The sequence below is a fragment of the Pelecanus crispus genome, chromosome 1 (assembly GCF_030463565.1).
Source record: "Pelecanus crispus isolate bPelCri1 chromosome 1, bPelCri1.pri, whole genome shotgun sequence".
In the NCBI taxonomy this organism is placed as follows: Eukaryota; Metazoa; Chordata; class Aves; order Pelecaniformes; family Pelecanidae; genus Pelecanus; species Pelecanus crispus.
The window spans coordinates 60,386,481-60,456,981 of NC_134643.1; the positions used below are offsets into that span (position 1 = coordinate 60,386,481).

General features: G+C 47.4%; 2 protein-coding genes across 4 annotated transcripts; both read right to left on the reverse strand.

Moving 5' to 3' along the window:
• Positions 1-8,844: 8,844 nt before the first annotated feature.
• On the reverse strand, positions 8,845-32,323 carry TOM1 (target of myb1 membrane trafficking protein). 3 transcript variants are annotated; one of them, XM_075709119.1, is made up of 15 exons: positions 32,272-32,323; positions 23,380-23,464; positions 21,591-21,669; positions 21,296-21,445; positions 21,057-21,191; positions 20,661-20,807; positions 19,532-19,648; positions 18,953-19,086; positions 18,245-18,278; positions 17,560-17,665; positions 15,548-15,668; positions 13,029-13,104; positions 10,758-10,817; positions 10,367-10,403; positions 8,845-10,261 (listed from the first exon to the last, which is right to left on the reverse strand). In XM_075709119.1, the coding sequence occupies exons 1-15, from the start codon at positions 32,321-32,323 to the stop codon at positions 10,113-10,115; spliced, it is 1,482 nt and encodes a 493-aa protein (XP_075565234.1). In that variant the 3' UTR covers positions 8,845-10,112. The 3 variants fall into 3 exon arrangements, with proteins under 3 accessions (XP_075565234.1, XP_075565244.1, XP_075565250.1); XM_075709129.1 differs by lacking the exon at positions 21,057-21,191; XM_075709135.1 differs by lacking the exons at positions 10,758-10,817; positions 20,661-20,807; positions 21,057-21,191 and having other exon boundaries at positions 18,221-18,278.
• Positions 32,324-33,649: 1,326 nt separating this feature from the next.
• HMGXB4 (HMG-box containing 4) lies at positions 33,650-46,119 on the reverse strand. Its single transcript, XM_075710711.1, has 10 exons — positions 45,893-46,119; positions 45,185-45,303; positions 43,760-43,835; positions 41,641-42,797; positions 40,348-40,429; positions 39,781-39,845; positions 39,385-39,490; positions 38,680-38,849; positions 37,218-37,340; positions 33,650-35,280 (listed from the first exon to the last, which is right to left on the reverse strand). The coding sequence occupies exons 1-10, from the start codon at positions 46,029-46,031 to the stop codon at positions 35,236-35,238; spliced, it is 2,082 nt and encodes a 693-aa protein (XP_075566826.1). The 5' UTR covers positions 46,032-46,119; the 3' UTR covers positions 33,650-35,235.
• Between the last annotated feature and the right edge of the window lie 24,382 nt (positions 46,120-70,501).

The window sequence follows — 70,501 nt, forward strand, 5'->3', positions numbered from 1 at the left end:
AGCCCTGTCCCTCCTTTCACCTCTGTTCTGCAGCTCTGGTAATGGCATCCAGTTCCTCCCTAAGGACTTTCTGGTTGCTTTCAGGCCAGTGCTTTTGTCCCCTGCCTGCCTGCCTTCTTCCAAGTGGCTGCATGCTTGGAGGCACTATAAAGGATGTATCCAAAAGATCTTCCCCCTTCCTTTTCATCTAGAGTTGAGGCAGATGTGGATGTGAGACTAGGGGGAAGAGAGAAAGGGTGTCTAGTTGTGTCATTGCCATTCCAGGTAGGATACTTCTTCCCAGGAAGAAGTCCTGGCTCATAACCACACTGCCCCAGGACATGGAACCAATGTACCTCCTTCTGGATCTTGGGGCTTTACCTTCTTCTGGGCTGGTCACAAGAGATAAGGCCCCTACTGCAGCTCACCTCTGCTGCGAGCTTTTCTATAGGTGCAGGCGAGCAAGCTGTGCCCCATAACTGATTTATGCTCTCTGATCTTTAGCTGATCAGGGTTACTTGGGATGGAGCAGCTGTGAGACCGGGCCCAGCTCTCCAGAAAGGCCCAAATGCCCTGCAGCATGATGGAAGGAGAACTGAAAGTGGGGTGTCATCATCTTTGCAGTTGCTGGCCTGAGGCATTTCTGGCCCCATCCAGTGCTCTGCAGCGAGGACTTGTATTTTGCTGTGCTGTTGCTGTGTGGTGTGGGGAAAGTTAATGACACCGAGTGTGCCAATGTGCTGGCAGAGATTCGCGAGGGACCATCTCTTCCTTGGAGAGAACTTGGGAAGTCGACGCTTGAGGGCAATGCACGGGGAAGGAGGTGTGTGCTTTTAGTGGAAGGAACAAACTGGCCCCCAGAGCAATTCACTTGGGGTAGTGAGCCACGGGAAAGCAGAGGCCAGCCCGCATCAGGTCACTAGGAGATTTTGCTTTGACCTCACTGAAGTGTCAGACCTGTGGTCTCCACTGCACCTGCCAGAAGTCCTGTCATCTCCAACTCTTCCAGTGAGCAGTGGCTGGGTGGTGCCAGAGATACTGGCTGTGAGGGCGACGTGCACAGGCACCAGCAAAACTGCCCAGGGGATTTCCAGCAAAGATGAATCAGGTAACCTCAGGCAAGATATTTGTAATAGTTCCCGCTGGGCTTAAAAGCCTCCATCTGCACAGAGAAAATGCTTAATCAAGAGATGGGTTAGACAAATGGTTAACAATAATAGGAAGTTATTGAGGGGTTGGTGTTTTCATGAGGGATAGGGAACTGGGGGATTTTATGCTCTTTATAGACTTAACAGCGTGTTCTGCCAATAGATTTATGGTCAGAAATGTCTAGTTACACAGGCAGTTACAGAGTGCCAAGTCAGCGCTCCTGAACCCGTGTGGGAAGTGCTGTTCCACAGTGGGCTCCGGCAGGCAGCTCCCGGCAGCTCAGCTTGGCTGGGCTGGGAAGGGGAGGCACCACCTGGTGAAAACCAGCCTTCCCTGCTCCGAGGGGTTAATGGGTTCTCTTGGACGTTGACCCAGCAAAACGCACCATGACACAGCAAAATGCAGCCATCTGGTTTGCACGCGGAAAGCTGACTCAGTAACCAGGACATGCTGTGTAATGGCAGGGGAAAAAAAAAAAAAAAAGAAGTTGTGATAACCGCTTAAAATGACTTGCTAAATAAAGGAGTCGGTGCTGGAGTATACAGGGATACTCTGTGTGTTAATTAGTGTTTATCAAAGGGAGATTGCCCAGCCCAGCCCAGCAGTGGCAGAACTGACTGTGCTTGCTGCTGTCAGCTTTGAACAACCCAGGTCTAGATCAAAGGTATAGGTGGAAAAAGGGAGGCTGGGAGCACAACAAACTGGAAATCCCCCTGGGGAGTGCAGGCGCTGCAGCTGTCCTCTGGACCGGCATTGCTGGTACCTTTGGGTGGGTCCTATAGACAGACACGGCTGTGCTGGGTGCACCCTGCACACGGGAACCCCGGAGACCGATGTGGTGGGAGAAGGAGGTGCAGGCAGGTTTCTCAGGCATAAATGAACCAGCCTGACAAAAATAGGAAGCGCAGATTGCAATACACATTTTTATAGATGTATGGACATATACGTGCTGCAGCACATGGGTGTCTCCAGTATATGGCTACAAGCAAGGAGAGAGCTTTGGGATGGCTGGGAACAGGGCAGAGAGGAGGAGGGAGAACAGAGCAAGCACCCTGCAAGGCACATGCCTGCTTTGCCACCAGAGACCCAGGGTTGGGCAGCGACCTAAAGTGTGAAGCAGGTCTGCAGGTTATGGGTACACTGGGCTGAAATTTTGGGGGAGGGTGCGCAGAGCCCACCACGCTCCTCAGAGTCCCAGTCCTGGTGGGGACACACGCCGTGCCCTGCTGGGGATTTGCTTTGGGAGCAAAAGGGAGGTGTGGAAGGGAGCAGGGCAGAGTTAGCAAATAAAAATCCCATTTGTGCAGATGTTTCAGACTGTGTCACCTCCTTTGTTTACACAGCGCTACAACTGTGTGAAACAAAGTGTGCCCTGACTGTGAGACGGGACAAACTGTGCAAATCTGGATTTGAAAATCATGCATATGCAATGAGGAGGACCTTGTGCCACAGCTCACACCCCTTTCTTAGAGGAGGGGAGGAGATGGAGCTGGAAACGGAGTTCTGCCAAGAGTGTGAGACCCCCACCCTGCTACCCCCAAGGTTACCAAACCATCCCTGCATGATTCCGTGCCCCTGGGGAACGGGAGACGCGTGTCCACCTCCTGCACAGGGCTGCGCAGCCAACAGAAACAGCCGGGGCTGTTTCTGGAGAGTTCTCCGATTGTCCCGAGAAGTGGGACTGGGGCCAAGAACAGCAGCTGCAATCTCAGGGCGGCGCGCAGGAACCCGCCCCTTAATAAACAGCCTCAAGTGGACCCTGCTCCACCGTGACTCAGCAAAACAGCCCCTCCGCCACAGCTGGAAAACTTTGCTCAGCAATGCGGGGTGGCCCGGCATGACCCTGACTCAGCAGGACGCCCACGCTGGGGAAAGGGCGAGTCAGCATTAGCGGGAGGCAGGCTGCGGGGTTTTGGGGCACACACAAGAGTGGGGAGTCCCGGCAGGACATGTGGCATCACTGGCGGCGGCAAAATGCTCCCCCTCTAGCTGTGGTTCCCAGCAGTGCTGGGGGGGGCCAGGAAAGGTCAGAAAAGCTGGTGCCCCATGCCAGGAAAGCTGCCCGCCGTGTCCTGGGGACATGGAGGAGGCTGTGGCCATCTGCCCTGGGACTGGGACAGTCCCCGCTCCATACGGGGGAAATTGAGACATGGGAACACTGCTCTCTGGGGTGCTGGATGGGTGCCTGGCTTTGCCTGTGCTGGTGGAAAATGCCAAACTCAGGAGATATAGGGTGTGAGAAGGAGTTTATTTTAGAGGCTGGCATGCAGGGCGTGCCAAATTTAAGCGACTTACCCAAGGCCATAGAGGGTGTTTGAGGCATAGCCTGTGTCACCCCCTTCCCCCTCCCTTTTTCTTCACTCATTACAAAAGATCGCTCGAGGGCAGGCAGGCAGGACTGAATTGACCTGATGGAGCTGCTATATGGAAGAGCTTTGTTTTGAAAGTATGACGCTACATGCTAATGAGAAGGAATAAGAAAAGAGTTATCACGGGCAGATATTTCTTCAAAGCCTTTCATTTAGGGGCAGGGTGGGCTCAAGCATTGGAGACCCCTGTGTACTACCACAGCTGCTAGTGTAAAAGAGCAAGAACACCCCCCTTTTTGGGGAGGTCTTCCCTAACATCCTGGGCACCGGGGAGCCAGGACTGTCAGCTCTGTGTGGCCGAGGTGCCTTTTCCCGGCGCAGTGCCTAGCCCAGCAGGACCTCAGGACCATGGCTGTGGCTCTTAAGCTAAATAATCATTAACAAGAGCACCTGAGCAACGTCGGGTTTCAATTAAAGTGTTCAGCTGCCAGCTGCAGTCTGGCAGAGGCAAGAGGGACCAAAGGTGCTTGGCACGGGGTGAGCCACCCCCTTCTTGCTCTGCTGGAGCTGGTGGTTCATGGTGTGAATTGCTGTACAAAACATGTCCCTGCCTGGAGGCAGCGGGGACAGGCAGAGGGGTACTGCTGGCAGCAGATCACCCCCACCGTGGTGTTTTGGTTTTTTTTTTTTCTGTTTGGACTGAAATTGTACAAAGAAGCTCAGGGAAATTGGCACCTATCTCCCACTGAGACTGGCCTGGTATTTAAGGCCCTTGGGCTTTTTTTTTGGTCAAGGAGCTAAAAATACCACTGAAATGCCTCGCAGCAATTTTTCTAAACACAGATTTTCCTGCTGCTCTGTGCTGGAGAAAGAGCCTCCCCTAAAGCTGCAGGAAAGCCATGTCCTCACCTCACCCTGCCGTCAAATTCACCTTGTGCCTGATCCACACTTTTCTGCCAAGATCGGCCAGGAAAACAGCGCCTGAAGACTGGCACATGTGGCTTTTCAGTGCTGGGAGGGAATTACTGCCCCCCCCCCCCCCCCCCAAAAAAGCCCTGCTGCAGAGCCCGTCTCCCCAGGGGTCTCCTCGCCAGGGCTGAGCCCCCAGCCTCGCTGTTGGAGAGCAAAACACCCCTGTGCCCCCCAGCCAGGGGCTCCTGGCAAGGACCAAGGTCCAGCCCCACAGAAACACTGCTGGAGACAGCACTGCAGCGAACTTCTACCCATGGGGAGTGATCCTGTCCCCCGTCACAGTTCTCCGTCCCTCTGACCGCTGGCAACCCCGCCAGGAGGGGGAAGCGAATCTGCCTGCTCATGCAGTCTGAACCTGCTGCAGTTTCCACATGCACGCTCACACAAGATTTTGCAAGGATGATGGCAGATAGGGAAGAGGAAGCTTTTGTTTCTGAGCCTGTGCCCCTGCGTCCCTGTTCCCATTCCCTCAGTCAAGTTTTGCCGGTCACTGACACAAAGCAACAGGGACACTTGTTCACCCAACATGCGGCAGAGCTGCCGGGTGCCGTGCGGGATGCTCTGGGTGCCGTAAAACCCAGGGGAGAGCAGGCAAGTCAATGAAAGAGAAGTCTCCTCAGGGCTACCAACCACCTTGGCATCATCCTGATGCAAGGAGTCACCTCTGTCTGCATGGTTTGTGAAATATCTTCAGGAGAAACAGAAAAAAACCGCAGACTGGCTGCCAGCACAACTCCTTGTGTTGCACCGGTGACCACCTTTCCTTGCTCCCAAGCATTGGGGCACCTACTTTTCCTCTCATGTGTTTCCACATTTTCCTATCATCCTTCCTTTTTTTGGTCTCTTTCCTCTCTTCTTGTGTTTCCATTTGCTTGTGCCCCCACACAGATACCTGAGTTACCTACAGAAATGTTTTCCTTTCTCACAACCCCCCTCTCTGCTGCTCACTGGGTCCCTGCCGTGTGTCCCTTCCCAGCATCTTCATCTGCCCTAAGCAGCACCACTAACAGTGATCTGAAGGGAACGGGAAGGGGCTTTATTCTCGTTTTGTGAAGGAAGGGGGAATTTTGTTATCCAAAATAATCTTTGAGGAAGTTTTGACATGGCAGAGCAACATGAAAGTCCTGTGGGATGGAGAACAGCCTTCCCAGTGTACTAGCACGGGACACTTCTGTGTTGATTTGTGAGATGAGATTGTGGGAAATGGGGAAATATTTTTGTTAACTACTCTTTAAAAAAACAAATCCGTATACTCTTTGGAGGTTAGTAGTAGGTAAAAGAGAGGCACATATTTTTTTGTCTCTATGAATGCGATGCTGATATGCCCAGAACCACACAGCCCAAAAATCATGGAAATTCTCATTAACTTTTAGCATATATTTGATTTTTAGAGATGTGGAGCAACTCTGACCCAGTACAAGGAAGTTATGCCTTTCTTCAGCTTACATAGAAACAACTGTTCTGGGTCATGCAAAATACCCGTCCCGGTCAGTATCTTGTTCCCAGTGTGGTTATTAACGGATGCTTAGACACAGCGCAAGCGCTCCTTCCTGGCCCTGTGCAGTTGCAACACCTGAATGCATGCTCTGGGGCGGTCGCCATGTGAGTCCGTGCTGGGCTCATGGTTGTAGCATAATACTTAGAATAAGGAAAAACTTTGTTTTGTTTTGTTTCCAGTGGTTGCATAGCCTGCCAAGCAGGTCACTGCGAAGGGAGAGGTTGTCCTCTGCAGTCGGTGGAGCTCAGGCTGAGTGTGTGAGGGACCACAGCCATCTGCTGGTCAGAAGCGAGCAGGCAGCGTTATTTCTTTAGAAAACAGCAACATTAGAGAACACTTTTTGAAAGGGAAAGGCATTTAAAGGAATTCTTTATAGTGCTGTCATTTTTTTTTTTTCAATCATAAAGCAGTTTTTGCTAGTGCAAAACACCTGTCCTCTACTTAAAATGATCCCTTGCAGACCTGGGAGGTTTTTGGTTTTTTTTTTTTTTTCAAGTTCCTCCTCAAAAAGAAACCTTGCAAAATTATTCAAGCTATTACCGGTATAACCTACAACAAGTATGACAGTACTAATTTGGTCATGGGAAGATTCCATGCCCTCGTCCCCATTCTTCATATTTTCAGATGCTTGGGAAAAAAGAGACGTCATCCCTGTAGGATAAGTCTCTGTGCTGAGTGGCCTACAGTGAAGAGCACTGTGACCACAGCTGGCTGCATGGTGGGGAGGGGACAGGCTCGCCTGGAGGGCCACGACCAGCCCTCTGAATTTTCACCTGTTAGTCATCGCTTCAAACTGACCCCACTTGGCAGCCACAAAAAAACCTTTCCCACCTCTTCACCCCGTGACAAAAATAGCGGCAAGGCAATTCCCCTGTGCTCAAGTCTTCCTCGGGGACCGTCCCCTAGAGGCATGAACCGGTGTTCAAAATATCACCGGTGTTCAAAACATCACCGGTGTGAACAGGCTGGTGTCCTTCGCAAATGCTGACTGGGCACCAGAAGCCCTCCCTTCTTGACAGAGCCAGGCAGCCTGAGTCCAGGCACAGGCAAGAAGGTTTGGGCATCGGGCCCCTTGCTCTGGAGGCCCTTCTGGCCCCACAACTGCAAAACTTGCCAGCCTGGGCTCCATCTTGCAGCTGCTCTGGCTTCTGCTCCTGCAGGTGCTCCAGGAGGGGAAGCTCAGCATTTGGCTCTTTTGCCTTTCCTGTTATTCTCTGTTTTTCTGTTGAGACTTGCAGGAGGGAAGCTGCAGGGGCTCTCAGACCCTCGTGTCTCAGCTCAGAGTCCTGTCTCGCAGGAGGGACCTGCCCTTGCAGGTCTGGAGCACTGGGGGATGCTGCACTGGCCTGTAGCTCATGCGCCCTCACAGTCCCTTGACTTGGGAGTGTCCTCCTGCGGGCCACACTCCCAGCGCAGAGCCTTTGGTGCAAGCTCTGCATGCTCTGGCTGGGGTGGGGCGAAGGCTGCTCTCCAGGGAGCTCTCCAGAGTTTAGCTCTGGGCTTGCTGCAGGGGTGACAGGACAGAGCCAGTGCTGCATGGATAAATCCAGCCTCTCCACCCAGGTTTCACTTCCAGCATCTGCTGGGACAAGGATGCTTTGGAGATTAAAAAAAAAAAAAAATAGGATATTTCAGGAAGCTGTGAGTGTGGTAGAAATGGGCTTGTGATATAGGTCTGCAGCTGTGCCACTCCCTAGCATTTACCCGTGTTTGCCGCGTGAAACCCTCATGCAGTTGGTAAGGCAGAAACCTGTGGCTCTTAGGCTGCGGTCTTCAGAGAGCTTTGCACATGTCGGTTGATCTAAGCCCTAAGAAGGTGAGGAGCGTGGGGTCCTGTGGCACAGTGAAGTCCTGCTGGAGAACCGGCTGCGGGAGGGGGAGTAGCTCAGAGATGAAGCCACGACCCTTTAGCTTCAGGCAACCTCCAGCAGAGCCACTTGTGGACTCATCAGCAAGATGGGGCAGAACGGGCAGCTTTTAGGCTCATTAGAGAGGGCTTTCCCCTCCCCACCACCTCCAAAAGATAGCATGCACACCCTGGTTTGAGGACTGCTGCTCCAAAGAGGGTTATATGAAATATATAATACCACCTGCTTCAGAAAGGAGGGGGGTCTCCCCCGGTTCCTCCCAGAGGCATTGGGAATGCAATGGAATTGGAAATGGCGATTCATTTTTCCAAGGGACAAACTGTCCAAGGATAGCATGTGCTGTCCATCTTGGAAAGCTGAAGAAGACACAAAGCCTCCTCCTGTCCCACCAAGTGCTTACAGAAGAGGAAGCCCAGCACCCTGCTTTTCCCAGCCCCGCTGCCAACAGCTGCGGACCAGCTTTGCTTACAGCCCTTGTCCTCAAGCCTCTGCCTGAGCTTGGTACAGCCGAGACAGCAGGGCAGGCATGGGGAGAGGGGGTGCTGAGGTTTGGACAACTTCAGCTAATTTAACTCCTTCCTACAAGTCTGGGGCTCAGATGACACTTTCAACATGTTCAACCTCCTTTTAAATATCCTTCCCCCAGTTCTCACTCAGCTGGACACCAGGGGATGGCACGGGGTCAACTGAGAACGTCCTGTGGATACCAGAGAGCCCTTTCGTAGCAGCTGTATTTCTTGCATGTCTTTAAGTGATTTATTGGCTGCAAGGTGGGTATTCGGAGCTGGTCACAAGGCAGAGAGGGAAAGGACAGGAGGTAGCTGGCCCTTTTGCTATTTTGAGATGGGCTGTAGTCACCTCCCCAGGAGACTGTGCTAAAAAGCAGTGAGCACCTGCCTTGGCTCGCAGCACCCTCAGCCCCCATACTGTGCCTCATCTCAGCACCACAGTGCCCTGGCCTTTTCGTGGAGAGCAAATGTGGCTGCATGGTTGCACCCCTCTTCTCCCCCACAGGGTCCTCCCCTTGCCACGCCAGCACTGACAGTGCACACATATCTTCAAGGGAGGCTCAAGACTTTGCTCCTTTAATGTGCAATAAAAAAAGGCAATTCTCCCACGCTCAACAAGAAATCCCACAAGCAGGAGCTCCAGGCTTGGCACCCTCCTCCCTGGCTGCCTTTTACAATTGGGCAGCATGTGCAGTTTGCTCAGAAGGGTTTTTCTCCCCATGTGCAAAGGAGCTCCTGGCTGCTGCAGGGCTGCTTTGCTGGTGTGAGATGACTGATGTCTCGCTTCACCTCTGTGCTCAGCAGCTGAACAAGCTACCCCAGCAACAGCATGTTCTCACTGGTATAGCAGTGCCTATGTAAGGGCCTCCTGCTTTAGGGAACACAGCTCTTTGCCCCCAGCACACACAGCTACCCTGAGGGAGTCTATAGCGTTGGCCTGATCAGAGGCTCAGAGAGACTCCCCACACCACGGCACAATGTGGTGGAAGGCATCAGTGGGAGAGGGAGGTGGGATCGCATCAGGGAAGGAGAGGAGAAAAGTATAATAGTGGGGGAATTAAATTAACTGCGAAGAGTTTGCTGAAGGCACATCCTTCCCCACAGCAGACAGCCCCTTCAGCCGGGGGTACCGCTCGCAGCTCAAGGCCTGTGTGCAGCCAAGGGCTTTGGTAACAACTGGCTGCCATGCAACAGAAACATTTGGGCTGTGGGTAGGATTCTGGATAAACTGATGGGGAGGGGGAGGAAAGGAAGAGGAAGAGAAGGCGTTGTGAGTGGGAAGGTGTTGCATACCGCAAGCACTTGTGCAAGAGAGACTAGAGCAACAGGGCCCCTCTACCGTTAGTGTTCCTCCTGTGCCACCTGTAATGCTTCGCATCTCCATGCTTTCCAGTCTAACAGTGGCAGGCAGAGGGCTGGAGATCCATTCTAGGGATGGGGCAAGGAAGGAGGCAGGCAGGAATGATTTCAGCAGCAGACTGCAGCCTCTCCTGTATCTTGGGCAAGATCTCTCACTACCTCACTGGAGAGGAGGATGGGGAGCTTCTTCTATTTTGCCCACACTGTACTGAAAAAAAAAAAGCCCACTGAACTTCGACATTCTCTAGCAGCTTTGAAAACCCCCTTCACAAGGCTAATGTGTGACATCCCTAAACACAACAAAGATTATCTGAGATCTGAAAGCAGCTTAAAAATAAAAACAACTCAAGGGGAAAACAGGAAGAGAGTGGAGGAAGGGGACAGAGTCCTTCCCCTGCTGGCCCCTGGTCAGAGGCAAGCAAAACAGCACACACAGCCTCTTGCTCCACAGCACACCAGTCCATAGCATTCACAAGGCAAACATAGCATCATCTTCCTTTGCTTGCTTCTGATGATGGCTGGCAGCAGGAGGGGAGACGGAGGTCCCTGCTGAGGAGCTGGACAAAGTAGGTAGTCGGTCCGCAACTTTTGCTCGCTCTTCCAGAAACTTGTCAAACTCTGGGGCAAGAGAAGAGCAGAGCATTAGCAAGGAGGGAGGTTTGTGGAAGGGCAAAGGTGCTTGCCAGGAACAGCTGGAGAAGGGGGTTGGCTGGCAAGTCTTACCTTCGCTGGTGACACCTTTTGCATCCTCTGACTCTCCCTAGGGAAGGAGGAGGAGGGCATGGTTAGAAGCAAGGTAGGCAAAGGCACCTCCACAGATGTGATTCTTTGTCTGCACGGAGGGAGACAGGCTAGTGCTTGCCCCACTTCCGCAGAACAGACATGTCAGAGTGGCCCTGAGCCTCAGCTCATTAGCTATGCCTCCTGGCAAGCTAATTATACTGCTGTGGTATCCCAAACTCTGTGTCCTTGGCTTTTCCTCCTCCCCTGTTCCCACCAAGCAGCCTGTGGCACACATTTGGCAGTGCCAGCGCTGTTGTACACTGCCTAAAATCCAGCCCCACAGACAACTCTGGCAGGACTGTTGGCTCCAGGAAAGCAACCCCTTACTTACCACATCAGTGGAGAGCCACTTTTCTATGTCTTCCATGAAATTGGCTTGGGGAACTGGCACCTGGGACAGAAGGAGAGTGATGAGGCCAAGGAAAGAAAGGATGTTCCAGGAAACCCACTCTGCAGAAAACAAGCCCAACCCAAAAGCTAACCCTCTTGCTCCACCGTTCAGTCAGCTCAGGCCCTTCCAAATCCAGCCAGTGCCACTGCAAAGCTCTCCCAGCTACCAATGCCACCGCTCACCTGCTTCCTCTGCCCCATCCACACCCAGCCACACATAGTTTCCAGGATACATGCCATTAAAAGTATCTGGGGTTTGGTGGTTAGCTTTGGGTTGTTAGGACTGGACCAGGATTTCCATTTTAGTGAGGACTCACTAGGTGGAAGTTGGCTGCTTCTGTTAGGCAGCCAGAGAACAAGAGACGTGCTTTTCTCCACACCTCCTCCCTTCTACAAACCAGTGACGGTCTTATGTCAAAGTCTGCAATGCTGAAGATATTTGACGTGCCAAGTTTGGCACCACATTAAGGGGGAAAGACACCTGCCAAGAAGTGATTCCCTGGTAGGATCATGGAGCACAGCAGGATGTGACATCACACCAAACTACAGAAAAAGATCCATCAAAGAGGAAGTCCTCTACAATTAAAGTAAATTTTACTTCCAGTAAGGATGAGGCTAGCTCAGAAGACTTCATGTCCCTGGCCAATTTAAGCAGCAAAGAGACACCTTCCTAGTGGACAGAGATAACCTTGAAGGAAACGAACTCCAATTCAAAACCCCAGATCCTTTTCTTCAGACACAAGCTCCTGAACAAAGCTGAGCAAGGAGCAGCCCTTGCTAGAGGCTCCACAAGCACAAGCGCGAGAGAGTATTTGTGGATGGGAACTTATTTCTTAGTCTCCTAATATGTATTGCTCCCTTGCTCTCAGGAAAACAGCAAGACCAAGAAAAAGAGCAATGCCTTCCTACCAAGGACAGGCAGATTTCCCCAAACTAAGGGAGCAAGTGCAGATAGTTACTACAGCTGGCAGATGGATGGATGGGGATGGAAGAGGATGTGTGAGATTAGGGAAGTTTCAAAGTGAACTGGCTTTGTCTACCCAGAGAGGAACTCTTTGGGGTAGAAGTGCATTCAAGCCAACTGGACAGCATGTGGGGAAACTTCCTAGAGCAGACATCAGTCTGGGCAGTGCCCATTTCAGGAAGACAGACTAACAAGCTTCAGACCTGGGAGTGTGTCAAAGCCTCAGTGTGCCTGAGGGGATGTAATTGCAGGAATTCTAGCTGCCAAAAGACCAAATTCAACAGCCTGAAGTCTCAAACACTTTAGCTAGAGGAGGAGGCTTTGAACCGGGTAAAAGCCGGAACTTGTTTTCCTCTAAATGGGGCAGCTCATTCTGAGAAGGGGAGGGCGCAGGGGGAATGATGGCGGCAGCCTTCCTCATGATGCCACCAGCTAGTGCCTCTGCCCCAGACACCCACCCCAAAACAGGCCATCCTTTAGCTCAAAGAGTGGCACATGCTCTCTTGGCCTCAGAGCTCCCAGAATTTTTTCCTACAGACATGTTTACTTGAGGAAGGACTGACACTCTGCCTGCTTCCTTCCCAACTCTGGTCTCCACTACTGGCCCAGGCCAGGGTTGCTCCATTTCAGTTTGCAGTCTCTGCTGATGTCTGCTGTGCATCCTCACGTGCTGTGCCAGTGCCACCAGTGCTGTTCAGCAGCCCCAGCCTCCTTCCTCCCTGCTGGCGCTCCACAATCTCACCATTCCTTGCTGCATCATCCACTTAGTCAGTTTGGCTCCATCGCTAGAGGTACCAGACTCCCCCTGGTCGAGAGAGAGTCTGCACTGAAAGCTACTATTGCAGAGGGTGAGGGATATGGGAGGCAGTGGGTTTAGGGTGGGGGAAAGAACACACTAGTACTGGTGGCCTACTTCTCTGATTGCAGAGAGAAAGCAACTGGACTTGGAAACCTGCTGAAGAGGAATAAAACATACATTTCCAGGTGGAAATTTCCCTGCAGATACAAGGAGGCTGTCCTGTTACTGACTGAGCCAACCCCAGACTTTTCATAGTTCCCCACCTCTGGGGTTTAAAGAATGAGGTATATAGCCCAGGTAGGACATGCAGGTTGGTGAAGACTGGGAGTTATCATCAGTCACGTTAAACACTTGATTTTTTTCCAGACAGACAGCACATTTATTGCATTGATGAGCAAGGAGGATACTCCCATTCCTGGTGATGCACTAAAAGCTCTGTGGCCACTTACCGTTCCTGTGTTCTGCTGCCGGGCATCCAGGGCACCAGCGAGTCCTTTGGAGGCTTGGGGATCTTCGTACTTTACCCTGAAAGCATAAAGTTAGATAACACACAGGCTGATGAGATGCCTGAGAGTGAAGAGCAGGAACTCCTAAACATATATTAAGTGCTTCTGACTGCACAACTTTTCATCTCTTCTCATTCTGCTCCCAAGAGCCTCTAGAAAGGTGTGCAAAACCCCTACTAAAGGTGTAGCCCACCACAAAACAGACTAATCTACTCACTGCAACATTACTGTGGGATACCACAGGACAGCCCTGGCACATGACAAGAGGATGACAAGGCATCATATGAAAACAACCATCCAACAGTTTTACAGAGCTAGGTGCATCAACCATGACACTCATCTTCTCTGGGGTTGACTACAGAAGAGAGAAAACTAACACAGACTGACCAGAAGATTACAGCTACTTTAGAAAGGATTTGAGCAACAAGCCCCTGCATACTCTACCTTCACACTTCTACCCCTACCTTCACAGACACAAACACAGCTCAAAAACATCTCTTTAACCGATACCACTCAAGAACTGATGGTGGCAGAGACTCACTGGTCTGTGCTTCGTAGGAGGTGAGACTGGATGATCAGAAGAGCCTAGTGTTGCTTCAAGGTCTCCAAATGCACCATTACAGCAACCTTTTCCACACACAGACATGTCTCTCCTATAATCTCCCTCATCCCATTTCTGTGTCCCCTCCAGGCTGCTACCACACATGCTAATGCCACACATCACCATTTGATCCATGCAGAGTGAGGAAAACAGTCTGTCCATGCTGGGAGAATGAAGCCTCTCCCAGAAACTCTCCACAAGTCTCCTCTCCAGCTGCTCCCAGGCCCCTTTTCGCAAATCCAGCAGACCATCAAGTGGAGCTGTTTTTGTTGGGGGCCAGGGGATTGGGCCACCGGCGCTCAAACTTCTCAAAGAAGTGCTCATCAGTGAAGGGGCCGCTGTGGACAATGGCATCAAGGATGAAGTACAGCGCTGCTATCATGCCACTGATGAGGAAGAATGGCAGGAAAGGCTTGAGGTGTCTCAAACACTGCTTCGCCGAGACACTCATGAAGCATGGGGGGGTCAGGAACAAACCCCAGCAGCTCTGCCTGTGTCTCCTGCCAGCACGTCCTGTCCAGGAGCAGCAGGGCAATGGGTCTGTTCAGACGGAGAGAGACACTGAGAGGAGAGGCTGGTGAGTGAAACGTGAAGCCTGAGCCAGTGAGAGTAGAGCCTACGTGGCAGGAGTGCAAGTGCAGGCAGATGGAGGGCAGCGGGGAATAAATAGAAGATGTCTTGTTACTTGTGCAGAGATCACAAGCCTCAGTCTGTTAAGGACTGCGCCACAGCAGAGAGGATATGATTCCAACCCTGCCTAGATCTCCCCCAGCCTCCAGCACTGAGCACATACCAGTGGCTCAGATTTCAGCCCCAGACTGGGTGCTGTTGGCACCACTGTTTTTGTCCTGGACTGCTTCTGTCCTCAGGCAGCAAACCCCACAGTAAAAGTGGTGGGGAAACCCACGGGCAAAGCACATGAAATTGTGTGTAGTCCATGGGTTACCCCACCACTTTTACCAGAAGCAGTCTGAGGCAGAGGAATGAACAGAGACATCCTTAAGAGACTTTAACTTGCTACTGCCCAGCAGCATAACAAGGCAATCCAGTCGATGGAGATAAGGAGCAACAGGTCTTTGAGGGCTGGAGGCAGCCATGTGCCTCTGGGCTCTACTGCTTGGTAACTGATAGAGAGCAGTCGATGACTTTGACAGGCAAAACAGGCTGAGATCAGCCACAGTTTCTCAAGCCAAAGGGATCTGGTTAGCACAGCTCTTGTTGGCTCCTCCCAGAACAACAGGAATTCACTCTTTGCAGTAGAGAAAAGACCTCTTCAGTTCAGCCAGTACTGTGGAGACCCAACTCTTAGTGCTTTACACCAGGAGGTCTCAAACACACTATGGAGGAAGAAACATCAGTCCCACTTACCAACAGGGAAGCTGAGGCACAGAGCAGTGCCCTACCTTGCAAGCCACAACTGACTGCATACTTCCTGCACTCCAGTTCAATACTCTGTCCATTGGGCTGCATCAATATTTAGCTATTCCCAAATTCAACATCACCCCAGTCAGGGCACATGAGTTCAGAGACAGACAAGAAAACTTAGCCAGTCCCACTCCACACCTTCATCCCCAGACACTGAGTCTCCCCAGCACATGCAGCACCGCAGTCCCCACATGCAGGGACCACTTCCTTCTCCCCACGCCCAGGAGGGCACTGTGAAGGGGATACGACGGCAGCAGGAAAGAAGGACTGGGGACACAGAGGTCATCCTACAAACACTGTGCGTCAGAAGAAAGCATTTCTATTGCACCATATTATCTCGCAGGACCTGCTGCTGATTGGGTCACAGCCTCAGTTGCCCTGAGCAGTCCCCCCTTCCAAGAAGGCAGGACAGGATGGAGTGGGCTGCTACACTCACTCTCTGCGCTGCTCAGCCAACGAGCTGCCGCGGGTCAGGGCAAACATGTCAAACTCTTCTTCCAGCTTGCCAGAGGTGTCGAGGGAGTGCAGTCCTGCACTCACGCTGCTCGAGCCCAGGTCTGTGGGAGAGAGAGCAGGGTGAGCAGGCAGCACAGAGCAGTAAACAGAGGCTCATGGGCTTGGAGGTGCTAGGTGGAAAGCTAGCGTCAGACCAGGCTAAACTGCTCTAGGCCTGCTCACCTATCCTGCCCCTCAGCTGCAGCACAGTCTGTGCATATGTGCAGTGTCATGGTTGAAGTGACAGAAGTAGTTTCTTTGCCTGCTCAGCAGATATTTTTAGCTCAGTCTCAGGCAGCAGCAGCAGCATCAATTTACTGCACTGATGCTGAAGGCTAGATGTTCCTGACCATTTAAGCAGAGGGAATTGCTCCATAACCTGTGGAAGAGGATAACCTCTGCTTCTGGGCAAGCACCTCTGAGATAGATGAGTGTATTTTCATGACTCAGGCATCATCTGAAAAACCATGACTTGAAAAATATCTCCACTGGCTTGTCTGTAAAAACAGTCTTGCCAATTTTCTGCAGCTGTACCCAAGCTGTACTGAATGTGCTCACAGCCAGCGAGAACTTCAGGCAGTGCTATGTAGGCTGTTGATACGTCCTGAAGACCCCTCAGGACCACTCAGGCTTTCTGAGTAGACAACCTGTCAAATACTGGGTCCTGAGCCCAAGGTGCTCATGGCTGCCTTTGCAGCACAGCTAAGCTGCTTTTCCTCTCCCAGACATCAGTGGTCAGCCTGACACCACACAGCAAGAGACGCAACTGCACTGCTGCTAGGCATTGGAGAGGGAGCAAATTTCTCCCCTGCCATGCTGGTAGGCCCAGTCCTTAGCCACAGCCTAATGCTAAGGTCCTTCTTAAGTCATGTCCACCTCCTGCATAATGTGAGGTGTGGATGCCAAGACATACGCTTGTATGCCTTGGGGCATATATGTTTCTTCATGAATTTATTAGAATCATAGAATTGTTTAGGTTGGAAAAGACCTTTAAGATCATCAAGTCCAGCCATTAACCTAACCATTAACCTAACTGCCAAGTCCACCACTAAACCAATTAAGGGTATAGTAATAATTAATTTCATGTTTCCTGACGTGGTGGCTGGATTATTTTTTAATGAAAATAAAACTAGAATAGAATCATTAAGGTTGGAAAGGACCTGTAAGGTCATCAGTCCAACCGTTAACCCAACACCACCATGCCCACTAAACCATGCCACAAAGTGCCACGTCTACCCGTTTTTTGAACACCCCCAGGGATGATGACTCCACCACCTCTCTGGGCAGCCTGTTCCAATGCTTGACCACTCTTTCAGTAAATAAATTTTTCCTAATATCCAACCTAAACCTCCCTTGATGCAACTTGAGGCCGTTTCCTCTTGTCCTATTGCTAGTTACTTGGGAGAAGAGACCAACACCCACCTCACTACAACCTCCTTTCAGGTAGTTGTAGAGAGAGATAAGGTCTCCCCTCAGCCTCCTCCAGACTAGACAATCCCAGTTCCCTCAGCTGCTCCTCATAAGACTTGCTCTCTAGACCCTTCACCAGCTTCGTTGCCCTTCTCTGGACACACTCCAGCAACTCAATGTCCTTCTTGTATTGAGGGGCCCAAAACTGGACACAGTATTCCAGGTGCGGCCTCACCAGCGCTGAGTACAGGGGCACAATCACCTCCCTGCTCCTGCTGGCCACACTATTCCTGATAGAAGCCAGGATGCTGTTGGCCTTCTTGGCCACCTGGGCACACTGCTGGCTCATGTTCAGCCAGCTGTCAACCAGCACCCCCATGTCCTTTTCTGCCAGGCAGCTTTTGTACTTGACAATACACCCTATTTCTCTAGGTTACTTTATGAATGTGACTAAATAATTTTGGGAGGTGATTCAAGGGCATAAGAGGATTCCCGGAGCAGCACAGGAGAAGGACTGAGGGGAAAACTGGCATGGCAACGTACTCATTCCAGCCAGCTGAGAGGAAAGGTTGTTGGTGACTTCAGGCTGCCTCACTTCAGGAGTACTGGGTCCCAGGTCAATCAAGCTGTTCTCTGCCTCATTTGGTGCCTTTGGAGAAAAAAAAGGAAGATGGTGGGGAGTTTCTGAAGCCCAGACACCCTGACCTTTCAGTCCTAGCTCATTAACACTGGGGAGGGAAGCCCTTCTGTACCCACTGAAAGATATCAGTTGTGAAGTCTCTCCCTGTGAGAAGGGGGACAGTGATCAGAGAACTGGCTGGGAATAGTGTCTCAGGGCAGAATACACCTTGGTAGCCAGCCTCCTGGCTCTGCTGGATGCCAGTAAGTATGATAGGTGCTGGTTCAGAGGAGAGGGCAGTGCTCAGAGAACAAAGGGAGGCTTATATGAGAATTGGTCTTCTCAGCGTTCAATACTGGAAAACCATAACTGCTGCTGGTCTGCTCTTGCTCTTTGGGTGAGAGGAAGGCCCCACTGGCAGGGAGGGAGAGGCTAGCAGTGGGAACTGAAGTGTCCTGCACACCAGCTGGCCTGGTGCAGCTGAGCTGGGACAGCAAAGTCTACAGCTTGTAAGTGGGGCTGGCTGAACCTCTCTCCAACTCAGCAGGACACAGCAGGGCCTGCAGGATGCAAACCAAGCTGCACAGAAGGGGAGTTGCTCTGAGTTACCTTAACAGGCTGTCCTGTCCGAAGGCGCTCAAACCTGCAAGAATGATGACAGGATGCATTTCAGTAGTATGTGCTGATTCACCCACAGCCCAAGAGATTTTTTTACAAGGCTTGGCACAGTCTGCCCTTTCCTACACACTAGGAAAGGAGGACCATGGCTCAGGGCCCAATTCCCCCTCAAGACCAAAGACACCACAACAAGGCCCACAGACTTGATGTCTCCTGAGAGGTGGTGTGAGGAAGCTTCCTGTGATACTCCACAGCCACTTCTAACCAAAATGGTTCAAACTCAGCTCTCCATACAGACACAAGGACTAAATTCTCCAGACTTCATCCTAGCTTAAGAGATGGGTTTGATGAAATGGAAAAAAAAAAAAAAAGGGGTGCTGACCCCACTTGGGCAAGTCCTTTCTGTCCCTGTCTGCCTCAGAGCTAGAAAACCAGCCCTTTCCATCCAGTTTCCTTCTTCTTCTGGGTTATGCCACAGGGACATCTTTATATTCCATCAGTAACTTACGCAGCAACTTTGAAGGGACAGGAATAAATCAGCAAAAGCTGAGAACTGTATTTGTTCTCAAAGACGGATGACACAGGCTGATACATCTTGAGCATTATACTCATAGGGAGATCAAAAGGGTGGGATAGAAGGCCTTCAAGGAGCAGTAAACTCTGTGGAAGAGCAGGGCAGAGAAGGGAGGAGAGAGGTACCTTTCATAGCGCAGAAACACATTGTTGAGGTTGTCATTGATGAGGAGTAGCTCCTCAGTGAGTTGCTCATGGAGGACACGGGGAATCAACTCCAGCACACGCTGCTGCATGGCTCTGCATGTCCAGTTCAGCTCCTGCTCACAGCAAGGGAAAGTTACCACAAAGGTCAGGCTAAGGCTGAGCATTCATAGATTTGGAAGTCTGACTGGGAGAGGCAGACCCCAAAAGCTACTGGGGTCTATCAACAAGGGTTGATGGGCCACAGGTACTGGTGTGAGAGGTAAACTGAGTCTGAGCTTTACAGACTCATACCTTGTATGCCTCTTGTGTAACACATCATCCAGAAAGAAAGGCCCTCAGGGACTGCAAGTCCCTGTGCGAGATAATTCCAGTGCAACTTTGCTTGGCTGTTGAAACTCTATCTTCCCTGTGTCTCCCTTACCCTATCATTCCCTGATAAGCCACACAGTAAACTGTCCAGTGCAATTGTTCCCCATGCCTGGCACACGTCTCAGTCTATCAAGACATTGCTAAATCGAGCTGCGTATGCCAGCCCTCCGCCCCACCAGTGTTCCTTACTTGCAGCAGCTCCAGGTCAGAAGGCTCGGCCTGGGATGGCACCAGCTCCGTCAACATCTCCGACATGACCTTCATGTTCCCATTCACCACTTCCAGCTCACTGCGCAGCTTCCCAATCTGCAAAAGGGAGGGGAAGTGACTGCTCAGCCTGGGAAGACAGCTGAGGTAGCTCTGAATGGCAGTGCACCGCATGTGTGTGCATGTTCACAGAGCTGAAGGGAGCGACCACTGAGGAGCTCATTTGTCACTGCTCAATTTGGCTCTTGGGAGCTTCTGGCAGAAGGAAGTTCCATTACTTAGCTCCATCAAGTTTATTTGCTAGTAACAGATGCCAGGCCCTCACCCAGGATCTTCTTCCACTAGCCTAGCCTTGATTTTTAATAGCCATCACAGGCTGCTGTTATGATTCAAATCTCTCCCCAGCTAGCAGCACCTAGCAGCCACTCAAATTGTTTCATTTCCAAAGCAATGTAAGAGGGGAAAAAAGTGAATTCCCATTCAAAAGGCAAGCCTGCGCTAAGTGTACAGTTGAAGCTTTATCCCTCTGGTTTCATAAGCTGCTAATGAGCCTCTTGAGAACAGTTTCTAGCATCTGTTCTGCAACGGGATGCAACCTACCAACAGCTGGAGGTTTGGTGCTGAACATGGTGTCATATGAAGTCAAGATGAGGAGGGAGAAAAAAGGATGCAGAAACAAGAGAGAAAGCCCTGGCCTTTGGAAACCACATAGCCAGACAGGGTTGATTCATATAAAGTCAGCAGTGAGGCAAGATAAACAAAGATGATAAGGAGGCATCTACTGAGCAAGCTTTTGCTGTACTGTGCTACAAAAACCTTGCTCAAAACCTCTGTGTCTCAGTTCCCCACTTCCCTATAACCAGGAGATCTTCCCTCTACCTGCAAGCAGCCCTGCCATACGAAAATGACTCCGTGTTTGTGGTATCCCAGCTCATCACTGTGACCACAGTGGAGCTCTGGGGAGCTCTCGAGGGATTATGCTTTGGAGGAACAGCTCCTTGAGGACAGAGGCTGGGGAAACATGACGATAGCAGTCCCAGAACAGTGTTTGTGAAAGAGCCCCCAAATGCAGGGAGAGTCAGCAGCACCACGGGGCTTGCGTCCAACTCACCTGCTCTGGTGTGGGTGTGATGGGCGCGTTGCTGGATGTGCCTCTTCCAGTGGGCAGGGTGACAGGGTGGAGGATGGATTCTATCTGCTGAGGGGAGTTGACCGCAGGTGAGTTCTGTCCGGACTGGGAGTTGGAGCCATACACAGTCTACAGACAGAGGTGGGACAAGTGACAGAGAGATGTTAGACACTCACAGCTGACAGGGCAGTGCAATTAGGAGAGGAATGTTGATGGCAACTCCCCATCTCCTCTCAATAGCTCTTGCAGCAAAGAGGCTGTCCTGGAGCTTCTCACTCCCCAAAAGCCCACTAAATGCAAGCCAGAATTCCTGAAGTCCCCTCATAGCTCCAGAATGGCAGCTGCCCAACACCCTTCTCTTCAGCAATGCTCCCATACCCTCTGTGGTGTGTGGATGGGTGACAGCATGTCCAGATCAGTCATGGGGAACTCCAGACCCTTCCGTCTCAGGTCTTCATAGACAGCAACGACACCAGTCAAGTCTGGTGAGCTGCGGAAGGCGTCTGCCCAGGACTGGGAAGAAGGAGACAGTACATCATTTACAGTAATCTTCTGTACAAACACCTAAAGACACACACTCTCTGAACTGGCGCAGATGCTTATGCTTCTTGGCTCACCTGGATGAGTGTCAGCACCTTGTCATGCACTATGGCAGGCGGATTGTTCTTCGGCAGGATTGTTCTCACCAGAACACCTTCTACAAAGTCCTGGCTGGACACGAGGACATGGAAGCGATGGCCGCAGTTTTTGACGCATGTCTCCAGGACCTTCAAAGGCAATGAAGCATTAGCTATAGCCTTCTCTGTCTACGTGTATTCACCTTGTTGGTTTTAGGTACCTGTGTCTTTTCAGCCAGGGACTCAGCTTTACAGCAGGATATCACAGAGCTGAGAAAGAGCCCTGACCACTCACCGTCAAAGCCAGCATAACTTCATGGAAGTTCTTATTCCCTACAATTCTCTTCTTAATGGCTCGGAAGGCATCTTTGGGCCTGCAGGAGAAATCAGATGAAGAAAGATCATCAGAAGGTTGAGACCCACCTACAGAAAGGCAAAGCAAAACAGCCACTGGCTCTGGATCCCTCATACTCAGCAGGTGACCTTCCCCACCATGTTTTCAGGGTGGTTTGAAGCAATGACTGGTACAGCAGCTTCTGCCTGAGGTTCTGCAAGAGGAGTGGGGTCCTGCTAATGAGTGCTGTTACTGAAATTGGAGGCCTCTGTGCTGATGTCTGTAACAACTCAAGGTGTACAGGACACAACAGAGAGCAGAGTAAAAGCAATGCTAAAAATGCACTACTTGGAGGTAGAACAAAATCCCATGGCAGAGAGACTGAAGAGGAGCAGATCACAAAAAAGCTTGGCATGAGTTAGAAACAGGAAGGAGAGAGTGAGCTGCAGCAATCCCTGTGTTGCTCAGAGAGAAGCTGTTTAACAACATTTCCCTGGAGGAAAGAAGGCTAAAAAGCAGCAGGGGAGATGGAGTGGCAAAATCTTGCCTATGTTGCAGGTAGGCAAGAGAGCAGCAGCATAGCAGGGTCTCCTTAACCATTCTCAGAGGAGAGAAGCACTGTGGTCTCAGCCCACTGTGGTCTTGTGAGAGCGCACAAATGAACCAACATGCTCTGGCAGAGCACAGGAAGAGAGGCTCGGCTGGAAGAGGAGCAGTGCTGGAGGAGAAGAGTGGGATGGAGAGACTAAGGAAATGAGGAGGGCAGGAGTGTATTGGCCCGTGGGGCAGCATGGCTGCAATGGATGGGCATTAGCAGGGCAATGGCAGAGCCCACCATGCCAGGAGGGTACAGCTGTGTTATCAGGTGCTGAGAACTGAAACACCATGTGGCCACAACTTGGGACTGAGAACTGTGGTCAGAGACAGGCGTATCTGCACCTGGGGACAGCATGGAAAAGAAGTGGTGACAGACCTATGGGTAGAGATGTTTGACTTTGTTTTCATACAACTGTGAAGATGAAACGGGGCTTGCTAATCCTCTGTCAGCATCACTGTGGGGTAGGACAGCAGGAGCGAAACCTACATTTTTTATTCCATGTAGCACCTTCTTTTTTACACGCCGCTCTTGACATCTCCACTGTGAGGAGGAGCAGCCTCCCCTGAATTCACTGGCAAATCCCCAGGTCCAGAGTTAACAAGTCTGGCAGATTTCCGAACATCTCCCTGCAGGGAGAGGGAGACAAGGGCTCCCCCACCCACTTTGTGCATGTCTGAGTGACTGTACATGAAAATACCTGAGAAGTGAACACCAGCAGGACTTGCACAGTCAGAGGACTGAATAGCAGCCTGAGATTTTCCTCTCTCCTCAGTCACCAGCCTGCAGATTTTTACATTCCCGGAGGAGAGACAGAGAGGGGTATGAAGGAGGAATAAACTAAAGTGGAAGAATTGCAAATATGCCTTTGGGAGATGGGAAGCAGCCTGGCTTGAATCAAGGTTTCTCTGGGGACCCTTAAGGCCTGTTTGAATGGCTCCCAGCAGTCATGAAGATTATGGGGAATCATCTAACAGATGCTCTGACAGCTCTGCTGTGTCTCTAGGTCTCCTATCAGAGTCTTGTCTAAGGGACTGTCGGGAAGCCTAGCTTAGTACCTCCACCAGTGCACGCTACCACTGCAGTCTAGGGATGTAGCGTTACAGGGTGTGCTAGGACCTGCTGCTGGATGTACACCCTTGTCAGCTACCTTACCCTTCTTCAGTCTCGTTAATGATGTCGCAGATCTCCATGTTGAGAGCCCAGTCCTCGCTCCGCAGGGAGCCATCAGTAGCTCGCTCTGGAAAACAGAAACCAAGACACGGTAAGGCTAAGAGGGGCCCTGGCAGTCTCATGGGCTGCTGTTCAGCTATCAGGACACCCCAGAGCCCAGCCACCTTCTCCCTGGTTTCCACTACAACACGCAAGGAGGCAAATCCAGCTGCAAAGTCCAGGCCACCAAGTGCTCCCCGCTAGGTGTCACCACCGCAAAGCACATGGCTGGCCGGCAACGGGACGGGCGGTTGCTCAATTTTGCCCACGCCACCCATCCTACCAACACACAAACACACACTGTGTGATCTCTGGTGTCCTGCACATGACGGGAAAGGGCTCAGCATAACTTCAGCTTCACAGCTGGAGAAAAGGGGGCTTCTTTGCTTTGTTGCTGCAGGGCCAGAAACTGAGTTCAGTCTGCTCACACTGACATGGATCTAATGTCAATGGCACCACTCTTGGTTTGCACCAAATTAAGGAGACAAAAGAATAAACCCCATTCTTTCTACATGGGCCCTACAAAAACAAACAAGCAAACATAAACAGCCAAAGCAGGGTGCTCTCTTGTTTAACATTTACATCTCTCCCCTGAACTGGGTAGTATTGACAGCTGATCTCCTTCTATGACCTGGTGACCCACCTGGTGGATGATGGAAAGGCTGTGGATGTCATTTACCTGGACTTTAGCAAAGCCTTTGACACAATCTCCCATAGCATTCTCCTTGGGAAGCTGGCAGCTCATGGCTTGGACAGGCGTACTCTTCGCTGGGTAAAAAACTGGTTGGGTAGCTGAGCCCAGAGAGTAGTGGTGAATGGAGTTAAGTCCAGTTGGCGGCTGGTCACGAGCGGTGTTCCCCAGGGCTCCATTTTGGGGCCAGTCTTGTTCAATATCTTTATCAATGATCTTGATGAGGGGATTGAGTGCACCCTCAGCAAGTTTGCAGATGACATCAAACTGGGTGGGAGTGTCGATCTGCTGGAGGGTAGGAAGGCCCTGCAGAGGGACCTGGACAGGCTGGATTGATGGGCCGAGGCCAACTGTATGAGGTTTAACAAGGCCAAGTGCCGGGTCCTGCACTTCGGTCACAACAACCCCATGCAACGCTACAGGCTTGGGGAAGAGTGGCTGGAAAGCTGCCTGGCCAAAAAGGACCTGGGGGTGCTGGTTGACAGCTGGCTGAACATGAGCCAGCAGTGTGCCCAGGTGGCCAAGAAGGCCAACAGCATCCTGGCTTCTATCAGGAATAGTGTGGCCAGCAGGAGCAGGGAGGTGATTGTGCCCCTGTACTCGGAGCTGGTGAGGTCACACCTGGAATAGTGTGTCCAGTTTTGGGCCCCTCAATACAAGAAAGACATTGAGGTGCTGGAGCATGTCCAGAGAAGGGCAACAAAGCTGGTGAAGGGTCTGGAGCACAGGCCTTATGAGGTGCAGCTGAGGGAACTGGGGTTGTTTAGTCTGGAGAAGAGGAGGCTGAGGGGAGACCTTATCTCTCTCTACAACCACCTGAAAGGAGGTTGTAGTGAGGTGGGTGTTGGTCTCTTCTCCCAGGTAGCTAGCAATAGGACAAGAGGAAATGGGCTCAAGCTGCGCCAGGGGAGGTTTAGATTGGATATTAGGAAAAATTTCTTCACAGAAAGAGTGGTCAAGGATTGGAACAGGCTGTCCAGAGAGGTGGTGGAGTCACCATCCCTGGAAGTGTTCAAAAAATGGGTAGACGTGGCAATTTGGGATATGGTTTAGTCTACTTTACCCTTAACTGGTTTAATTGGTTTAGTGTGGACTTGGTAATGTTAGGTTAATGGTTGGACTGGATGATCTTAAAGGTCTTTTTCAACCTAGACGATTCTATGATTCTATGACAGGAGTGGACTGCAGGCTGAAGTTGAAGCAAGATTGTTTCAGCCTTGATTCTGTCCTCTTTAATTAGGAATTCCTCAGTTAGCCTTGATGTTATTCAAGGCAGAGATTTGGGAAACGAGCAGCTATTACTGAGAGCACCAGTGTCTCCACCCTGTAATCAGTCACGTCTTGGTCCCAGCTGCAGCAACTGACTGATGCCTTCAGGGACACCACCAGCGGCTGGGGGAAAGAGAACCGCCAGCGGGGCAGGCAGGAGCCAGGCACTCTCCAGACCACAGGAAACACAGAGATGTAGCAGATGGCAAGCAGAGGATAAGGACCATTCTTCCCAGCTCTCCCATCCTATAAAATGCCTGACTTAGCACTGGAGCAAGAGAATTAAAACTAGCCAGACCGGTTTAGTACCTACCAGGTGCTCTTCAGGAGAGCTCAGACCCAACAAGGTACTTAGACAAGTGCCTGTATTTTCAAAACTGCTGTCCCTGCAAAATCTGGAGCTGGCCCTTGCTGCTGTGGTCCTCTACCCCTTTGGAGAGGCTCTTCCTTTGCAGAGCTGCCTTTTTCTGCTTTTGACCCAGCACCTAATGATCCCTTTGTAGGAATTAAATGAAATGCCCATTCACGCAGTAATGGGACAGGACTATAACACAAGAAAAAGAAGATTTTTTAACTCCTGCCTGGGTAAGCACATCCATCATGTTTTGGGATGTCCCATTTTTAAGGGTCAGGCAGAGCGCTATTCACAGCACTGTGCAATGCAGCCTCTTACACACGTGTCCCTCCCACAGATTACACACCAGAGCGTGAAGCTACCTATCTGCATCTTACCACAATCCAGCCACCACCTCTTCTGTTGACTGCAGAATGTATTGATTACACTGTGATTACACTGATTACATTGTGGCCACAGCCAGATGGCAGAGGGCAAACAAGGGAAGGAGAGGGGCAGAACGTTCTTGATGCTCTTCCACCTTTTTGAAGGTCTGGCTGCTACTGTAATATCCTGAAGGGCCTTTGATCCAGGTGAACTTTTGTCACTTTGAGTATTAATTTTATATAGAAATCCTGGTCTCTGACAGATCTAAGCCACCTCAGTGAGGCACAGGAGGTAGCATCACATTGAGTGATGAGGTGGAGAATATATCCAGGGCAGTGGGCTACAGGGGAGCATGTCTGGTGCACCAGGGCATATACCAATGAATGGGTGAAGCTGTGGCAATACATGTGGGAAAATGTTTTCTGTCAGGGCTTCTTTGGGATCAGGACTTGGTAGAGTAGCAGAGCTCCAGGTTCCCTCCTGCTCTGGGACACCACATGGCCAGCCTTGCTGGCAGGCAGATTGCAGCTCAGGTCCATCTGATGGATTTGGCACATGCGGTCACAAAGCCACCCTTCACTTGTGCTCTCCTCTGGCATGCTGAGGGGCACCTCCTGCTCATGACACACCTTAGTTTGAACCCCAGCCTAACCAGAAGTTTCTCTGTACTGTTTGCTGCCTCTGGCAATGAAGCCCACAAATCAATCGTGCAGGGGTTGCTCTACTGAAAGGAAGTCCACATGCACCTTTCTCACCCCTGAAGAAAAACGCCACACATGGAAGGAAAAAAACCACAACTTGGGAACAGGGCTGAGCCTGCTGGGAAGCTGTGAGCTACAGAAGAAACCAAGGATTAAATGAAAACTGCCTTTAACGATCAAGTCTTTGCTGTTCAAAAGTCTTCCCAACCCTCCTCATCCTCAATTTCACCGTATGCAAGCATGAACTGAGTCTGCAAACACCCTTCCCTTGCTTCTCTATGCTTGGTGGCACGCTGTAACCTGCTCCCCACCCCTACCCCCACCCCCTCCTTTTCCTCCAAATACACCAATCCTGCCAAGGTCAGGCAGCAGGTTTGCTTTCCAGAAAGGAATGCAAAGAAACCGTGCATGCTCCTTCACCTGGCTGGCCAATTAGAGGAAAATGGGGCTTCCTCAGAAGCAACACACACCACCCCTCTGTTACCCCACAAGGCTGTGGTCATCCTGCTACCATCACCCCTGTTCACATGCTGGTCAACAAAGAGCTGCAGGAAGCAGCAAACCTGCCACAAATGCAGCATAGGCTCAAAAAATACAAAGCTGGGAGAGCAGTATTAGGGCATATGGAAAACAGGATCATGACCATGAGATATTTCCAAGGACAAAGCACTTGAATTTACCCAGTACAGATTAAGGTCTGGCCTAGCTGGCCTTGGGAGAACTGGAGCTAATGCCCTTTTAATCCTCCTTGCTTTCTTCCAAGCACTAAGGGACTGTCCAAGCCTAGTAAGATATGTTGGAGTTTTCTCTGAAATCCTGAACTTCACCCTTTTACTAAAGCCTGCAGAAGGGAAGAAAACAAAGTCTATTCATTAGTCACATGAAGGATCAGAGTGGCTGGCCCCGTTTCACGAGCTGTAATTAGCACATGATCTGTCTGCCCCTCATGAAATTTGAGCCTGGGATGGCTGGGGACAGCGACAAGTCCCTAAAAACAGCCAGCACAGGAGGCAGGGCACAGCCGGCCGCCCAGCGCTCAGCCTGGCAGGGCTCACCAGGCAGCTTCTACTTCTGCGTGCTAACGAGCTGAGCCTGACCTGCCACGAAGAATTCCTCCCGGCGGAGGTTATCGGCAAACATATGAATGCCATCTCCCTCCAAGCCCAAAACCAACTGGCTGTTGAACATCCAGGAGGCCCTTCACAGGGCTGCTTCAAAGCCACATCGTTTTGGCAGTCAGTCCGGCTTCCCGGGTGTGTCAGCATTGGGGTTTGCCTGATTCCAGTCTGCTGCATCACAAATTGCTTGGATCGACCCAGAACCGCTGAGGACTGTGGTACGGGTTGAACCAGAGCGTCGACTCTTTTGCTGCCTGGCATTTAGTATGCTCTGATGACAGCAGCTAGGTTATAAAAGTTATCTGGAATCGTCAGATAAGAAAGAACTCTGAGCTCGGCATAACTGACACAACGGAGCTGTACATTGCTTCGTGCCATGAGTAAATTTGACAGCTTTGCTTCTTTTCAAGTTTATTGTCTCTGCCCTCGTAGCTGGGGAGAGCCCACTGCAGGGCTGGCGATCCCACTCAGCCGTCCCTGCAGCAGCACACACCGGCAGTACAGTCAATAGTGCCAGGAAGTATGGGAGCTGGGGACAGAAGATACTGCGCAGGCTGCTGTCCCCTTTGCTCCCTGTCACAGATCTAAAGCACCCATAACCAGCCAGGTGCTGTTCAGAAAACCTTTGCCCACGATATGCTCTGCCATAGCTCATCAGAGATGGTGTGCCCCTCCTCCAAGTCAGGCCCTTAACCAGCACTCCTTACAGTGCTCTGTCTCGCTGGCTTTAAATTCCTCAGCAAAGGCATCAAGCACCTTCTTACCCATTTCAACAGATGTTTGAATTTCATTGCATTTCATTGCACGAGGCAGTGTAGGTTTAGCAGAAAGCAACGCAACAGTCCTTTCTCCCAATCTCCCTTCGATTCATAAACCTCCTGGCCCAAATCAGCATCCTCTACAAAGTGTCCTTGCTAAGATGCATGCTTTCACTTCCCTTGAGCAAACTTCAGCACCAGCTCAGTCAGGACTCCACCATTCAGCTGTATTGCTCCTCTGAAGATGGAGGGGACAACGTGCTTTCTAGAGAGAACAGATGTGGCTCCAAACCTAACTGAAGGATGGTGATGGACACAGACGTGTGCTGACATAGTGCTGTGGGTATTTGGGGCTCTGAACTTCTCCTGCTCCTTTCCTGTGAACCAGCTCAAACTCTTAGGGATCAAACGACTCTTCAACTGCTGCCTTTGCCCCTTCTCCTCCAGACAGAGTGGGCACAGAAGACAAGGCAATGACTTTTTGAGAAGCACTACCTTGCAGGCACCCATCCGGCTCCAACTGCTGCCCACCAGCTCCCAAGGTCCCAACTCACAGAGGGGTGCAGGGGCACCTGCAAGGTGGGATCGAAATAGCTATGGGGATTTTTCTGGCATACTGTGTTGTATCTGCCCCTCTTCCTCACCCATGAGCCTCTCTTACCTGCTCCCTCTTTACAGCCTCAACTTTTCCTGGTTCTCATGCTTAAACCAACCCCCAGCCATAAAAAATCCTCTTCATCTCTGTGCTACACCGTTACTTTTCTCCCTTGCCTGCCCTCACTCACTGAAATAACCCGTCTCTGTCCGTTTCAGTATTGCTATAATTACTAGTTATTCCAGACTCCCAGGGTTAGGAGAGAGCATTGGTGGTTTCCTCTCCATTCTCTCACTCCGAGCACCTCCTTGAACTTAGATTTTCCATTTTGAAGTTTCTCTTAGGTCCTAGATGGAGACACAGTGGATTTCCCTTTTGAGGGGGGAATCCAAATGACAACGCTTCAGCACTCTTTGGAAATTTTCCCACTGGTCAGAAGTACCATGTTTAAAAAAAAACCACACCACAAAAAAAACCCCTAAAACAAAAAAAAACCCAACCAAACACGTCCATATTCATCTTACTTGGGAAGAGACATCACGGTCCAAAAACAGGACAGAGGCAACTTTTGTGACTAAATCTCAGGACTGGGAGTAAGAAGCTAGAAAATCTACTCCTCTGCAACTGACTCATTCTGTGACACATCACTGAGATTACCTGAGCATTGGTTTCCTTGTCAGCAAAATAAATGGGACTTACTAGATTAATGTTAATGAAGGAATTTGAGAATGTCGCTGCAGTGTGCCACAGAGGATTTTTTTTTTAATCCATAGCCTTCACCTAAAGCTATTTTAAACTTTATTAGCTGTATCAGGCATACATGACTTTGCCCAAGTAATTTACAAGGGTACAGTATTAGCTTTCTGCAGACAGCCCAAAGCAGCAGTGCTGTGCAAGTTTGGTGATCAGGCTCATGAGTTCAGCATGCAGCTGCCATGGACCGACCAAACAAGTTTGGTTAAGTCATGTTCGCGTCTCAAATTAAACAGGGAAGATAGTATTTATCCATGTCCCCAGGATGTTGATAGACAATGTTCAAAAGGAGACAACATATTTTCAGTCACCAGCCTTTTCAAGTCCTCCATGCTGAGTTCCTTTCTCATATGCCGCAATTCCTTTACGTCTTTGGACTCTTATAACCCAAATAAATCCTAGTCATTAAGATCTCTCTGCTATCACACCTCTGGTACTAAGGTCTCTAAACCTCTGACAACACTCTTGAAATATTTTTTTCCTCTTCTTTGCTGTTGGTTTGCTGCTTGAAAATCCCTTCTTTAACCAAAGCAAAGCCCAGAGGGAACCCACTTACAATCTGGCCACTATACTGATCGGAAGATCCGGAGGGCAAGAAGTGATCTGTGGCATCTAAAGATAACTTCAGATTGCCTCTACCCAAACACAGAAACATATCTGATGCACTCACTGGGGGAATCAAAGAGCATTTATTCTGGAAAGGGCAGAAGATGGCTTCTCCTGGAAAGTGTGATGAAACATGTGACATTCATCTGAGGAGATGTCACAGATTGTCTGGAGGTTTTTGTTACAGAAAACCTTCACTGGTGATCCTTCCCCCACCTTTCTGTAGTGTGTCTCACCTATCTTGCCCAACACTAGAGTGGCACACCGCAGTGCCCCCACCCATCATTTGGATACTGCTTTGGGCAGCCTCTAAAATAAGCAGCGCTTATAAAAGCATTACCTAAAGCAGTTGCTCGCTCCCTTCCCACCCCAGCCACAGGAGCCTATTCACCCATGCAAGCACACCAAAAACTATTGAATCGGGGACCAGATGTTCACAGCGAAGAAGAAAGGTCTGCCCAAGTCACAACAAGCAAGACTGAACAAGTGTATAAACTTACAAATGGCTGTTGCACATGCTGGAGACTTTAAACAGGCAACATCAACCTTCAAGCACAACCTGAAGGCACTTAGATAATACAAAATGGGGTGAAAAAAATATTATCTTCTAAGTATTTTAAGAACTGCGTCTCTGTTTTGAGACCAGTGGAGCTCTGATGGTCTTGTGCTTTCTAACTGTAGCATCTCATTGCTCCACTTTCTCAGACTGTGTCCTTCTCCTCTGTCTGTCTAGCTGACCTGAGCACAGGGACTACGAGAGACTGCGTGTCCGCGTGCCTGCAAGGTCACAGAGCGGACGCTAGGCTCCCGCTGTTGATTTCACTGCCGGAGCTGGTACTCAGCCCTGTGAGAAGGCCCGTGGCGCAGGGGAGCTGCTCTCCACAGAGCCTAGGGCATGGCCCTGGCCAGGCCCTGCTTGTCCCAGACCTCTGCGCTGGGCAGTTCAGGGTGGGCAGCCACCCCCGGGATGCCCAGGGCGCTCGCCCTTCAGGTGGGGAATGCTGATCTGACGAGGTGAGCTGCAACGCCCCAGGGCCAGGCCAGCCCGAAGCTCCTGTGCCCCGGCAGCCTCCAGCTCGGCGATGGCCGCCCCCGGCCACCCTGTCACCTCAGGGAGAGCGCAGCCCCTTCCCGCCCAGAACGCGATAGGCCGCTGCAGCTGGAGCCCAGCCGATCAGCAGCTCCCGCTGTGCCCCAACCGGTAGGACCCCACTACTCCGGCGAAGCCCCCACAGAGGTGCGGGCGGGAATGGCCCCGAGCCAATCACGGACCTCGGCTCTACCGGGGGGCGTGGTTCGGACCACCGGCCTGCGGCCCCTTTAAGTGAGGAAACTTCGCCTCGCCACCTCAAGACCCCTTCGCGCCCGGATTGGCTGGCGGGGCCGCCGCCGGAGCAGCCTCGGGCTGCGCGTCCACAATTGGTCGGCAACGCCCGTCAGTCAGAGCGGAGTTCTCCCCTGATTGGTCGACTCCCTCTCCGTCCCGCCGCGAAGGCGGGGGCCGCCGCTTCCCGGAGGAAGGGGTCCGGCGGGCGGGCGGGCGCCCCCGGGGGCGCGGGGGAGGGCGACCGAGCGGGAGGGCGGGCGGGGAGGGGCGCGGGGGCGCGCGGCCGGGGGGCTCACCGATGCGCTGCCCCACGGGGGAGCTGAAGGGGTTCCCCAGGAGAAAGTCCATCGCCGCCGCGCCGCGATCAGCTGACGCCGCCGCCGCCGCTCACGTGACGCGCGCGCCAGGCCGGGGCGGGCCCCCGCCCGGGCCCCGCTGTGACGCCAGCGGCCGCCGCCCGGCCCCGCCGTGGGGCCGAGGCGCGGAGCGAGGCGGGGCCCGGCCCGGCCCCCGCTCGCCGGCCGCGATCGCTCAACGCTCAGACCCTGGCAACGGCGACGCGTTCGTATCCAGCCGAAATGACGGCGTGACGCCGTCACGCCGAACGTAACACGCTCGCCTCAATCCCCGTGGACTGTTCGCACCTTAACGCCACGGACCTGAGGCGAAGCGAGGCAGCAGGGAGGGAAAACGCCCCGATGGTATCCGCCGCGCTGGAGGGTACGTCGCCCTTCAGAACGGTCCCCAAACGATGTTTCGGGCGCGCTGTGCTGCTGGCAGCCACGTAGCTTGCCCGCAGCCCCTGCGAGTGTACGACTGGACGTGTTTTGCCGAGAAACACTAAATACTAGCAGTAACGACGGCTGCAGAAAACACATTGCGTGCCAGAAATGAATGACAATACTCCAAATGTTAAAAAAAAAAAGAAATTATATTGTAAGTACAGTACAAAAAAGTTTCTCTGTATAATTGTAATGTAATCTGGATCAAACAGCAAGGAAATAACAAAAATACAAAAACTGCTACGTCTTGCCAAAGTTTTCCCTCTAGTACCAAATACCACAAGATACAGATTATACAAAGTGTACAAATTTTAAATAAAAATACAATACACCAGGGTTGCACGTGTTTTTCAAACTCTTCCAGAGTTTTCCATTGTACAGATGACAAAGCTGAAGCTGATCCCCTTCTGCTCCCTACAGAGCGGATCTACCCCTTCACCACGATGCTCTCAATTGCAAAGGGCTGGAAAGAGCCAGTGACTTTGTGCCACTCCCAACAGCAGATGCTTTAGTATGGGCCAGGATCCGAAGCTGGATCGGACTGCCTTCCTCCTGGGCCTTTCCCAATTCCAGGCTCACTGGGATTAGTCATATATTGTTAAAACATGTACGCTCTGGTCTGAGGCTGGGGTTGAGAACTTTTATGGTGGTCTGAGAACCTTCTGCCTCCTCTGCTGACTGACTGAGAAAACCTAACGCTGCACTGAGAAAAGCTCCGTAAGAGACAGACTACCTTGTACGGGCACAGCTGGGGAAGATATAGTGAAGAGGAATGGGGAGAAAAACGCTCCTGCAGACCTGAGGATTTAATTTAAATATGATTTGGGGCTCAGCCACAATAACGGACAGCTCACTTTCAACTGCCCTGAAAAACAGAAGCTAGACTTCAGACTGAAAGTAAAAAAGTGCTCTTCTGTCATTTTAAAATTTTTATAAGGCTGGAAAGGCTAGGGTCAAATTCTATTTCAGCTGTTCTACCTACCTACGCAAGACAGGCTGTTTCTACAAACACTTAAAATCCTCCTGGTGTTTCCCCATACAATGTCAATGCTCACTACTACACATAGAGCTGATTCCTGCAGGAAGTGGGGTGAGGCAAACTTGATTCATATTTTCCACACACTGTTGGTGGAGGGAGGTGTTTTTGCTTTTAAATTATGTATATATATACACACACACACAGAGAAATATACAGGATAAATTAAAATCTGTTACAGATACTGGTAAAAGTTAAATACATATGATATGAACACCACATACACATACATACAGACACACAAAAGCCTATATGAGAATCAAGTGCTCTCCTGCGGCTCCTCTTCTAGAGGAGCAGAATACCAAACACCAAGTATGTGGCTGGAAGGAAGGGGAATCGGTCCGATCAACCCACATGTGCCTTACTCAGCCATAACTGCTTCAAACTGGTCATTAGTCACTGCCTCGCAGCAGCATCATGGCTCTTCCGATACTGCTGGTGAAAGGGATGGGGGATCAGCAATCTCAGAAACCAAAGTTGTCTGTTCACAAAACAGGTGCAAGATGGGCAGAAGCAATCCAAGTTTTTCCCATCTGCTTCCACGCTCCTCTCCATCAAAGCAGGCTGACCACGCCCTGGAAAAATCAGCAGGAGGTTCATTCTCTCAAGCCAATGCAGTTGGTTGATATATCGTGCTAATGACGATTTGGGTGCAAGTCCACAAGAAAAGATTAAATTCGTTGTCATCTTCCACTTTACTTCAAATGCCAGCTACCAGACCAGTCAGCTAATGCTGACAACTTTCAGTTACTACTGACTGAAGAGAGGGGGGGCTAGAAGAAGTGACCAAGAGGCAAAGACCTCTGTATCTTTGATCAGCTATCCAGCTTTCCCCTCAAGCAGTAGATTTTAAACTGAAAACCAGTTAGAAATAGGGCTGGTGCAGGGTTCAGTTCTATTCCGTGGTCCAAAATATATTATCATCTCTACCTGCCCATAGAATATCAGAATACTTTAGGTTGGAAGGGATATCAGGAGGTCATCTGGTCCATCCCCCTGCTTAAAGAAAGTCCAACTAGAGCAGGCTACTCGTTCAGTTTTTGAGTATCATCAAGGATGGAGAGTCAACAGCCTCTCTCGGCCATCTGTTTCAATGACCCTTCTCATGTTTTTTTTCTTGATATCGAGAAGTCCATTCTCTGGCTGCTTCCCCCACTAACGGATCTGAATTTAAGGCGAATATCTCAAAAGCTTTCTGAATTCTTCATACAAAATACTTTCAGACTGGAGGACATTTAACCCACCAACACAAAAGGGTTTTCTCAGCTTAACTTCACAACTTTTCATAAAATAGAAGTCAAATAGTTACAATCCTATGTATATACTATATAGATATAAAATTGTAAAACCCTACACACGGAGCCCTTCGAGAGTGCCGGCGTAGTGCAGATGTACACAAGTCAGTTACGCAGAGGTTGAGTACACCCCAGGATCCTTTCCCATCAAAGTCCAGGCATGATGTAGGCGATGTTGTCTAGTGTGTTTGACTGGGAAAAGAAATTAAATATTTTTTAGTGTCAGGTAATGACTCAAAATCCTTAAAAAATGACACAGACAAGGGTACTAAGCATGTTCACTTGTTTCACAAGTTACCATATGACGAGACAACCAAACCTGCCTAGTTATCACCATCACTGCTAGGCTTATTTTCATATTTTTGGAAATGTAAGTTAACTAAACATGAAAGGTAGCCTCAGTATTTGTAAGCACCTAGAAACACTGGAAATGCTTGAGGCTTTCCTCAGGTGACCTCCTTCTTATGAACCCCATACTCTATCTCTGAATTTGAAACAAGCCACATCAACCATATCACATCAACCACAGGAAAGACTGGTGATGAAGGACTTGAGTGATCAAAGTTGTAGCATGAAAAAAAAAAAAAATTACTTGACTTTACACTCACAAGTCCGTTATGAAATTCTGTAGTGTAAAATTAAAGAGAAAAACCCTCAAACACACCCACTAATAGGGTGTCAGAAAAAGAAATGCCCTGCAGTTTTCCTTGCAAATCATAATAGAATTCTGAGAGTAAGAGTCCTTCTTGTGCACATCAGAAAACAAGACCCAGCAGTATATTAGCTGTATGTTCTTCAAATGCAGTATTTCAGTAAGCTGAAGAAGGCCTTCGGAATACCACCTTTTAATTGCTGAAGACAGGAGCTGGAGCCGCATCAGTTGTGATTCTAGAATTTAACAATGCCACCTACTGACTGAAAAGATAAATTGCATTCTACATGCAACACGACCCCTGACAATTTCATCCATGTCTTAAAACACCACTGTCATTATGTATCTGATGGTAAACATCAGAATAATTTATTTATTATCAAGTCTCAATGCCAGTTTTCAGAATTGAAGACTAAGTGCCTTAATCCACCTAAAGGTCCATTGCTCCTTATAACAATAAGTCGATCAAGTTTCCAATATACGCACCATTAGTCATATGGTGTCATTGCTCTGAATGCACTTGGCAACCAGGAAGGAAAAAAAGCATAGGATGTTTTTCCATGGCTTAGGATGGGAACACCCCACTGACTCAGCTTTTGTGCAGACAGCCAGTTTGTGGGAGCTCACAGCCTAAGCTGTCAACTTTGTTGTTGTTAACAGTCCTTTCTCAGAATGAATCAGTGTTTGGGCTGCCCTACTATAACATGCCAATTCATATCCCATTTTTGTTGTTCTCTCTGCCAGATTTGGTTTTAATCTCAACATTTGCAGGCTATGTATTTATTTTTCATTTCTGCTCCTCTCCTTCTCTGCTTTATTCATGTCTCCTGTTGGAGGTATGACTCCTGATTCCTTTTATACTGCTGCGATCTTAATCTATGTCCACATCACACAACATATATGCCACAAGCTGTTGCTAAACCAGTGCTCACTATTAAGTGTAGTTTAAAGTGGAAAAGAATCTGTAGTTATGCCGTTCCTTAACACACAGACTATTTTTTTTTCCTTGGAGAAGGTTACAGCCACATCTAAAAGGCCCTACTCAATCACATTAGGAATCCTGCGATCACAAGCTATTTTTTACGCTACTGAAGGAAAAACAGATTGTGTGATACAGAGCAGCTAGAATGTACTTTTTATTTTTATGGAAAATTAGAACTTTCAAAAATACTGGTATGTGTACAGGGGCTTTTATTTGATTCAGATGGATTGATTTCAGTCACTAAAACAGGATCTACACACACTGCAATCAATGCTACAAATACTAGGTCAGTTGCCACTGGGAGAAAAAAAGATGCACAATACTGTACAACAGTAACATCTTAAAGAATTTCAAGAAATATTCCTCTATAAAAGTGAAAATTTACTTATTGCACTGCAATTATAATCACATGATAGGACTGATTCATCAAAAAACTCTAGCTGGGCTCTACTGCAATTAACAGTGCTAGAATGGAAATAACCACAAGGAACTCACCAAAACGTGCTTAGGGCAGCCATTCAACTCAGGCAGTTGTGTGGTCAGACATGCTAACGGGCCCAAAGCACAGATGATTGAATCCAGAAGTACTGACAAACTTCCTGAAACAGCCACCATTCCCTGGAATTAAGGAAAGAAAAATAAATGGATAGGGATGAATAGTAGAAATTATGGTTCTTTCACAACTGTATTGATTCTCATACAGATACAGTATCTTCACTCTTGAGCTCCTCAAGTCCACTTTCATTATTTACACAGTAACAAAACTATGCCATGAGCTTCGCAGCGAGACTGCTGGCTCAAAAAAATTAAGAATTAGTAGGCAACATACTGGTGTAGGAAAGAAGCAGGGAAGAACAGAAAAGGTCAGAAAGTTGTCAGCTGCATAAAACAGTTAATTCCACGTTTTTTTGTAATGTAATTTCTTTGCCATTTCCTACCATCTATTTTGTTAACTATGTGAGTCCTAAAGACAAGTTGTTTCATTACTGAAGTCTAAAGAAATGCTAAGTCTAACATGCTTCAGTCATTGATATACTTTCAGGAAAGGGAATTTGTTTGTGTGCCTTTCTGTAAAGGGAGAGATTTTACTCTGGTTGTTCCTCTGAAGAATGACCTCAATTGATCACACCAGAAGCAAAATGCAAGAACATTTATTTTACTTACTGCTTATAAAACAAGCAAGCATAGTGGGATGAGATGATCACATTAGCCATAAAATTCAATGACATTATTTGAGCCAAATACGCGTTCTTCTTACAGGCTGGGCTGAGTTCTCAAAGCGTGCGTGTGCATGCACATGCACAGAATCACTACCATCTAACAGTAGGAAACCATTAAAATGGTTTAAATGGTAGCTCTGGCGCTTAGGGATATGGTTTAGTGGTGGACTTGGCAGTGTTAGGTTAATGGGTGGACTCAATGACCTTAAAGGTCCTTTCCAACCTAAATGATTCTATGATTCTAAAATACGACATCTTCTACTTTACCAGCTAAGTTGAAACAACAGTAGCCCCTATCCAAAGCACTGGCAATATGATAACTGCGAGAAAACAGGACACGCAAAAACCATCTTGGTAAAGCCCTTCTCTGATGGTTTTCTAAGGCAGCTTGAGACAGTAACAGAAACTGGACCAGAGACTGGCAAAGACAGCAAGGAAGTACCAGTTCCAAGGTGAACATATAGTAAGAAAAGACTGAAGAGTTTGTTGAACTAAGAATTGCCTTCAAGGACCTAGAGCTGCAAAGGACCTGTCTGTCTTTGCTGCCTACTGTTCACTGAGAAACAAGCCTTTTATTTCACTGAAAACAAACAGCAATGCATCAAAGAAACACGACACACCATCTCTAATATCTCTTCCTAACAGAAAAGCATTGGCTAAACTTTTAAGTAAAATAAAATAATAATCCCGCCCCCAATCCTGTGTGTAGATTACATGACATCACTGGTTAGACTCACCTCTGTTTCCTGCAGTCTGTGTCCAATGAGGCTCAGAGATTCACCCAGCAACTGTAAGTGTGCAGCTACATCAATAGGATCTGTCTCAGGGACTTTAGCTGGTGAGGAAGACACCACCACAGTGCTGGTGGGGGATTTCTTATGAGGGGAAATCACACCTGTTGGAGAAGCTGGAAACACAAATTAAAATTCCATATTATCTTCTTTCATTCCTTTACTTACAAGCTTATTAACTTTACATAAAGTTCAAATCTCAAAGGCATGAGATGCTTAAATAGTTGTGTGGACCTGGTCCTGTGGTCTTTGGAGTCAAAACTTTACAAAGCATCTACCTCAGCTGAATGCAGTTTGGGAGATTTGGTTTGGGAGATTTGATAAACAGAGATGCCAAGCCAAGAACAACTCTTTTTCCTCTAGCAGCAAACTAATCCCACTAGAACTCCCCTGCTGCCTCTTCTTATTTTACATTTCAATCCCTAAACTGCTAAACCCAGTATCATTCTACAAATTAGACAAGGAAATCTTTTTAAAAAATGCTGACATTCTCACTCTCACAGAAACATTGTTTTTGAGTTAAACATCAAGACTTGTGAGAAAGCAGGTAGGGGGTGTGAAGCAGGACAGGACCTTTTTCCTTATTCCACAGGCAACTCTATCTTCCCTGTCCAAGAAAGAAGACCAGAGCAAATAAAGTGCAACAATTACCTTTTATTTTTGGTGCACCATCTGAAGATGATGCCTTTCTCTTCACAGTGGTGGCCTCTGCTTTATTCTGCTTGTGTTGGAGATACTGAGCTTTCTGTTTCCAGATCTGCAGTTACCATGGTATGAGAAGAGAGATTCATAACATTAGGTAATTCTGTAACCTGATGCCAGGACCTGGAGGCAGAATGATGTTATGTAGCTAACTGGTGAAGCAATACCCTGAGAAAAAATTGGATGCTTTTATGATCTCAAGGGCAAGGTTTCCATACTTTCCATCTTTACATACTTTGGGGACATAGCATTTTTCAAGGTATGGTGGCAATGCTGCCAGCATGTTCTGACCTAAGCACCTAGTTTACAGAAATCATTTTACAAAAACATCTCACACACACTCACCAGTTTATCCTTCTCAGGTAGTTGCTTCCAGACTTCTGCCAGTTTTTTACTTAGCTCTCCAAAATCTGGCAGAACAAAAGAAGAAAAATGTTTAAAACAAATGAAATCATAAAGTCATGGAGAGAACATAGGAAATTTACTGGCCCATGCATACATGTTTAGGAAGCAACCCATTCCACAACTGGAACTCTCCACACTGTCCTGAAAATGATTGCCCGTATGTATTCCCATGAGCATTTAAAATGAAAAAAGAAGCTGATACCAGGAATATAAAATGACACATGTACATTCAGGAAAGTGACACAATGAAGATAACTCTTTAAGTAAAGAAAGAGCAAGCTAGCCATTTCTTTATCCAGGTTCAGAGCTTGGTTAAAATGCAATGAAATCAATCATGAAACCCACTCCTGTCCCCTTTGCCACCTCTTACTTAATCCAAAGACAACTGGCAGATTCTTTGCATTCTGTCAAAATTAAGAAGTTGGTATGAAACAGAGATGATATATTCTGGTAATTAGCCTGACCAGCGTATAAGCAAGAGAAAAGAAAGCTAGATTATTCTCTCACCTATTCCAGGGTGCTCAGACACTATAGTTGTACGATATTCCTTGCAGAACACTTGATAGGCAGACATGTTTTTCTTCTTTGGCTAGACAGAAGAAGAAAAGGAAACAAAGATTTTTAGTTATAATGAGACCTACTCAAATTTAGTAAGAATTTGGCATTTGTTGAAGACTTAAAGAAAGATGTGGTGCTTGGATCAGGAACCTAAAAAAGCAGTGTTTTACATGTTCTGGCTGAATTTAGTGTTTATGAAAGCACAGGAACCAGCCAGAACCAGTCTTAGTATGAGGCTTATCTTGCAACAACTCTACCAATGCATTTCATTCGTAAGTTACAATAACCTGTTATTCTAAATCTAGGATCAACCTACAGCTCTGTTACCATATCTCAGTTTTAAAACTTAAAATAATAATAAAAATGTGTCCTAGTATTCACAGTACCTATCATAGATCTGTCAAAACAATTCAGTCCTCATCATGTTTTGTTCCATTCCTTGCAACCTTACAAAACTTCAAATTGGCAGGAAAACACACAGTATAAGTACATTGACAGCAGAGGCATAAGCATTTGCTGAGCTATGATCAGAGAAAACTTACCAAATAGAACAGAATAATGGGTGAACAAATTTGGGCTACATCTGCCCGTTTCCTGACACAAAGCAACTCTTGTCTATCTGAACATAGAGAAACTGCTTTTCCCCATTTATATACTTAAACAGCTGCAGTTATATCACCTTTAAACTCATTCATATGCTAGCTACCATTTCTCCTACTCATATTTTTATACACTAACCAGAGAAAACTGAATTTATGAGTACAGAACAAAACTGGGAATGTGGTAGTTTGTAAGAATTAGAATTTCATTTGAATAGAGGAGTAAATGGGTAAATATCTTCACTCTTGAGGTTAGAGCTCCATTCCTTTTTACAGGAACTATGATGATGGACTAGATCACTAGTCCAAAAGTCTGTTTGGCAATTGCTAGAACTGGTTACCTTAGAAAATGATGCAGTTGTGCTTGGTACATAACCTGTACCAAGCAAATAAAGTATAACCTTTTCAAATAACCTCCATCAGCTAAAGACTGCCTGTGCCACAAAATCAGAATGATATATATACCTTTTGCTACAAAGAGAAATCACAGTGGCTGACACAGTTTTCCAAACATGCTTCAGTGAAACCATTGATCCTGGTATTAGCAGTCCTTCTGTTTGAATTTAACATGCCTTTGTAATGGAGTGCCTAATTCACCATTACCCATCACCCAACTTCTATTTTCCCTCCAATTTTTCCTTACTTTTTCTCGTTCTCTTTCCTTTTCCTTTTCTCTTTCCTTTTCCTTTTCTCTTTCCTTTTCCTTTTCTCTTTCCTTTTCTCTCTCCTTTTCTTTTTCTCTTTCTTTTTCCTTTTCTCTTTCCTTTTCTTTTTCTCTTTCTTTTTCCTTTTCTCTTTCCTTTTCCTTTTCTCTTTCTCTTTCTCTTTCCTTTTCCTTTTCTCTTTCCTTTTCCTTTTCCCATTTCTCAGCTTTGTCCTTCTCCTTGTCTTCCTTTTTCCTCCTCTTCTCACCTTGACCATCTGAGTGAAAAACAGCAGGAGGAGGTGGAGGAAGAACATAGGGAGTACTGGGAGGAGGTGGTGGTGACACCGTTACTTCTGCTACTGCCACAGGAGCATGCCCAGAACTCTTTTTAGACTTAGAGTGCTTCTTCTCTCTGTGTTTCTCCTTGTCTTTTTTTTTCTTACTCTTTTTTGACTTCTTCTTCTTCTTGATTTCCCGGTAGGAGTCATCTATCACTAGCTCTCCAGCCTCCAACTCCCCACCAGAAGAGGAACCAGATTCCGGTGGTGCCTCCATACCTGAAATTTCATACTCGCTCCCATGGCCTTCTGAAAAAAGGGAGGTGTCAGCACCAAAACTCTCAGAAGGTGGATGTGGGTCTGGAGGTGGTTTGTGCTTCTTCCGGGATGACTTCAGGAAGCTCTGCAGTTCATGACTCAGCAGAAATGAGCCTTGCTCATCTCGAGCTGATTTCTTTGAAGATTTCTTCGCAGTTGCTGGTGCTGAAGAGTAGGAGAAAGAATCATCATCTGCTGCACTACTTTTCTCTTTTGGTGAAAGAATGAGCTTCATCTTCAAGCCATCAGGTTCACGAAGAGTAAGTGTCTCTGTGTTCACATAGAGAGGTTTCATTTTTTTAGATTTATGAAAGCTGCCATCATCCACTGAATGCTCCCCACTGCTCCCACTCAGCTTCTTCTTGTGGTGCTCCTTTTTGCTTTCAGAATGGCCAGAGGAAGAATAAGACGATTTTTCAGAGGTCTTCTTTGAAGACTTTGAGCTTGTGGCCAAAGGTGAAGTGATAGCCTTGAGTAAATCCATGGTTGTATCAGCTGAGGATGGGCTAGAAATTGCTTTTTTCTTCTTCTTTGATGGTAGATCCAAAGGTGAAACACCTGAAAAAGATCGAGAGAAATGTACACCAAGATGATTCCCTTAAAGACAGCGTTACATTAGCCCGAAGAAGTGAAGTGGGAATCCTGCAAGACTTTGACTACAGCTAACAGATTTGCATCCTGGTTTAAACAGAAGATCTCTGAAGCTTGTAGCCAGCTCAGCGCAGCCTTACTGATGCAATTCAGGAGCTATAAGGCCTGAGCTGGTCAAATAATTTAAGGCAGAAAGACAGAGCAGGAAAGTTCTTGAAGTTTTGTCAAACTGTATTCTATTGTGAAATAACGTATTTTGATGAAAACATATCTTATTGAGCCTGAAATTACATCTCGAGTGCAAGGGTTTTGTGCCATTTTTAGCCAAGGTGAGACCAATGAATTGAAAGTACAAGCTTTTTCACTCTGAAAGCAGATTCTGACAAAATTTCAGCTTGGCTTTCTCTTTCCATTGGGCCAAAAAATAAATCTTAAACCTGTTAAGCTTTTATGAACAGAAATGAACAGTGTCATTTTCTGGCCAGCTTATTAATTGTGAGAATAATGTTTCTATATTTAAATTGAACCCAAAAGCATTTATTTTTCACCCTGATGCATTCTATTTTTATAAATTTAGAGAAAGTAATACTATCTGCAAGTAAAATTACAATTTGTAATGCAATAGGGAAAAAAGAAATGCAAATGCCAAAAGGGTTAGAAAACTACAACTTGTCAGTGAAAAGGGGGGTGGAAGATCTCTACCCCCAACAATGGCAACTTGTTAAGCTAAACTCTTGAAAGTATAATTTCCTAATCTTTTGCTGTCTGGTGCTGATCAGCGTCAGGTTTCTGATTACTTCTCCTGAGAGGCTGATGTACCTTCCCCCAATAAAGTGCTAACCACAAAGCTTAATGACACTGGTTTAACAGTATCCTTTCCTCAAAGTCATGATCTGTTAGGCCCTTCCCCTGCCTGATCACTACTTTACCTCTGTAGCAGAACTCATCCGAGGAGTGCTTTCTCTTCTTTTTGTGAGGTTCTGTCCCTGGAAAAAGCTCACTGTCCTAGAATAAGAAGAAAAACGTTGCTGACAAACAAGAGGGAAATAATACGAGATTCACATGGACTATTGACATAGATAATAATTTGTAGGAGATAGCAAGAGTTATTTGTACTACTGTAACATCAAGCAACCCTAGGTATGAACCAGGATCATTATTCTAAGTGCTAAAACAAGCAAAGGAAACATACTCTGTCCCCAAGAGCCCACAGTGTAGGTTTAAGGTAAGAGACAAAAAGCATGGTACGGATAGGTAGGAGAATACAAAAAATGGTATTAGTCATGATTGGTGTCAGCACATCAGCCACCTAACCGGCATCAAGCTTTCTGTAGGTGTTGCAGCACAAGGCCATACAGAAACTGAAAGATAAATCTCTATAGGGAGCTCCCCCAATGTGAGAGGAGCAATACACAAGAAAACTCGAAAAAGCACATTTGAAAGTGTTAAGAAATGGGCAATGAAAGCCAGCACTTGGAGATCAGCTGATGAGTTGATAAAAGACAGACATCTACCTCTTTATAAAGCTAAGAAATAACTAAGCATGCGTAGGCTGTCAAGCCTTGAAAATGAAGGTGAACAGTTCATGTTTAATATGCTGAAAAAGATAAAAGAAGTGAAAGGAGGTATAGAGAGGTGACAATTAAAATGGCGGGCCAAAAAATTGGCCTTAATATGTCATGTCACACAATTATTATTTGTTTCTGACCAATTTATGGTCTGAAAACGAAGCTCCTCTACAGAATTCCAGCTGCATGGCAGAAAAATGTTTTCAAACTAGAACTTCTTTTTCAGATTGAAATAAAATAATCACAAGACAGTCACCTTTGAGCTAACAGCAGAAATTTTAGCTCAAAAAGGAAAGTTTTGAAGAAACTTAAGTTGTCACTACGTGATTTTAGAGTTAAGGCCCCAAAGAGGTGAATAGGGCAAGTTCATACCTCTCAAGAGCTATCGTTTCAGGCTGTCTGCAGAATCAGGAAGACAACAGCGCATCAGTTAACATTATATTCATCCTTTGCTGGCTATTTATACAACCATAAATTCTAAAAATCTTTTTTTATGTAAAGAAGTTATTCATGCTGTCTTATGACTTGCAAGGTTCTACATCAAGACTAGGACAGCATCCTACTACCCTATTTTCTGAGGCCAGAAAAATCAGAATCAGTTGTAATTGGGATTAACCCCCTCCTTTTCCCCAGGAAAGTTACTGAACAATACAGGACATGATTAGCTGCTCTTGCTGCCTTCTACATGCATTTCTGTATAAAGAACAAGAAGCCCATCCACCCCATTCCATCACTAGCCTTACACATATTCTTACACCTTCAACCTTTTCTCTAGGGCTTCCTGACCTGAGTTGCTATCTCGTCTTCCTCTTGCAGCAGATCCTTGTAAGAGCGCTTTTTCTCTCGCTGTATCCTGCCAGTTGCCAGCCCCACGTCATCAACACTTCGGTCACTCTCTAGGAACTCTAAGATTTACGTGAAATGGGAAAAAAGGAAGAAATTAAATACCCCATTAAGGAACGATAGGCATGTGGACTATGCACAAAATAAGATAACAGTGGATGTTGGCACAGAGTGATGCACAAAACCCAACTAGCACAGGGGTCTAAAAGATAACAATCTCTACTCTCTGACCACAGGGATGGGGCTTAATGCTCTAATGCTATAACACAGTCACTCAAGATTTCAATTCTAACCCTTGTATATTTCTTCCTAAAGACAACTGGACCTAGAAATGTTGCCATGACTAAACAGACCCCTATCCCTGGTCTCCTGTTCCATTGACCTGGGAGGGAGAAGAAAGGCTGCAGTGGCAGAACTTCCAATCAAGGTGCTTGTGTTAGGAAATACCCCCCGTTTCTCTCAAGTTCTAATCTCAGTACTTTACACCTGGAAGTCAAGGGCTTGGGATCCTCCAACAACTCGGCCAGGTTAAATTTAAGGGCTCCACAGCATACTAGCTTCCTTTCCCACTCTGACTGCATGGCCTGGCAAGGGCTGCAGAGGGTACCCTTTTTTTTGGCAACTCCCTCTGAGATTATGAAGCAGTCATACCTTCTTTCTTCTTGGAGTCATCATAAGCCATGGTGGTCCTGCAGGAGCCTGAGAATGTGTTGCCACGTCTGGGCTCCTTCCCCCGTTCCCATCTACAGGAAAATGTCTGAGAAACAGAGAATAAAAAAACCCCTCCCATAAAGAAGAATCACGATGTAAAATGGGAAACTTCCTCTGAACCAAGTGAAGATTCTCTGGAAGACAGCCGGAAAGGAAAGGAATCTACCTTCTGGTCTGTTTATGCTCACCCTTCAGGCTTAACAGAATTTTTTTTTTTTTAAATTAAATTGGAGGTGGTTGTTCTCTTATTTCAAAGATACAAAAGATCACCTCTTCCTCGTAAATCTCCAGATCACTGAAGTAATTTATTTACAAAAATAGGAAGAGGGTGAGAAGACAGCTAGATTTAATTTTCATGACACAGAAAACTGCACCCAAACTTGTGTCAAAGCCATTTTTTGTCAGGAGCCACTGTAGCCAAGAGTGAGTTGTTTAAAGAGACATTCCAAACCTTTGAATCTCAGGTGAAGTGAAGGAAAAGAAGGAACGAGGCAGGAATCATTGTACTAAAAAAAAATTGTTTCAAATCTTTTCAACTAAAGGATCACACATTTTGTAGTGAAGCTGTGCATCCTTCTGATATGTTTCCCAACACTACCACTGCAGCCATTCTGAATGCCAGCCTGGGAGAGGGAACGGAAGAAAGCACACCTTTTTGCTAGGGCTTCTGCAGCACCCCAACCCCTGTCAGCCCCCAGGTTTCAGGCCTCCTCTGAGTCATTGTGTTCCACAGTTGCTGGCATATAGCAAGACAGTGCCCTTATGGAATAGCTACCCTCTGGTTCTCTCAGAATAAACAGCTTTTGTTCTTCAGTCAGCAACCAGCTTAACATGAAAAGATCGACCTTCTGCTCATAAGCAATTAAACCAGTTGCACCTAACTGATTTTGTGTGTTTGTGTACACATGTTCATTCTAGCTGTCACAGTAATCTTGCCACACTGAAGTTACATTTGAATACCTTGAGAGCAGGGAACTTGTGCTTGTACATCCTTGCATGTACCTCAATTTTATAAATAATTGGCTGAGGCTGAGAACGTACAACATACTCATCCTATAGTGGTTACTTAAGTGAAACAACAAAGTCCCAGCTAAATCAAGCTTGCAGGTACACATATGTTTCTGTTTAAGTTCATAGGAATACATGTTATTTCTTCAGGTTCTGGGAAACCACCCACCACAAAATGTTTTAGGTCAGTATTCTGACCACTATACATTGTTGGTAGCAAGCACAGCAATTTGTAGGCAGAATTTATGTACACACACAGGAGCACTGCATATGTACACACACGAGGGCACTGCACTTTGTAATAAAAAAGAGCATCTTGCCACTTGTGGGCTCACAGTCTTGAACCAGATCTTGTCAACATTTTAGGATGTTCAGTTGTCATATGGACTTCAGAGGGAGCACACATGATCCTAAAGCATTGTGCTCAAGAGGACAAGGGCCTCATCTACTCTTCAGAAAAACAAAGCTGAAGACAGTCATGAACGGATGTCTTGGAGAAACTAAGATTTGTTTATAGCTACATGCATACCTTTTACTCTCTTTTTAAATATTATCTGCTTGGCAGATATAAGGGCTGGTAGATAATGCCCAAAGGGTCTACCGCTAACCCTGCAAATACAAAGCATATCCTTAACTTGTCTCATCCTATAAATCCTAATTAGGTTCCCCTGCTTCAAATTCTTCGGTTTCAGCAGTAATCGCACAGGTTCAGCGGAGAAGCTCTCTCTTCACGTCTCCCCTTCCTTAACGCACACGCTTGCGGGATCAAGGCCACGCGTTGCTCTTCTGCAGCGCGCCCGGACTCCGCGGGGGCCTCCGCGCTTCGGTCCCGCGAGGGCGGCTGCACACCCCACCGGCGACAGACACAGGGCGGTGGGTGGAAGCCGAGGGCCGGCTCGGGCCGGGCTCCCTCGCCCCGTTTCCCGCCGGCGCTCCCAGCGACCTGGGGGAGCCACGAGGGCAGGCGGGCCCCGCCGGGAATTCCGAGCGCGGCGGAAGGGACGAACACCGGCCCCGGCCCCTCCGCAAGAGACGGGACCGGGCCCGTCCCGGGGCACCCCGCGGCCCAGCCCCGCGCATGCGCGCCAACGCCCTCAGGACCCGGGCCCCGCCGCCGCCCGCGCCCCTCCCGCCACCTCCGTTTGAAGCGGGCTCGGCCGCCCCGCTCCCGCCCGCGCGCGCGCTCGCTCGCTCACCCGAGCGGGCTCCGGCCTCACTCCAGACCCGCGGCTCCACCCCTGCAGCAGGCCCGAGCGTGCCCCGGCGGCGGGGCCGCCCAGCGGCGGCGGGGGCTGCCGGCCGGCCGCTGCCGAGCCGCAGCCGCAGGGTGGGGAGGCGCCGAGTCCGCCTCACTCTGCGCCGCCGCTTCCCGCCGCGCCGCCGCCGCCCGCGGCCGCCATCTTGGAGAGGGAGACAAGGGACACCCGCCCGGCGCCGGGGCCAGGGGCAGCCAGCCGAGCGCCGAGCGCCTCCAACGTGGCACCCGCGGGGCGGGGGAGAAGGCGGGGTGCAGGATGCCGAGCGCATCGATGGCCGGGGCGGGGAGCGCCTTTCCCCGGGGTCTGAGAGGGGCCGGGGCTGCCGCTACCCTGCACCGGGCGGCACGGCCTCGGGGGCGGGGGCGGCAGCCGCCACGCATTTAGCCTTCCCCGCCACGGCCCGCCGCTCCTACCGCGGACGGGGTTCGGTATACCGTGCGCCGGGGCCTGCCCAGCGGCTTGGCCCCGGGGCCTGGCCTGCGGCCCCCTCGCCCGCCCGGTGCCCCGCCGCAGGGCTGGGGCCAGAGTGGGGGCCCGTAGCGCGCTGCTGCTCGCACTGGGGGCTGGGCCACCCACCGTGCCCACCAGGCACCCCAGCGTGGTTCCCCGGGTGCCCCCTCAGGGGTTGCGCCTGGAGTGGGAGCCGTGAGCAGGCCACACGCAGGGCGCCTGCCCTCGGCCCCGGCTCTGCCCCGACCACCTCGTGCGGAGCATGTGCCCACCATCCCTCCCTCTTCGGCACAACCTCCTCTTCGCGCCTGCATGTGCTGTGCTGTCGTGGCACAGCTTCCCCTCTCTCGTCATCCTTTTCTTTCAGAGAGAAGTCTCTGAGCTGGCTGGTCTTGTGGCATGGGTTAGTTGCTGGCTGCTTGTGCCTGCCACGGCGGGTCAATGAGAAAGGGTGAATTACTGTTGTTAGGCAGTTACAGAGGCAGCACTTTCATGAGATTAGTCATACACGCACATGAGCGGGCACATCTCCTGTAAGCCTATCTGATTGCCTGAGGAATTGAGTGGATGTGCTGCACAGGTGGAGAGTCGGGACCAGCTGGAGCCAAGATAAGCATGTCTGAAGAGCGCACTCAGGCTGCTGGCTGAGAAGGTGTCATGCAACCCTTATGCCCTCCCAATCAACTGACCAAAGGTGGCAGGCAAGAGAAAGGCAAATTACCACCAGCATCTTCTAAAGGGCTCATTCATTACCACAAAGGATTGAAGATAGAGGTAAAAAAAACCTCAAGAAATGGCCTGGTCCCAAAAGACAAGTCTTTTTCCCACCAGGCTAGCCTTTCTTCACTCTAACCACTCAGGAGGTCCTTGTTCAACCAACCTCATTTAACTCTTACCTTAAATCCCATCATCTCCACTGATGCTGGAGTCTTCTTTTTATTTAGATCCTGGCAGACACTCACATGACTTTGTCAGAGGCTGCTCAGTCACATGCTCTCTGCAGAGTACAATTCCCAGCCATGCCTGAGCTTAAACCTGACCCATCACAGACTTGCTGTTTCCTCACTGCTTACAGGTCTGCCTTCTGGTTCTGATGATGCCTTTGTGTCCCAACAAGCACATAATGCTGACAATAATTATTTGCAGTACAGTAGGGCCTAGAGGAATTAGAAGAGGATAGAGGCCTATGCCTGTTACGCTGTGTGAAAGTATAGTTTGATCCAAAGTGAGGGGTACAGCCTCTATGCACAGATCAGTGCATGTGCAGCAGCTGTGACATGTAAGACTAAAACCCACCAAGCCCTTAGGCTGAGCACAAGGCCTGTGCAGATGTCCTCACGCACGTACACATGTGTGCCTGCTGCTGGTGAAACTCTCTCTAAAATCACTCCTTGCCCTTCAACCCATAACCCAGGGAGAGGTTTCCCAGGTGGACAAGTGCCTCTGCAGACTTATGACCAGGAGCTTGCCAGAGTTGAACTCACTGAGACCTGCTCTTTACCTCCAATTCCTGCTGATGTTTCTAGGGATCCCAGTGATGGATCCATACCCCGTTTGGCAATGCACAGTGCAACGAAAACATGGCTCCTGTCACCAGGATTTTAGTCTTCAGCTTTCTTGCTCATATTATGGACTGTACGGAAACATCAGTTAACTCCTGGGAGCACTTGACCTATGGATCAGGTGGAGGCAGAATGGGAGCAAGTCAGAATAAGCCATTAGCATGGTTGGGAGAGATTAGGTGCAGCCTAAAGGAACAGGGATGCAGATTGCTTTGAAAATGGAAAGGCTAAATTAGGCTGGTATTTGATGATAGCAGGCATTTGATAATGTGTAAATGTGTAGGGATGATATGTTTGATATTCTGCACCCTAGACTGAGAAAGGATTCTAGCTCCCCTGCAGTTTATTGTTTTTAGTGCTGGATGGTTCATAGGAATTAGATTGTGTCAGTGACTGTGTGTGGAGGAGAGAGAATGAATTTGCAGGTGAATTTGCAAAAATGAGCATATAGCAGGATACTTACACATAAAGTCACTGAAGCACCAATCATTCAGACTTCCCCTGGTGAGATCCATCCATGCTCCTTTCCTCCCACGGAACAATCATAATAATAATAGTAATTGTAATAGTAAAAACAACAACATGTAGTCCCTCCTACTGCACTTTTCATCAGTGCAGAAATGCTCAGAAAAACTCATTTGAATCATTCCCATTCTTCAGAGCTAATAAAGGGAACCAGCCAGCATGAAACACTGGCATTTATTGGGTGCTTTCAAACAGCTCAGCCTTTCCCTTTTCTAGAAGACCCAGGGTTCCCTTTAGAGTGTACACATAGATTTTTAGGTGTAGCAAATTTAAGAGAGTCGCAACCCCTTCAAATCCTTAACACCTGACAGAATTGTTTCTTTGTACTTTTGAATACAAGAGGTTGTGGTGAGGGAATCGGAAAATCAAGCAGTCCCCATTGTTTTTAAGACCTGAAGTGCAGCTTTAGTCAGTCAGTTGCAGACTATTGTGAGAATATTACTTATTCCTTTTGTTCAGAACATCTGGCATTCTTTTGCCTACATGCCAGGGAGAGGAACTGCAAAAAGGTATGTGGTTTGTTCCCTCAGGTGTCTTCTTGGCAGTAAGATACATATTATATGAAATGCTCTTGCCAGTGCAGAATGTTTTAGAATGTGTGCATACTTTTCTTATGCTCAATGCAAGACTAGTTATGTGCTAAGGGTTACCACCCATGATGCCACCTGATATGGTCTTGCTTTCCCCAGATTATATCCACCATCTATCCTTATCTGCCTATTTTCCCCTGCCTGCACTAAGGTGCAAGTTTCTAGATTCAGAAGTCCTTTTTTTGTTTCATTGGTTTTTAGTGCTTAGTTCAGTGTGCTCTCAAGTGCAATGAGTATAAGGGGAATGAATAGTAACATGAGCACAAGCTCACAGCCAAGTTATGTATAGAATTAAATACAGCACTCAGAGCTGTATGAACAATTATCAATTCTCCCCGTCATAGTTTGCAACTCACAAATCTCTCTTCACTCCTGCCCCATTTTTCCATAATTTTTTTCCTAGATTATCATAGAATCATAGAATAGTTTGGGTTGGAAGGGACCTTTCCAAGATGATTTGGCATTAACTGAAATGGGACCTGGTTAAAAACTCATGATCCCCCCCTATCCATGAAAACCTTTCTTTGTTTTGCACGGGCAGCGCTACTCTTCTCTGTGCACACTACACCACTTGTATGTTACTAGCTACCAAACTGCCCTTAAAAAGGAAGCGTGGCTTGTTACATTTGGATAGCGTCTATGAAAAATAAATAAATTTTAAAAGGCTTATGGATATGAGTATTGAGGAAGTGACTACAATGTTACTTTAAGTGAATTGGACCTTGTGTGCCAATTACCTCAGCCATATTAATTCCCTAGTCTTATAAACAAGGCTAGTGAGTCCTGTTTGAATACCAGAACGAGCTTCCTTAGAGAAGCAAAACTTCAAAAGATTTATTATGTGCATTGTTTCAGTGCTGGGGATTTACTTAAATTACTTCCCATTTGTCTTCGTTTTTTTTTCCGGATGCATTCATTTTCTTGCCTCTTCATCTGGGAATACAGTCATTAACAAAACCACAAGGGTCCATGCATTCATTTGTAACGTCAATAGAACAGCCTGAATGTTCCCCAGAGCCACAGCGTCTGTCACGGTGGGGAGACACCTTCTCCCCCTGCTCTTAGCGCTGCACCCTCTGTATTTGCATGCTGAGAGAGCTAAGGTGAAGTGGGAGGATGGTGTCCTCCTCGATCTGGTGGGGAAACAATACCATGTGTTACAGCAGGATTAGTGGGGTCTGAAGAGGAAGAGCATGCTCCTGGGGCTGGTTAGGCAAAGGGAAAGGGATGGTATAGAGGAAAGGCTAGATGTAGAGAATCAGTCAGCCTTGGATTTGGCTCTTTCCACTGATTTTGATCTCCTCCTCCTCAGCACCTACCAGGGAGGTAGAATTGGTTTAATCTGAGCTTCATGGAGCCATACAAGGCCTATACCACTGCTTTCAGTGCTCAGGTCTCCCTCCATGCCTGCTCCCTGGGGACCTTGCTGGTCTCTGCTGACCATAATTCCTCACAACCGTGGTCCCAGAAACATCAGGCATTCAGCCCTATCTATGTTATTGTTTTACATTTTCCTTTTTTTTCTTTGGATCTGGTGATTTATTTCATTTCTTCCTCTCACACCTTGATTCTCTCTGTTACAGCCCTCTTCTGTACAGGCCAGACTGACGAGCTTCTCTCTTTTTAGACAAAGTGGCATGATCCTTTACCTGTACAAAAAAGCCTGTAGCTCTGGGCTGCTTCTTTCCTGCACTTTTCTGTTTATGACAGAACCACAGCTTCAGCATCTGTCCTGCACTGGGTAGCAGAAATTATTATATTGCTAAAATTTCTCTTCAGATAATGTAGATGGGTCATGCCTGTTCCTGTGGACCAAGCCTGCATATTGCTTCTGCTTCTGGCTACAAGATGTTGTAGCTGGAAATCAGAACTTTTGGGAAGAGCAGAAGACTTCGCTGTTCCCTGAACAGCTGCAAAGTGGCAGTGGAGTTTGCAGAGGCTGGCAACAGGACAGTGCTGCCTGCAAAACTCTTGGGGTGCCAGCTGGGCAAATGCCAACCTCATGACTGTGGTGTGCCTTGATCTGTGGAGCTGCTGCAAAAATATGGGGTAGAGGTGACATATGGAAAGGGCTCTAGAGTCCCAAAGTTTGGAGGCATGGCAAAGGCAATAAGGAGACGCACTGCTGTTGGGACTGGGTGAGGAATAACAAAAGGTGCCTTGCATGCCTGCATGCATGGCAGAGTGGTATGTGTTGTGGGAAATTGGTGGTGTTGCAGGACATTTTATATGTTGCAGCCGTTTACAGAGCAGGTAATTTGCAATTCTTTCAGGGTCATGGGACTAGACATGAAGAGAAGGCTGCAAGGAGACTTTATTGCGGCCTTCCAGTACTTAGAAAGGGCCTACAGGAAGGATGGGGAGAATCTTTTTAGCAAGGCTTGTTGTGACAGAACAAGGAATAATGGATTTAAACTAAAGAAGAATAGATTTAGACTAGACATAAGAAAGAAATTTTTTACGATGAGGGTGGTCAAGCACTGGAACAAGTTGCTCAGAGAGGTAGTGGAGGCCCCATCCCTGGAAATATTCAAGGTCAGGTTGGACGGGGCTCTGAGCAACCTGATCTGGTTAAAGCTGTCCCTGCTCACTGCAGGGGGGTTGGGCTAGATGACCTCTAAAGGTCCCTTCCAACCCAAAGCATTCTGTGATTCTATGATCTGGGTCATCAAGTGCTTTTCCCTGCTACTGCAGGCCTGCAGTCATTCAATCCCTATTGTGAACTGATCGATCTTTATCGTAAAAGCAATCAAGTCTCAACCCCCCACAACGATCACCGTGAGGCTGTTCCAGAATCTCCCTTGTCTGATGGTTACAAACCCTCTCCCGATTATTCTACCAGCCTAAATGTATTCATGGTTAGCTTGCATCCATTTGTTCCTGTGCCAACATTTTCTTTTAGCTAATATAATTATTGTCTCTTGTTGCTGTTTTTGCTCTGATGTATTTATAGAGAGCCGTCATACCTCCTCTCAGTTCTCATTTTGCTAGGCTAAACAAAGCATGCTCTCCTAGTTCCCTCCTAGCTGTTGGCCTCCTTCCTCTCCCCATGCTGGCAGCCTTGCTCTGCGCTTGCTCACGTTGAATTTTTCCCTGAAGCTGGGTGGCTGGTAATGGACACGGTTTGCTCAGAGGTCTCACCAAGGTCTTATACAGTGACTCTAATACTACCCTCTCTCTAGAGAAAATACTTTTCTTGTAAGGATAGAAGAGATGAGTACTTTCTTAAAACCTTTGGATACAACTGTCTGATAAGATGTTAAAAAACCAGCGCAAGTCAGTCTGCATTATAATTTCACCTGTAGTCACGGTGGGATATGGCAAACAAGGAACATATACAGCTTATTTCCGGCCTTTTGGGGACCATGACAGAGCCTGCTCAGCTCCAGGTTTACTCTGTGACTGCAGCACATGTAATGTGGAGGAGTGACTGTTGTCTCAGGTAGGTAGCACTCTGTGATATCGCCTTGCAGGGTGGGCCACCACTATCATGCTGGAGGCTTTGGGGTGCTGGTCACATGAGGCCTGGAACTGACCTTCATTTTGCTTCATTTCTTGAACATGCTCTAGCTACTTCAGGGCCGCGCCATCTTTCTTCTCTTCGTTCTCTCTTTTCCTCCCTACACCACTTTTTCTCCTGATAGCCAAGGTGCCAGTGCTGAACATGCAGTTCCCCTTTTTGCTGCTTAAAAACAGATACTCCTTTTACCACTCTCCATGAACTGGTCAGCTGCCTGCTTGACTCACATCTGTCTGAGATGATACTGGATTTATATTTAGGTGGGTACCGGCTTTAACTGTCTTAAATAAAAATGAACTGTTTGCTATATTGCGCCAGACAGATCACAAGACTCATAGCATTTGCAAATGGAATACAAGATGAAATTATGAAAGTAGGAACATGGGAGATGGTTATAACATTTATTAGAGAGAGGATATTTATCCTGGTAATTTGGCTTATGTGTGCAGAGGCGCACATCATGGTGGAAAGACCTTGGAGTGCTGAGACTTTCTGGGCACCTTCACTCAAAGGAAGGAGAAACTGTACCACATGGAGCCATCAACCCACCTTTCCCCAACTATCTAAAAGCAACTTGTCCTTGGCCTTGGGGTAAATATAGCCAGTCAGGGATACAGTGATTTTTTTGGTGTGGTGCACTAGTGTTTGTTAACGAACTTACTTAAAGAAGCCTCACTTCTTACTGTGCCACAAGCTGAAATAAATATTAACTCACGTTCACTTTTCTGGGTTACAGGAGAACCTAAAAATAAGGACCTGTGCAATTGCAACATGGTACAAGAGAACTATCTAACTGGGAAGTCTGCAGTCTGGGCCACGACTGAGCTAATGCTGGGAAAGATGTACGAGGGGAAGGCCTCTATAAAATGAATTTTAACCACACGTTGCACCAAGCAGATAAAGGAGTCATAAAGCTGAGCTTATTGTTTTTGTGTGAAGACAGTATTGGTCTGAAGTCTAAGTAAAAACATGGGCTAAACTTGCAGTGAGAGCATTTTCTGTGCAGTCCGCGTCAGAAACCTACAGAAGAAGTTGAGGTGCTCTGAGATGAATCAGAGTGGAAGCTCCTTCAGCTCATAGCTCACTGCAACCATGCCACAGTATTTTGAAATTTCTTCTTTTCTTCCTTTAATTGCTGTCCAGATGGAAGTTGAGGGTTTTCAACATTGTCCGGGCGTGCTGAAGCTGTGACAATCTGAGAAGCAGTTTTGACCAGCATCCCAGTGATCCCCAAATCCTCGCCATGTGCCCAGGCTGTGTACTGATCAGTTGTACACTACACAAGGGAGGATAAATTCTTCTCCCAAGAAGTGCTGTTTCCACATTTATTTTGTGCCCCCCATTTATTTTGGTGAGAAACCTGGGGAAGAATTTGGTGGTTTGTAATTAAGGTTTCAGACTGGGGGAGTCCCAAACAAGAAAAAAAGCTTGTTCATTTCTATGAAGGATACAACACTTAGTGTACTTACATAGAGAGAAGTAGAGAGATTGTATCAGTGTACATCCCAGTCATAACTCATTTCTCTTTTTAACAGTACCAGCCTGCTAAGGCTATTGAGTATTGGTGCTGCACTTGGAGCACAGAAAGAATGGGATGTTTTATGGTCCTAAATTCAATTCACGGTTAAATGTCTTAGGTAATGGAAGTGTTTACCACATCACTTGAGAGACCATTGTATTGTCTGCTAGATTTCATAAGCAAGGAGTTTTCTTTTTTATTTAGTTCAGCTGCTTGCTTTTTCTGAAGAAATAAATGACCAAATAAAAAGCAAATCTGAAAACCTTCCCCACTGAGTCTATTTCAGTTGTAGCTGTTTTCTTCACATTTTCCTCCTTGAAATGCATTAGTTTCCAGTTGAAGGAACCTGAAGAAAAGATGATTATTACCAAGAAATTTGCAAATTAGCACAGCTCAAAACACCCCCCCCAGCAGTGTTCTAGTAAAATGAGTGAGGATGGGCTAAAATCTCTATATATTTATTTGGCTCATTCTATATTTGGATTTAGCAATCCTATTACCAAGCTGAAATTTAGGACTCCGTAGATACATTTGTCCTGGAAATAGCACTGGTAAATTATAAGCTCTGATAGGTGGGAGGATGAGGACAGCGTCTAAGATCAAACAAGGAGAAAAGCAACAGACAGTCTTCCTTTTCTATTAAGTGCCTTTGCATATTTTCAGCACATTCAGCAAATGAGTAGTTTCTGTGGATGGACAAAATTAGTGGTTAAAGACAAGCAAAATGTGCCAAGTATGGGATGTGGGATATTGCAGTGCTATTATGCAAATCGATGCTATGCCTTCAGCAGGAGTTTTCAGTTCAATTTAGATCACCTCCAAAGGAGGAGGAGACAGCAGTTGAGTCAGACCATCAGGATGAGTCTATGCATGGAAAAACTCCCATATAAAGAAAGATTGAAACATTAGTGGAGACATGGAGAAGGGGTAGGAAATGTACACCATATAAGGTACAGTGCAGGAGAAGACGTGACCACTAATCACTGGTTTTTTATGAAACAAGAAGAAAGGAGAGTTTAGTGGAGAGGAAAAAGACTGGTAAAAGGAAGCATTCTTCCATCTGACAAAAGGAGGCAGTGGAAATCCCTGCTTTCGTGTTTCTTGGACTCCAGGAGCACAGCTCTAAACAAGAGTGGAAATTTCTGTGTTAACTCTATGGTGTAATTACTGTAGTTGCAAGTGCATTTTTATTTAAACACTGCCATTCTGGAAAGCAGAGCCCTGCCATGTTCCAGAACAGAAGTCAAATTTTGATTCTGAGAACTTGTCAAGAAACGCTCCTGGGAGACAAATGATCACATAAATGTCAACTGCAGCATTTCTTAAACGTTCCTGCTCCAGTCATTGCCAGCAATAACGTCTCAGCGATATCTTTTGGGCTGAAGGCATATCTATGCAACATTATGTTCATTATATTCTGAAGACATCCAGCACTGAATTTTTCACTGTATTCCTCTCTTTACCACAGCTAAGTTCACAGTTTATGTCCGTATTATCCTGCGCTGCTAATCTAGTGCTACCTGCCAAGATTTACAGCATCTTTCCTTAAGCTTAAATAGCTACAAAAATCACCAGATGGCAGCAGAGTCATTTCTGGTCTCCTCTTGCCCTGCGCTCCTGGTCACAGCTGCATGCTCTGGGGTGCTCCTTGTAGCCACAGTTCCCAGCTTTGCAGTATATGAAAAGGCAGGTATACCTACTGAGAAAGTACTTGCCTGTTCCTCAGCAAGATATTTATGTTCTCCATTTGGTGCCTCCACGAAGGCTGAGTTTTAAGGGATGATTCTCTATTTTTTTTTCTCCAGATTCCTTGTTTTTCTCCAGAATTGCCCCAATTTGTAGCTTGCAGACACTGGTATATACACATGGTAATGGCTGCGTTCTTATGGTATGTTATATGCTGCCAGTTTAATGCAAGGGAACTAACTTAGCTTTGGCTAAGAGCAGAGACTGTCTCTGGAACCAGCAGAGGTTGACTCCATGGCTCAGGGATGAAACTGGCTAATAGGAATCTTGTTAATGGTGCTGTTTGCTGTTGTTCCACTGTTATGGTCAGTTTTGTTCAATAAAATGCTGAAAGCAAAATGCTAAGAGGAGAGAAGTACCCTGAAGGATTACAAAATTCAGAATAATTTTGGTCTGGAACAGTCCTTAAGTTTCCCAATTCTGGAATTTCCCATAAAAGAATAATTCCCAGGCAGTTTCCCAGCTACAACCATTAGACACTGAGGCTCCAAAGCAGCCTCACGGATGGGAGCATAGGCAGGAAAGCAGCCTGGCCAGCGGTGTCAGTGTTGTTTTTGCCTGTTTAGCCATGAAACCTCACCAAACTTCAGTAGTCTCCAGGAACCGTTCAGATGTCAGTGCCAAAACTAGGAGAAAGTTTCCTCTGGATCTCTGTGGGTCTAATAGCTCCTTCCCTGCCTGCTTCAATGACAAGCTGAGCTCTAGGGCAGGGGGAAGAGGGAAAGGTTATTGTGATTCTTCTGGTTGCTTCTTTTAACAGAACGCCCCCCCCCCCCCCCCCCCCAACCCACCCCAAAACAGCCCACACATTTATTCCTCCTAAAAGAGCTCCTTTCAATTGAGTTTTAGGTCTGGGAATGGATCAAGGCAACTTTGTTCAAACCTACTGGAAAGGACATAGCTCTTGTTGTCAATTTCAAAACCACCTTTACCAAACTCTTGCAAAATCCAAAAATGCTGTTGCACTCAGCAAAAGGCAGACGGAGGCTTCTAAACTCAGCATCATCAAACTTGTTCCTGGATAGAGACCCTTCCAAGGTCACCTCCTATGTAACCTGTGAAATTACTGATTTTTCTTTTTTTTTAATTGATACCAGGGGTTGGTGCGTCTGGAAACTTTCATAAGATTAAGGGCTTAATTCTTATTCCCACAAGTGTCCCTATTACAATTTGGTGGTGGAAAGAATCCTGCAAACTGGTGCTATTCCACCCTTTTTTAAAGCCCTCTTTACATGGCCAGAGTTGTGGAAAGGTAGTAAGTGGAAAAGAAAAGGAGAACATTTTATGTATTTGCACACCCAGATACTCACACATTTAGGGCTCCAAACTTTCCCTTCCCCATTCTCCCTCCTACTTAACTTTCTCCATGCTGTTCTCCAGCACAGGTTGGAATTTTGAAATGGACTTAAAGCAAAAATACATGCTGTCTTTTATTCTGAGCATATTTCAAGGGGAAAACGGGTTATACTTTTATGGGACTGAATGCATTCAATTGCAGCAACTTTTACTATTTTGAAACAAAGTTTTGGTATTCAAACAAAAGGATAAGTGTTACCCACTATGCCAACTCTAAGCATTTTCCTATAGCTCATTTTTAAAATAGCCTTTAGGATTTACTTGACTAAATCAAACCTCAGGAAGGGGAAGCTTGCAGGGGGAAAAATCACTGCATTAGAGGTGATAAAATGAGATATGAGAGAGACAAACATCAGTGCAAACTCATCAGCATCAGAATAAACTCAGAAATAGACATTCTACATTTCCATAATGCTGTCAGCTGCCACTACAGAGACAGGGATCTATTACCTCCGTTTATACTGCTGCTAACTTAATTTATAGCAATTTATTCTATAAAAGTAGACAGTAACTTGACTGGCTGGGAAAAAAAAATCCTCTTTGCGCTGAAAATAAAAATGATAATGCACATAATAGATTTCTGAAAGTAATTTGAATAGCCAGTTAAAACGCAAGGTGAGTTAGACATATTTTTAGTAAATCTCAGCACGAAATACCTACTTTCTTATGCACATTTGTAGATGGATCGATAAAGGGCAGACATGGGACATTTACTTAGTATGATTGGATGGGCCTGGGTTAGCTCACCACTCAAAGGCTTCTTTATTTTGCTGGGATTGCATGGGAGGAGGAAGCGAGAGCAGAAGTGGGCACAATGCTCTCAACGCTGAAATCAGGTGCCTTTTCATGATCAGCATTGTGAGAAAAGAATCTGACACAGCTGTGTCACAGCAAAAATGAGCAGCTCGTGTCATTTCTGCCCAGATGGTGGTGAAGATGAGAAACGCCAGGCTTTCCACAGCTTTCCGTGTAAGGAGGTGTCTGGATGGTATTTTGCAGGCAGACATCAGCGCGCTATGCTTTTGCTCCGATCCAGCTGACACGGTCCCAAACTGGAGGCTTTTGTTAATGCCCATCCCTCAGCATGGTGCCTTAGCTTGGACTAGCCCTGTGCTCACCACCACTACTCTGGGGTTGAAACATGGTTTAGTCTAGTCTATCCTTGATTGGCTTAGAGTAGACTTGGTAGTGTAGGTTAATGGTTGGACTGGATGATCTTAAAGGTCTTTTCCAACCTAAACGATTCTATGATTCTATGATTCTATTCTATACTCCATGTTCAGTCTGGAGCTGACTGTTACCTGTCAGATTGGCTCCAGAACAAGTTAACATCAGGTTGCAAGATACCACGAAGACATACCTAGAGATGTTGGGATCTCAGCCCTTTGGGTGAGATTGCGTCCCAGCTTGTTAAAGCCCATGGTCTGGCTCAGTCAGACCTGTTCTGCTCTCAGGCAGCGGTCATCAGTCTCCTCACTCCCTGAGCACAAGTCTGAACCTTCTCTGTAGCAGACAAGCCTCTTGGTGAGAAGCTTGCTCTTCTCAAAGTACCTTTCAGGCCCCCTTAGAAGTAGTTCATGAGCCTCTAGGGGTCCATAAACCAGAGGCAGAAAAGCGTGGCTCTGGAAAGTCTAAGGGATATAATCATCAGCCTACAGGTAAACATGTGCTTAAATGCTTTGCTGATCAGAGATGGACTGCTGAATTTGGGCCTTGAGAGCTGCCTTGTGACCACAGTTATTCCCTTTATGACAAGAAGTTGATCTTCAAATTGAGGTGGAATGTTTTCCTGTTGCAACATAACCTGCTTTTCCAGGGGAAAGGAAAGGAAGAAAAGGACTGGCAATAGTTTGTGGCAATCTCTGTTCAGGATAAAAATAGCTGGGAGTAGAGCAAAATTAGGAGTACTGTCACTGCTGTGCAGATGCCACCAGGTTTGAATAAAACAGGGAATGAGGTAGCTGAGAACTGAGCTGCATGGGCCAAGACACAGAAGTAGAAGTGTAACACAGAAACAGCAAGGTCTGGCATATCTGATCGTGCTTCTAGGTGGAGAGAGGCATGAGGAGTTTGCATGATACCTGTCTGCCAATTTTCTGGCTCCAGAGAGTGCCGGTCCAGAAGTATCTCACATCTCATGACAATGCCATGAGTAAAAAGAAGCCCCTATCACATTTTGCACCACATTGATCCCACTGGCTCAGTGGCATCCCCGCTGTTAACAAGTGAGGTTGCCCTCATGCAGACCGTCGCTTCAGAACTGTGAGGACTCCCATGATGGCCCATGTTTCTCACCCCAGCTTTCCTCATGCCTCCCACCACTTGCAGGCCTCCATTGCGCTTTCTCCTGAGCAGCTGCATGTTGGCACCGCATCCTCAACTCCCGTGGCTGTATAAATTGCTGAGGTCTGTGCTGCTGTGCAGGAGCAGCTTTGGGGAGAACTGGCAGCGCTGTTGGCCCCCGACAGCCTCTGCATGTTCCCCTGCTGCATGATAACTCACCTGGCACACACAGAGCATCCATGCGAGTCCCATCTGAAGACTCACAATGTGGATGGTGGGAAAGGCCAGTCCTGAGGGTAAACTCACAGGCTGTTATCTCTGAGATGCATCACCAGTTTTGCCTGTGTCAGTGCCTCGGATCAAAGCAGTGGTTGAACTACTTTGTCGATGCCTGCGCTGCTTCAGATGTGAGCTTAGTAAAAATCGTTGTTGATAAAACAAAGCTGGAACATGTTCAAAAGCCAAACTAATTCTCTCTGCTTCAGGTCCTGGGCCCCTTAATTTGCTGCTACTGGAGACTTATCCAGCTGCTAGCCACAAACTTCCTGCTGCAGGACTATGCTGTATTATGTTCCTGCTCTACCCAAAGGGAAAACAGGAGACAAGGGAAGCGTTGACTTTAGAAGGACTTTCGATTTAATATTTCAAAGCTTTACAAAAGACGCAGGCAGGGGTCTATGTAGACTCCTTGTTCTAACTGGGAGCTCAGATTAAGGAAAACAAGCTGTTGATTCATTGGCGCAGGTCTTCAGTTGTGCAAACCAGCAGGGCATTGATTTATATAATAGGTGAGAGTCTAGGACTGACTCTGCTAGCCCACATCATGAGTAAGCAAACAAAAGGCTTTATAAGAGTGCAAAAGGATAGTGTTTCTGGTCCTTATTGGTTTTTAGCTGCTTAAATATCACCCATTTCAGCAGTTGTCAGATGATTAATAACTTTGAGGATCTGCCATCTTGCATATCAGTTAAAACATCCTAAGGGGGTAAGAGAGCACAGACAAATTTTCTGAGGTTCTCTGTACCTCAGCTGCTGTGACAGTCTTTCCAAACTCACACAGTCAAGCCGACAACACTGGCATGTGTAACAGCATTGCAGGAAGGAAGGGAAATCTCATTGTGCATGGTAAGAGATGACAGGTCTAAGCCACAGTGCCTTATGAAACAGGACACCAGGCTGGCTGTGGGAAACAAAAAGCAAGACTAGACAGGGGGTGAGGCGTGCCACTGGAGTAGTGAGTGTTGAAATGTGAAGGAACAACATGCATGGCAAGTCGAAGCCTTCTCAGTGTACAATAAGTACCAAAAAGAAAAAAATCATTGCCTATGATTTCAAGCCTAATTTCTGCTCCTTGAGGGCCTCAGTGTAACAGTTTATGATCGATGTGAAAGCAAGAGCTTGCTAGGAAACATGGTTAAATAAAGTTTTGAACTCTAAAATCTTTGATCATAGGGCTGATTTGCGTCCACTTCAACCCAACTTACTTAATGTATAGAACAATAGCTCATGACAGCATTTTTTGATAGGAATCATATATAAAGCTGGATTTTACTTTGTTTGACCACCCATCAGAGAGACAGAAATTAAGAGTCAATTAGCAGCGCAATGTAACGCATTCAAACACGACACATACCGCACCAGACACCCACGCTGCAGGTTACAGAAAACATCGCACATTGCATTCAAATAGCTGCATTGTCAGGTCTGTGGAACTCCATGAGGTTTGCCTTCAAGTGCCGTTCTGCTCTGAAAAGCAGGCTCTGAAAAGCTCACTGTGTGCCTCCATGTTTACTGCATTGCTCTAGTCCTTACCAGATCACACTGATTAGAAGAATATGCTTTCTTCCTTCTATTTGCCAGCTCAGGGTGGGATCAGAAAAGAAAGATGGATTGTTCTTCCACTTAAACTCAAAGAGGATAAGTGATACATGAATGATTTAATCCCATTATGTTTTCCACTATGCTTGGGCAGCCCTCATTGTCTCACCCCGTAACACTGCTGCTGGAGCATTCACCACCCTATATTTGCTTTTTATAGCATTGCCTTCCCTGCCCGGTGTCCTTTAGTTTAAGACAATTAGTCCTGGAATGGCTGCAATACTGTAAGCTGTGTTTCAAGGTAAGGCAGCTCGCAGATCAGTTGGTCAGCTAAGAAGCTGTGGTATGGCCTCCTTCTTTTGATGCCTGTTGTCAAAGGTCTGTCCAGCCTCAGACTCCCGGGGCTGGGTGCAAAACACCATCAGACACCAAAGGGTGCACATCTGCTTGTGCTTGCATGAATCAAAATCCCTTGCTAACAGATGAGAGGGGAGCCAAATGAAGTGAGACACGGAGTATTGAACACATTTGTCAGAAACATTTGTGAGAAAAGCTGAATACAGTTTCACTCTGGTGCGATGCGATGCTCATTCCTTTTCAGTAGCTGCTGACTGGGCCTTCTGGGTCTCATCTAGTTTTCCTAAGTAGCTGCCTCCTACCCTTCCTCTTCTTGTTTCTTCCTCCTTATGCAGTTTTTCCTCTTTGTTCAGCCCTGTGCTCAAAAGAGGGGTCTCCAGGAGGCAGGGGGCAGAAGGGAGCGGGCAGGAGGAAAGGCACCAGGAGGTGCAAGCACCAACGCAGCATGGTGTCCTTGGGGTTTGTGCTTTGTGGGGTGATAAGTTCTACCTCAAGGTCTTATGGTTGGGGTGTCCTCAGGTGTCTTTTCCTTATGGATCCTCTCATCTCTGTGAGAGCTGAGCCCACTTGTGACAGCTGTTTTTCAGCTTGCTATTCAAGAGTCTCTCTCCACCACTCAGACAGCTTTTGTTCACTGACCCATTGGAACATAACAGTCTCTGACCCTCTTTGTCCAGCCTGGCTGGTGTCAAAATCAGCCTATTCAGAAGTCACTCTTGTGAAGGCAGGGGGACTGGAACTTGATGGTTTTATTAGCCTTTTTTATTAGCCTGGTTTCCATGGGAAAGCAAGGTAACAAGTGCAGATCCAATGAGTTTTCCACCAGCTAAAGAGATGGCTTATAATACTGATGCATCTGGTTTCCTCTGATGTGCCTGTGGGTCTCTTCATCTACTCTGTAGACAGTCTGCTAGGAATTGTTGGTAGTGAGCAACCTTTGCTTTTCCCAAGTGGTCTTTCCAACATACTTGTTTGTTTTCTTCCTAATCCACCTTGCAGTGAGGCCATGATCTCATGTGGGGTCCTATCTACACTATCTTAACAGGAACAATTACACTTCCTTCTTTCACTAACAGTGAGCTTGGCCCTCTCTTCCAGAACTGGAGCATGAATTTCTTTTAGCTGTAGCTGCACAGCTCTTGTTGACTTAAAGATCAGACAGATGCATGATAGGAAGCACCCACTTCCTTCAGGCTTCCCACATGTATTGCTATGGGGAGAAAATCTTCCTTGCTTTCTTCTGAGAATGAACTGCTCAAATCCCTCCATAACCTCTAAGGGAGAGGAATTAACTCAGAAATAAACACTGCTTTCAGATACAAGCTGCTTATCTGAGTGCTGAGCAGGGGCTTTGTACAGGAACCCCTTAGGAGGCACTCCATTGCATGCTTCCCCTCCAAAGCAAGCAGTCAAGTGGTGAACCCTCCAGGAGAGACAGTGATACAGCTTAAACTAACCTGCTTAGCCATCCCAGCAGCCTTAGGCAGGTTCCCCTGGCTGTTGGCACTGCTCTGACACAGAGAGTCCCTGCCTTTGCTGTGTTGCCTCACATCTACATGTGCTTGGTGGGGTTCAAGGGGTTCAAGGACTGCTGCCTTTGCTAGCATCCCCAGCTGTGTGTGCTGAGTTTTGGTGGTGATGCTCCCCTGCCCCCGTGCTGGCTGTGCAGTCCATAAATGGCCCTTGATGATCTCCATCACTGTCTTTGGGCCTTGACAAGATCTCATCCTTGTGAGTGGCGGTGGATTAGCAGATTAGTAGTAACCTAGTAAGAGGGAAGTCACCTGAGAGGTGGTAGTGACAAGGAAAATAATTATCCTCTCCATTAAGGGCAGTTTAGAGGAAGGTGGGAGCAAAGGATAGTTTCCTCCTTTTATATATATATATATATATATATATTTATATTTTTACAAGAGGAACAGGGAAAACAGAGCCTCTGCTCTGCCTAAGCACCCAGAGAGGCAAGTGGACATTGTCGGGGCAGAAGTGGCAATTCTCTCCTTCCCTGTCGCCATTCCCTGTTAAGGACAGAAAAGAGGGAGGGGATTCAGTGCCCAGAGAGGATACTGCTGATGGCCCAAGAGGTGGTGAAAAGCTGCTGGGAGGCTGTAAGAGACACAGAAGGAAAGAAGTGAATAGTTGATGATGAGTGGAACTAATGAGGCCTGGTTTCAATACATTTTTGTCTCATGGTCAGTTGTCAGTCCAATTGAAACTTTTCTTGTGGTTGGGGCATTTATAAAGCTTCTCATCCATGTGGGCTGTCTTGAGTCTAATAAGCTGTGAGTTCAGCCTGCATACTTTCCATCATTTGGGACATAGAGACTCTGTCCTCTACCCGGACATCCTCCTTTTTTTTTATGAAAGCGCTTCATTTATGCCTGCTATGTCAGTGAAATTCAGCTACAATTGTACAGTGAGCTCAAAGGAGTGAGGGAAGGAAAGGCAGATAACTGAACGGATAGACACACATGCATTAACATCTCTGCACAAAGAGCATAGTTGTGTGAATCCCATTTCCTTAGAAAATCTGGATCAAAATGTCTGATTTTTCAGCAAGTGGAAGATGGACTAAAACACCCTGAGAGCCTTGGGGAAGTGAAGGACAGTGCAAATACAAATGGGATGCTCAGTTTTTGTTGTCCAACTTCCATCATTGTTCTAGAGAATGAGAAATGCCACACATGATACCTGAAATCTCCTGCCAGCATCTACCTCCAGCTTCTCCCCTGCTTTTATATGGAAGAAAACTGTTTTCTGCTCTTGATCTCTCACTGCTGCTTTCTTCTTCTCCTTTTTTCTTTTTTCATAAACATCATGAAATCATCACTCAAAAAGAGGGGAAGAGGGAGAGATTAATTAAGAAGCTTGTATTCCAGTTTGAGGCTTTCACTGATAATCAGAAACTGCCTGAGTTGCGCTTTCAGGGGTTTGTAATATGAACAGAATCTCTGGATAGGGAGGCAGGCTGTAATTAATTTCTCTCTCCAGGATGTTATAGATATAAATAGTAAAACAAAGACAGGCACATATCAGCAGAGGTGCCCGCACTGCATGTACTCCATCGTAATGTTGCTCAATAGCAGATTATTTTCTGCTCGAGGTCAGTGGTTCACAGAATGAAAAGGATATGGCACTAGATTTCCAGGACATCACTGTTCCTGGCCTTTGCTAGCACAACACCTGATAATCATCATTTTCAGCCATGTTTCCGAGTGTCAGGCATAGCAAAGAAACATTCTCTTCTCGTTCCATCCCTGCACTATCAGACCTGTCCTGTGGAGGGCTGGCAGCAGAAACTAGTTAAGCTGGGTTAGTTTGTGTGTTATTGCAGTAGTATTGTGGGAAGAAGGAAGCCTTAGCAAGGAGATGAAAGGGAAGGACTGGCAGAAGCCTCTATCTGCTTTTCAGCATCTCAGGTTTCATGGAAAAAAATAAGTGCCTTACTGCCAGGGCTCTGCTGCAAATTTCAAAAGAAAGAGCAAATCTAGTGTTGCAGCTCTGAGCAAGTTTGCAGAGAGCCTGCAAAAGCATCTGTGCTATACGAATGATGCTGATTTGTTTCAGTAGGTGCCATCTCCACAGCCAGCACTGACACTTTCAGTGTCTTCAACATGAAATGTTTTGTTACTGAACAAAACCTGGGGAGAAGAGGGAGAAGGCCAGGCTTACAAAGGTTCATTGCCCCAACCAGTGGCCTGGGCAATGCTTTGGGCTACATGCTGTAAGACAGCAGGGGGTAGGGCTGCAGGTAGAACATGTCCTTGCTTTCATGTCCCATGAAGATGAGGAGATGTAATGTTCTGGAGATGTGGCTCTTCCATATGCCCCTTGGTCCAAAGCTAAGGGAAAGCCGGTGAGATAACAGCCAGCTCTTTCCTAGAGCTCTTCATTAGCAGCCATCAATGTTTTTTCAAAGCAGGTCAACAGCATCATTGACTATTTTATAGAGAGGGACAATGAGGCATGAGAATACACAGAGCAATGCACTCACAATCTCACCTAGCAAAGATACTGTGTTTTCTATGACCCATATCGTGCCCGACCCAAAACCTACATCTTCCTTTAAGGGCAAATAAACTCGAAAGAGCTGAACTATGAGCAGCTTCCAAAGCAAGTTGATGCCATAGCAATGAAAACTGCTCCCGTTGTTCTCTCCAGGCTTGTCAACAGCAATATCAGGTTCCAGCTCTGCATGTATGTTAGTAGTGGGAATAAGGGGATAACTCACTTTGAAAGCTTTCTTCTGGGGTTTATGTAGAGATTTTATCAACTTGTTCTCACACTGACAATCTGCCTAAAATCAAGGACTTTGCTTTGAAAACAGGGACTCCACTATCTACTTTTAAATAAGCAGAAAGGCAATAGTCAGGGACTGGCTGAATAATGCAGCAGGCTCCCTTCCAGAGGAGGACAGGAAGGATCGAGCTGATCGTGGGTCAGAAATTGTTGTTTGTCAGGTGAAGAAAAATGTAGGAGATATTGAAAGGTCCAGAGAAGGTCAATGAAGATAGAAGTGTCATTGAATTTATAGATGATGAAAGATCACAGGGACTCTTTAGCCAGGAATGATGACTAGTTAGAGGGAGACTTGTCTGAGACATTCACAATGATTAAAGATGGAAAGTGAAATTGATTGCTCCTTCCTTTCTTGCCTTTTTTTTTTAAACTCTGTCCCGCAACATGGGAACAAGGGGTCACTCACTGAAATTAAAGGGCAGCAGCTTTAGAGCTGATAAAAAGAAATCTTTTCTCTTTTAAAAATGCTGCATGTAGTTTACCCATGGAATTTATTGTCCCTCTCCCCGAGGTCGTGGAGGCAAAGGCTGTGGCTGGATTTTAAAGAGGTTGGACTAATTTCAAAACCCTTTACAACATTTGTGGCTACCTGAGGCAAGACAAAAAGGGCAGGTATTGAATCACATGCTTTGGGGTAAAACCTCAAAAATCCTGCTCCTGAGGCAGGATTGACATCTCCTTCTCAGAGCATGGCAGGCAGCTGGAGTGAGTTTAACATGCCCACCCCTATGCACCACTCTTTTGCGAGGGGTTTCTGCCTCGCTGTGGAGGCATTTGAAGGGAACATGAGCCTCAGCTCTGCTTCTCTCATTCCCAGGATGGGTTCTCAGCAAAAACTCACCTTCACGGTTGCCCTAAGTGCACCCTGTGCCTCAGGGTTGTCAGCTCCAGCAGAGAGGTGAGGGGGGTGGCAAGGGACAGTCCTCCTTTAACCTGATACAACTCCACTAGGAAGAGCTTATTTGTCAGAGTCCACAGTTATCTTGGGCACTATTATTTTTCCAGTGACTCTTCTCTTGCCTTTCCTCTGATGTGGCAGGGACCGGGTGTTGCAACAACACTAGGGACACCAGTGCTTAGCTCCACCACTGCCAACCTCATGCGGCAGTATGCTGCCAGCGCAGAAGATGGCTGCAGAGGCAGTGGAGCAGCGTTTCTGTGGCCAAGCGGTCAGTCAAGGTGCAAGGGTGGGTGCAGGATGGGAAGTACCACAAGGCATGGATGGGAGGGATGTTAATGATGTACACGCTGGTTTGCAAAGCACTTGTGAGAATCAAACATTTTTGTCAGACTGACAAGGTGAGCCCTCTGGCAAAGAAATAAATATATGCCAAGCTCAGCACGTGGCTCTTGAGTGATCTCCAGAGTAACTGGGATCTGGGTTCAGAGCTGAAGCATGGATTCAGCTCTCACATTTATCTCGGCCTTGTCTTTTCTTAAGCAAGGTAGCAACCATCATGTTTTGTTCTTTGGAAAGGGACTGTTTCATTATTCATTGGCCATGAAACTCCGTCTGCTTGGGAAAATAGTGAACAAAGGACAGGTAAAGCTGCAAATCTGCTGTCACATGAGCCACAGGGCGATTCTGCCAAGGATGAAGAACTCGCCATTTTGACAGCTGGGCCCTAAAGATAAAATTACAGCCTTCTAATGTGCAGTAGATACCTCATGCAGAGTAAAACATGGGCTGGGCTTTCATTTTGGGGGACTGGGATTCAGTTTTGTTTGCAGTTCTGTCTTCAAAGGAAGATGGTGATGGAACATGTATGGTTATTTGAAAGAGAGCTTGTCCTCTGGCAAAACATGGATTGGAGAAGTTTATTAGTACTGTAGTCTTCACTGGAAACATCAGTAGTCACATCCCTGTGTCCTGGAGAGCCATCAGCCATTTCCAGTGTTAAGGGAAACACAGGGCTCTTACTGCTCTTTCCCAGAATTTTCTGAAGTAGGGATTATGTGTCAGTGCCCCTAATATTTCTTTTCATGCCAATGGTCTTCTGGTTAGTCTTTTTTTTCTGACAGCAGCCATGACTAATAACTGAGGTTCTTTATTGCTCTGCTCTGCCACCAGACATAAGTTTTCCCACCTCACTAGTCAGAAATCATGGGATAATGTCATCCTATTGACAATGCTGCCAGCTCACTAAAATGTTGCATGATGCCCACCCAGTGACCACTTTGGCCAAGCAAAGCTATTATCTGGTTTCCTGCAGAGCTTTGGGGTAAAATCCCCATTCAGCTGCACACTCTTCACATA

Excerpts from the sequence above, each read along its gene's own strand:
- HMGXB4 (XM_075710711.1), bottom strand. The coding sequence starts at position 46,031 with ATGGGAGGGGTTTTTTTATTCTCTGTTTCTCAGACATTTTCCTGTAGA. Across the intron at positions 39,491-39,780 it reads TACCTGAGAAGGATAAACTG|ATCTGGAAACAGAAAGCTCA; the intron begins GTGAGTGTGTGT and ends TGGTAACTGCAG. Across the intron at positions 35,281-37,217 it reads GCTGCCCTAAGCACGTTTTG|TCAAACACACTAGACAACAT; the intron begins GTGAGTTCCTTG and ends TTCTTTTCCCAG.
- TOM1 (XM_075709119.1), bottom strand. The coding sequence starts at position 32,323 with ATGGACTTTCTCCTGGGGAACCCCTTCAGCTCCCCCGTGGGGCAGCGC. Across the intron at positions 23,465-32,271 it reads CCCCGTGGGGCAGCGCATCG|AGCGAGCTACTGATGGCTCC; the intron begins GTGAGCCCCCCG and ends TCTGTTTTCCAG. Across the intron at positions 13,105-15,547 it reads TTGGCTGAGCAGCGCAGAGA|GGTAAAGTACGAAGATCCCC; the intron begins GTGAGTGTAGCA and ends TTATGCTTTCAG.